Raw genomic sequence first — 57509 nt, 5'->3', positions numbered from 1 at the left:
GCATGCGGAGTTTCCCGAGCATTTGATGGTGAAGCAACCGAAAGACGGAGTGGGAGATGAGGAAGAGCACGAGGAGGAGGTCGAAGAAGAAATCCCACCGCATGGTGGCGATGGTGCAGGGACGAGCACCCAAAGAACACGAAGCCGCCAAGAGCGCGAGAAGGGGGACTATGCTTCCCTCAATGAGAGGTTTGCGCGGATGAAGGTTAGTCAAGAGGAGTATTGGGCTCGGAATGAAACCCGTTGGGAGCAGCACGAGATAAGTTGGAATCAATTCACTGATTTCAACAACGCGCAATGGGCAGCCTCAATGCCCGGCTTGATGAGTTCCGCGGCTACTGGCAACATCCCCCCCTCCGCCGCAGTGAAGATCCATGGGAGATCCACTCTCTTTCAAACTTATCCTTGCTTTGCTTGGAATAAGTTTGGGGATGTCTAGTGGATTCCCTTTTACCTCTCTCTCTCTCTCGTGATTAATTTATCCATTTGATTGATGATCCACCGGCCTGTACCCCTATTCTTTTGCATATACTTGATGATGACATTTTGGCATGTAACCTTAACTTATTATTATCTTTGATTTTGGATTTTGGGGAATGATTTCCTTGTTCCACTTGTGTTTTGTGTTTATGTTTCTTTTTAGGAATGTTTTTTTTTGTGTTGAATAATCTCCCTTGGGTATGATGATAATAGGGTGAGATAGTTGAAGTTTGAACGAGTGTGAGACACGTTGGAGGAGTTGCCAATAATGATTTTGTGTAAAAAAATTCGAAAACCTTGTTGATATGGCTAAGTAACATGTGACTTTTCATTTCAAATTGCCTAAAGTGAATTGCATGGTGCCTTATCTTTTGCTAAAATGACCTTGTGAGAATTAAGCCTATATTGTTCTTAAATGTGTGTTTTATCTCAAGCATGTCATATGTTTCTAGAACTTGCTCGCGATCTCCTTGAGTCTACATAGTGGTTATAGAGATAAGGGAGGACGTTAGGCCATCCTTGTTAGCCAAATCCTACTTCTACCCGTTATCATGTTAATAATCCTTGTTAGCCCACTTTGAGCCAATAAACTTTTTCTTTGACAAACCATGGGGTTGGATTTCTTGTGTGCTATTTATGAAAAATCAAAAGGAAGTTTGAAGGGGAATTAGCAAATGAAATAGAAGCTTATTGAGGTAGAAAAACAAATGAAAAAGAGAAAGAATAGTGATGAAATCATGGAGAAAAGAAAAAAAAAGAGAGAGAAAAGAAAAGAAAAAAAATGAAAGAGAAAAATAGTAAATAATTGACATTTGGTGAAAAGAGTGCCTTGAAGGTTGGGAAAGACAAAAGTGGAATGGTGATAGATGAGAAGAGTCTAGGCAAAGCCTAGAACTAGCTAAGATTGGGGAAGAAAGTTGGTGAAGTTGAATAAGTTAGATCTTGGGGATTAAAGTCACTTTAGCCATAAATTATCTCACCTATCCAAAGAGCCTACATTACAACCTATAGAGAAGACCTTTCGGACCTTAGATCTTTAATCACACCGTAGTAGATGAGAGTGTAGATTTCGAGCAAACCTATGGTAAACTATGCATGCTTTGATGATTTGAGAGTTATGTCATGAGCTTATACACTTTGAGAGTGAGTGAAATTTCTAAAATGCACATTGCATTTTCTCCTTGTGAGGGAAAATTGGCAAGGTTGAGTACATGATAGTAACTTGAAGCTATATTTCATAATACTTTACACGCATACGAGGCCATTGATACTTGTTATATTTTAGTTCTACTGAGGCAATGATGACACTCCACATCCTTACATGAGTTGATAAGTCTTGTTTCTTTCTTCTTGTTTGAGGACAAACAAGTGTTTAAGTTTGGGGGAGTTGACAAACTCATAGTTTAGGATGTTTAGATGGGAGATTAACACATGTTGTTGAATCTTTAGAGGTATAAAGTCTAGGTTTCATCCACTTATTTGCTATTTTTGGAGTTAACGAGTTTGTCAGAGTTTTGATGCAAAAACAGGTCTAAAACGGGCAAAACGGAGCGAACGGACTGATTCCAGAGAGTTCGCTCGGTCGGGCGTTTTCCATATACAAAACGCCCGGTCGGACGTTTAAAGAAGAGAAACAGAAAGTTCGCCCGACCGAGCGTTTTCCATCCGACGAAACGCCCGGTCGGGCGTTTGAAGGCTACATCGCGATTGTCCCAGAACGCCCGGCCGGGCGATACCTACTGATGCCCACTTTTGCCCCTTTCTCACTCCGGATATAAAAGGGTTCTCACTCATTTTCGAACCCTAACCTCCCACACTGCAAAATCAAGAGAGAAATCGAGAGATTCAAGAGGATTGAAGGCAAGGAGGCTTCCATCTTCAAGAGATTGAAGGCAACGGCGCCAAAAACTTGACTCAACTTATTTTAACACAAGAAAATCCCGCAAGTGTACGGGGCTAGTGTAGCACAAAGCAAGCAAGAGTATCGTATCCCACAGAGACAAAATGTATAAACTCAAGTACCACGGACCGATTTTAACTACTATCTAGACGATTCAAAGGTTTGGTTGATTCTTGGAAAAACAATTAAACATAAACAAGTTAAAAGCACGCAACAAAGGATAGGTTTCAAATAAGAGAACGAGGTAGAGCTTTGGATCCGACTACAATACCCACAATGTAAACAACTCAACAACTTTGATTACCCGTTAAAGTCTCTAGGATTAGAAGGACAATCGCTATTCTAGGCTAAGCCCCCCTCTCGAATGCACTCAACCCGTTGATTAACTATTAATATTGAAGTCTCCTTCTATACTTCACAATTAACTCCTATACTCAAAAGATTCAAGTCCTCACTCTAGAATTCCTTCTCTCGAATGCAAATTATCTAGGTGTTGTTCATTCTTTTATCAATCCTAATTAGGTATCTCTCGATTACTCAAAACTAGGTCAATATATCCAATTGGTAGCTAGGCAATTGAATTGAAAGGCACAAGAATGAAACAAAATAATCACAAGAGCATAGGTAATCAAAAGCTATTGAATCAATCACAAGTATTCATTGTAGTCTTCACCAAAACTCTACAAATGATTTAGCTACTCATATTCAACTCAAAAACATAAGAATAAACCATAGTCATTGAATAAAACATGAAAACCAATGAAAATACTCCCAAGGGTGGATTGAACGGAAATTCGTCTTCGTCTTCAATCTTGTTGAGGATTGGGACTCCTTTCCTCTCAATTCCACTCTCCAAACCTTCAAAAGCTGCTATGGGGCGTGTATGGTCTCCCGGGGTCGAAAACCTAGGTCTCCTTTTATACCCGGGGCGGAAATATTCTCGCAGAACACATCGCCCGGCCGGGCGATTTTAAGTCGACAAAACGCCCGATCGGGCGAACTTTTTGGAGTTCGCGACCAAAACTCCCGGTCGGGCGTTTTTCCCTTAAAAATCACCCGGTCGGGCGTTTTCTCTGGAATCCTCCGAAAGCATTGTCTTCGTCTTCGAAATGGCTTCGCGTGAGTATCTTGCACGCCCCCATCGGAGTCCGGATGAGAGAGTTATGGCTATTATATGAAGGTCGCGCATTGAAGCGCGCCCGGTCAGGCGATTCTTCCTTCAAGCTCGTTTTCAAGTCATTTTCACCTGTTTTAGCTCCAAACACTCGACAAACTCGTCAAAACACTTATGTAGTGGATAATGGATGTAAACTCAAGTAGTATGCTACAAAAACACTGAAATGTTCACGTTAAACATCCAAAATACTTGCTAAACCACGAGTTTATCAGAAGGCTACATCGCGATTGTCCCAGAACGCCCGGCCGGACATTTTCCCACTTACAAATCACCCGGCCGGGCGATACCTACTGATGCCCACTTTTGCCCCTTTCTCACTCCGGATATAAAAGGGTTCTCACTCATTTTCGAACCCTAACCTCCCACACTGCAAAATCAAGAGAGAAATCGAGAGATTCAAGAGGATTGAAGGCAAGGAGGCTTCCATCTTCAAGAGATTGAAGAAGAAGACTCTCCCCAACATCAATTCTACCATAGGGAGTTCTAGTTTTCATTTTCCATCCATGTCTTTTTCCATTTGCTTTGTTTTCCTTTTTGTTTCATCTTTGAACATGAGTAGCTAGATTTTCCTTAGGGATGTGGTGAAGTTTGTATGGAATCCATGGGTTGAACCTTGATTTATGTTTATCTATCTCTTTGTGTGGTTTTGTTGGTTACTGGGCTCTTATTATCCAATTGCTTAGCTACCAATTTGATATATCTTGTTCTAATTATTGTCATTGAGAAATGCTTGATAAGATTGTTAAATAACCAACAACTCCGTGCGTTTTATGTGATCGAGAGATGCATAGCTAGAGAGAGGGCTTGGGTCCATAGAATTAGGGAGTCAGACTTGAAGTGTTGGGAGGAGACTCCAACATTAGGGTCCGATCAACGTGTTAGATGCACCCAAGAGGGGTGTATCCAATCGTCCGGACCTTCCTAACCATGCATGAGACCCAATAGATGAGCAACATCCCTAGGTGACACCCGTGATCCATACCAACGGATCCATATCCCTACCTTTCCGAATTTGTGTGAAAAGCCATCATTTGTTTGTCTTGCCTAGTTATTTGTCTTTATTGCTTATTTGTTCTTTGATCTTAGTTAAGAAAACCAAAAACCCCTTTTATTAGTCTAGATAGTGTTCAAAGTTGCATCATAGTACTCAAACCGGCTTTTAGTTTTCGTGGATCGATAATTTTAGCTTGCCACGTGCTACTTACCCCGTACACTTGTGGGTGACGCTTTTGATTGCTAAATTAGCATGAGTCAAGGTCCTATAAAATTAGTTCATTTTCATTTTAAGCAAATTTTTCTATTTTTTATAAAGTGAATCTTGTTCTCTACTGACAATATTTCAATCAATTTTTTTAGGGAACATCTTTTTTAGTACATCAACTATCCCAAATGAGCAAATTTGGTCCGTAATATTTCATAATATCTTTTGAGGTACATTAACTATAAGTTAATATCAATTCAGCTACTTTTTGGCTATTTCCAATATTTTCATGACTAAAGTACCCTTAAGGCCATGAATGACAATTCAATCTATTTATTCATCCACTTTTTTCTTTCTTCTAATTTACTTGGGATTAAGTTTAATAGATCTTATAATATTATTATTAATATATACCATACCTTATTTGAATATTATGATATTATTTTATAGTGCTAGTTAATACTTTTATATGGTTACATTCTCAATTATTTAGATAAAACTAAGATAAATATTTTATTTTAATGAATCTTGTAATTTTATTAAACTGAAAATTTAAGTTAATCGTAATATATAATGTATACTACATTGAAATAAAAATTTAATAAAGTAGAAAAAATATGATTCATGAATAGTCAAGAGAATAGATATGAGAACTATGAACAATTTTCATGATGTTGTAAATGACCTAATGATAATATTAAGACGCGACATTGTGATATTAAACAATTGATAGCAACTATTAATTTTATTTAATTAAACAATCATAGATTTAAATTAATCATATATTCAACTAAGAATGTCATTGTCTTTTTTATTAAATTGATTATTGATAATTTCAACTATTTTTTAGGCTACAATTACTACATAAGAGTAAGAGTAGATAAAATAACACTTAGCTCTTTGAATTATTTAAGATTCTATGTATGTTAATAAATTTTAATTTATTTTTAATCATCAATTTTGTATTGCACTTAAAAATAACATATTCTATGTATAGCTTTAAGATTGAAAAATTAATATTCCATCTAATAAATTGAACAACTTTTATATAAAAATATTGTATAAGTATAATGTTTACATACATTTATGTCTAAGTTATTTCACTATTAATATTAAATATAGTACAATGATTTAAAATATTATAAATAAGTAAAACTAAACGTAAATAATTAATAGTAATAAAATATTAATATCATTAAGATATTTTTATTTTGAAATTAAAATTAGATGGAACATCTTTTTTGGTACATCAAGTATCTCAAATTACATACTTTAATGAAAATGAGAGGGTAAATAGATTGAATTGTCCTTCATGGCCTTAAGGGTATTTTGGTCATGAAAATTTTGGAAATAGCCAAAAAGTAGTTGAATTAATATTAACTTATAGTTGATGGATCTTAAAAGGTATTATGAACTGTTATGAGCCAAATTTGCTCATTTGGAATAGTTTATGTACTAAAAAAAATGTTCCCTTTTTTTAATTATCTATATCACTCTCTTATTTTACTAATTTTGTATTAAAATATGGATGATCCTTAAAGTCTCTGTATGTATAGGAGGGATAGAGTATATTTTATGTTGTAGTAATTATTAATTAATATAATAATATTAGATTAACTATGTGCTACTATTATTAATTAAATTGTATTTTAATTGGTATAATAAAGTTAATTATGCATTTATAAGTATGCTGAATGAATAGTGTAAACTAGTGTGAGAGGTGGGAAAAGAGGCTTCTATCATGGGAGTTGTAGTCCAAAGGGCAAAAAAAAAGAATAATGACATGACAGAGAACATCCGTTGTGAATTCTCTAATGGCATGTGGCATTTCATATCACTTAAGAAGTTAAAAGGAAATTAACCTAAAAGGTTAAACAAAATGCCATAGGATAAAATAGTGTTTTAAAAATGGGGACCGGACGGTCGGTTCGATCGATCAACCGCAAATCGGCAAGCAGTCCGGTCTGATTCACCTCCAAAAACCACTAGCATGTTAAAGCACCGGGGACCGGCGGAACCAACTCGTCGAATTGGTCCAACCGTGAACCATAAACCGATTTTAACTTTCCAAAATATTTTTTTCAAACAATGACCTAATCTCTAAATACCAACACCTTTACCACTCCACCACCTGATCAATATGAATAATGAGTTAGGCAGAATTTTCCATAAATGAAAATGAGCTATTTTTATTGGACGAAGAGAGCATATTAATTTCCTCTATAAATACCCACAACTTCATTTCATTTTTCATTCCAAGTCTTAAAATTTTCTCGAAATGGATCTAAATGCTCAAGCATAGCCAGGGGATTCAGGGGCCATCGCAGGTCAAGCCCTCGCTGGAGGGGTGGCTTGGCCCATGCTGAATCCGCCGTAAGTGTAGGGGCTGCAAGGGTACTACCGTACTAACCGACCCACCCAGAGGTTGTGAATAAATCAGGATTGCTCCAAATCGGGCCTAACACAGTGTGTCATTGATGAATAACAGAGTCCAAACATTTTATGATGGGAACGCTCAAATTAGACAGGATGATGCAATTTATCAAAATCCAAGATTAGACACAAGGAAATAGTACATAATATCCATCCCTTTCATGCATGAAAATATTTATATCCACAAACATGATGTCCATTGAAAACGTTCCCCGGGCTTGAAAATTATTAGACAGGGGACGACAGGCTGACAAGGAGTTGGCCATTCATCATACTGCAAACCCAAAATCAGATGCATAAACGAGATGAGAAATCGGGTTATAACGATGTAGAAGAGGCCAAGAGCTCGGAGTATTACCTCTTGATGTAGTAGTAACAGAAATCGACTAAGATGAATGTCTGTACAATTTCTGTTAGCAGAACCACGGGAAGCCACGCGTAGCTAGCTCCAACCAGGAACAAGTACGCCCCAGCCGAATCATATACCTGCAAAATTCATGAGATCAATATGGCCTGGACTGGCAGAGCCCGAAAACTCAAAATTCACATGCTCACCTTGATGATCCAATGAGCACATCCTAGAAATCTTGCAACACCGAGTGCAAATACGTAATTGGCTGTAAATGGCTCAATCATCTGAAATGGAATTGAACCAGAGTTAGACAGATATTGTATAGATAGCAACCTGCGTAGTAGGTCGACCTACCTTGGTGTTCTGAATCATCCGAAGCTGTGGCAATACGCAGATGGACTCCGCATATACAGAGAAGGCCCACAGCATCCGGCCAGCATGAGCGTGGTGCGTGTAAGGATGGATGAACAGGGCTAGAATTGCAGAAGGCACCGCCTACAAAAGAGACGAAACATCTTATCGCGTTGCAAGGATCTCCACGTTCCCAAAAAATAACAAATGTTGCTCAAATCCAAAAATGTAAAGAGAAATGGTGAATAGCAAACAAGTTAGTTTTACCACATAATACAAGGGCATATTGTCCAAGTCTGCAATGTAGGTCGACCTCAGCTTGAACCTCATCATGTATACGACCCACAGCGTTGCCACGAGCGTTACAAAATCGAGAAAAGTGTGAATGTCGCCCTCCATGAACCAACTGCAACATAATCTTGCAGCCAAGAACATGGCAGTTAGTTCTTGTGTCTTCAGAGACAGCCCTACAAGCCACAAGATTTCATCAAAGACTTGCAACAAAATAAAAGATTTCTATATTTGAAGTTCTCAGATGACAAATTTGCACATTCTCTACATTGCTACAACAACAGTTTTCTTAAGAAACTGCAGTACTATGAGAAAAGAACTAACATTCATAAATGTGGACAGATCTTAATTTCTGTTGATTTTTTTAAACATTATTTCAATTTATATGACATTCAATGAACTAATGATACTCGGTTGATTAAAGAACTTAAAAACCACCTTTTTATGTAATAAAATTCCTATATATTTAAAAATCAGTTTTTACTATTTATGATTTTGGTTTTATTTCATAATTATATTTATAAATTATCTATATAAATTTCTAATTCTTCTCTTCCAGTTCTGTGGACATTGGAAGAGTAATTTTTTGTATCCCATGAGTTTGCTGTGACGTAACTTAATTTCTTTTATTTAATTAGAATAAGGACTTACCTAATTTCATAGTCTTTAAACCCTTCTTTAGGATTATATAAAATTGAAGAATTTATACAAAGAGTGAGTTAGAAGATAATATAATTACTTTATTGAGATATGCCGCGTACTATTAGGGTAGGGGCTCCAACCTTTTTTTGTATGAATTATATAAGCATTTATGCATTTTTATTAGCAGTTTTAATTTAAATAATTGATGACGTATTTGATAACTATTGGTTAAATGTAAATGCCTTTAAATTGGCTCAAAGGGAAGAAAAATTTATGTAAATCCAGCTCGTTCAGAATTCAGATGTGGTAAACCACTAAACCGGTAACCAAGATCAAATCAAGTAATATTAACCAAATTTCCTTCTATTTCTACTGTTAAAATTCAAATATTTTATTTCGATTCTGAAATACTTCTAATTTGATTGTATAAATGAATCAATCTAAAAAACATTGAAATGGAGCTTGATGCTTGAATTATAAATGATTAAATCTCGAATTAATTCAAATATAGTTTGAATAAGAGTAGCTCCGCAATAAAATAAGCGTCAAACCAGTTGAAATAAATAACATTCAAATCTTTCATAATTATAGTAGAAAATGATCAATTGAATTCATTATATATATATATATATATAAAACCTCAAATAGCAAAAGAGTAAAATGATTTCAATATTAAATAACGAAGAAGGAAAATAATGAAAAAGTACTGACTAGATATTATTATAGATGTCTTAAAAAATCATGAAATTAATAAAAAATGGGGAAAAAATGTAAAATTAGTAATCAAATCAATGTCTGAAAATGAAGACGGTGTGGCTCAAAATTGTCATTTTGGCTTAAAGGGAAAAAATGAAGAGGAGAGATGGATGTACCTGAGCAAGATTTTTTAGTAGTGAGCTTGTAGATGAGGACCAAAATCCCGGCAAAATGGATGGATTCGGAGGCGACGAAGAAATGGTTGTGGTCATGGACGAGGAACCTGAGCGCCACCAGCGCCGCCAGTATCGACACCGTGGCCACGAAAGTCTTGACCTTGGTGGACTGCCGCCGCACCAACGCAAACAGCTTGTTCAGCGGCGCGCTCCTCTTCCTCCCCATCGCAAATATTTTACTATTTACTTTATTTTAAAAAAAAGGTGGAGATTATCGGAAATGAACGTGTATGTAAAGAAAGAAGGCGTTGAGTTTCAGGTGACACGAAGAGGACATGCAATGGATTAACCACGCTGTCCGTAACCGACTTCTTACGGTATGGACTATTATTATTATTATTTAATGCTTTCTTTCTTTGGCCATCTGCCTAGTTCTCAAAATTACTACTAAAATATTATTTTGGAAATGGAATGATCAAAGCTTTCGTCTGCTGGCAAACTTAATTAATTATCCACTTGCCAACCCTAATGTGTCACTAGCAGCATAATTGTTTGATTTGAAAAAAAAAATACATTTATTCAGAGTTTGGTTGTTAATAAACGGTTGAGGGGCAATTAGTTCTGCAACTAAGTCACCAACAAGGAAACTTTGGTAACCTATCCAACAAATCTATGACGCTCTCTTCAAAATTATTTTACTAATTGACGGAAATTATATGTTGAAGCATACCAAAAATAATTGAGTTACGTCATTTTTGATAAATAAATAAATAAATAAATAAAGAATCATAAAAAATAATTGAAAATAGAAATTTGGGCTTTTGTCATTATAAAGTTTAAATGATTAATTCGATTCAGATAGCAGTTGGTGGAGTGTATTAGTAATTGCTTCCGTTGAAAATATTAATACTGCACATTAGTAAACTATAAAAATTTATAAGCATTTATTCCAGAGATAGGGCTGCCAAACTACAATCTATCAAGTGTCAAATCTCAAATTTAAAGGATACAACCTAGGTCATGTAGATTCTAATAAGGTCAAATATGAAACTTGATCGAGTACAAAATATAATTAGGTAATTCCTATGCTATTTTTAGCTACATGCTTCACTACCCCCCTACTCAGATCACAAAAATACTCTTCTCGTTCACCAAAATTTCCCCTAAATTAAGAAAAGATTCACCCCATAAAGTAAAGGAGAAGATAACTAAAAAATTTAACAATTCTAGTCACTCACATCCCTTTCTTTTTACACATTGAACTTGAGAGGGATGACTACCTGAGTTTGTCTTCCAAACTTGAACTTTTGTCCTTTAAATTTATGATGCAACTGATAAATAAGAACAGAGCTCATGGCATGGAGGGGGACATGAGTGCTGCTACTACTCTCAGTCAATCACAACACTCATAAATCTGTTGTATTCGCTTCGCTGCAGTTCCGATCTTGCATTCCAAATTTACAGTTCCTAGCAGCGAAGGCTAACGTGATCTGGAATATAAATACACAGCAAAAGAATGTTGATTCAGAGGAGGGAACTCAGATATTTCTGTGAAGTCCTGATATACTATATCGCTAAGATTTCAGCGCTAGATGGTCTGAGCTGAAAGACATAAGAAATTCAGAATAGACACACAAGTGTTAATAATGTGGTATGGCTCCAATCATGGAAGCATCTTTACTTTCAAAGGACTAACGAGAGCAGTAAGTGAACTCTACCTCATTTCTGAGGGGTATATTAACCTACATCTGGAATTTAGATCGACTCAAACTGCAACTTCATAAGACAAGAACACATAACTATCAAAACTTAGGTTCTCATGGCATCACACTTAAACATGCAAAAAACAATTTCTACTCGAGCTACAATTATTCCCCCAAAAGTAATCTGAACATATGTAGTAATTATCTACTCACTATTGGGAGGCTGCACAAGACAGTTTTAATCAGAAATTCAGAATATATTGTGATACAAGAGAGTTACATTACCTCATAACCGGGATTTATGCTGTTACTTTCTCCAGTTTCTGTATAGTTTGAGATTTCCCATCCCTATATGTGCAGGAAAAAAAAGATGAGCTGAGAATCTGCTTGCGAAATGGTTTAGCACATCAATCAGAATCCATCTTAACAGATAAAGAAATGCCTAGTGCCAATCCATGCCATCAGTATGTATTTCCATATCCTAGGTGAACTCAAATACCGAATATTCAACCCAGGATTAGAACCTTTGAGATGAACCTATGGGAATAAAAAACTAAGCACATTTGAGTTAGCTTTTCAATAAGAGCTCCATCTTGATCGCCTAGGCATTTACACACATAGAATTGACTATCATACCATAACAAATCAAGTAAATTACTTTTCACATAACTTAATGCTTGACTAGATTGGCTATACATTACAGCAAACAATTTGAATGACTTACTGTTCACGTAATTTGATGATTGACATTGGCCTTTGATAACCATCTTCCTTCTCTAATGCCTTCAATGTTTGTGCATTCCCATCTTGCTTCTCTTGTGGCTTTGGTTTTGGTGCACCTCTTGATTCTGGTTTCCAGCATGCCCTGAGAAGCGACTCACCCAACAACTCAGCGATATCTGTAGCCATTGATTCAGCCTTCTTAACATATGGAAATTGTTCCTCTTCAAAGTGATTAGACAACCACAAATACATTGACACCACTTGGTGCCTAGTCTCAAGATCCAAAAGCTCTGCATCATTACGAGCAGCACATTTGGGCATACCCATAGCTATATTGACCGGAAGCTCCTGAGCGTATGAATGAGCAAACTTCATCAGATGGAACATTGCTTTAGGATCCCTGATATTCACTGGGGCAAAGCAAAAGTTGAATCGGTCTTCCAGTGATAACCCCTGAATCCTCTCCAACATATTAGCTATTTTCCTTATGTGCAGATTCTGAGCCAGAAAATAAGACCCATCAAGGCGGCAGTTCTCACTAAATTTCTCAAGGAGCTTGGGAAATTTAAGATCAGGAAGTTGTGCTGCAAATAGCTCAACTTGCTCGAAGAATGGATAAAGGCCGACTCGTTTAACCACATCAAAAGGCTTCTTCAAGCACTCAATCAAGTACTCCAAATCATCTAGATGAAGGGTAGTGGTCAGTCCATCAGGATACACACTGCCTCTCCGACCAGCTCTTCCAGCGATCTGTTTCACCTGTGATGCTGGAACTGGGACCATTTTATCACCATTGTACTTAGTGAGGTTATAAAAGACAACCCTTCGGATATTTAAATTTAACCCCATGCCCACAGCATCACTTGCTACCAAGATGTCATATTCATTATCTTGCTCGTTAAACAGAGACGCTTGTTGGCGACGAGTTTCTGGTGGCAAGGCACCATAGATCACACAACAACGGTGTTTTGTATATTTCTCAATTGCTAATTTAACCTCAAATATTTCCCTTCTCGAGAATGCAACAATACAGTCTCCTGACTTCACATTTTTCAAATCTCCTAAGAGGGTCTTTGCCTCAACCACAAGAGGCTTAAATCTCTCATAGCGCTGTTCCACAAGTTCATCCCCGGTATCTGAACAAATTTTCCGAATCACATCCAAAACACTTGGATCGCCACATAAATGGATCTCGTCAGCCTTCAGGCCTAGCAATGCTCTAGTCCATGCATAACCCCGGCAAGGATCAGCTATCATCTGAATCTCATCAATAACAGCCACTTCATACAGCTCATCTGTTGATACCATCTCAACAGTGCAAGCAACATGGTTCGAGAAAGGAAATTCCTTCTTCTCCTGTCCTGTGACTAGACTGCAATAAACCCCAGATGCATTCACCCTATCAAAAACCTCCATGGCTAACAGCCTAAGAGGACTACAGTAGACGCCTTTCTTTGCCTCCATAAACCTTTGCAGTGCATTATATGTTTTGCCACTGTTAGTAGGACCACAATGATAAACAATCTTCCGCTTCATTGCCCTAGCAAATGGGAACCAAGTGTGCGGTTGAGTCATATCCGCAGACTCCACCATTTCCCTAAACCTCTTAATTTCATCAGGAAACTCTTCCATGCAATATTCTACAAAGATTGGGAACAAAAACTTATCAGCTTGATCACCAGGGCCGACGGATACCAAGTACCTAACCAAATCATTGCTACATTTCTTCTTGAAAAAAGCGGCAAACTTTCTCCCAGCAAGGGGGAAAAATGAGGCACCAATATAAACGGCTAGAGCCTGGTTCGAGGCCCAACCAGACTGACAAAAACACCTAAAAATCTCGTTCACGGTATCCCAATCACTGCGGGACTGCATCTTAGAACCCGGGGCATCTTTCAGCTCTTTATATATGTCTAATGGATCCCTAAGAGATATCTCGACAAAATTTGATCTTTTTTCCTCCAGCCCCGTACATTCATTTTCAGACTCAATTATCATTTCTTCTCCATCAAGACCATTCGCTTCCGCTTTATTTTCAACAATTTGAGTTGAATCGAGGGTAAGATTTTCATTTTCCGACAAGGAGCAAAAGCAATGTCCACGAAAATAGGGGAAAACGTCAAATTTCGTAAACAGAATGAGCTCGCGCTGCGGCAATTGTCCATGGCTAGGAATTTGTAACGCGGCAGTTCTACAAGCTAGGGCAGGACGGCAATGATGGAATAAATTCCTCGCCGCAAACAAATATCTAGTCTTGCAGGAATAGAGAGAAAAGAGGCGTTTGGCCGCAGCTCTTGCCATTGATAAATTGATTCGGGAAATATGAAAACGCTCAAAATTTAATTTCTATAGCGATAACAGGTGAGAATAAAGTAACCTACAGCACATACTTCGTCGACAAGGCAGATGAATTCATCAACTTGGAAGGCGATTCGAGTAGCTCCGGCGTCGGCGGTTGACGGTGGCGGAAAGATTAGAGCCCAGCTATTCTGACGGAAGATTTGAGAAAAACGAAAATTATGACTTCTAACAATGATGCGAAACAAGATGCGTTGTTAAAATTTGAAGGTAATTTCTAAATCTACTAAAACCCTAAACCCTCGACAATTGGATATAGAAATTAAAATTATATTGATATCTAAAAAAGAAGTGCTATTATATCACTACACAAATGAATTACTACCACCAAATGTTAATAATATTTCATGAGCTGCACCTATAAAATATTGGAAAGCTTGGTACTCAAACTCACAAGTCACATATATGTAGGGGGTAATTTTAATTTTATTAAACCGGGCCGATTTTATCCGAATGGTATGGGCTAAATTAATTGCACTGGCCTAATCAATTAATTCCTTGTCGGGCTTCATATTTGTTTACACTTAGAAATAAAATAATGTTAGAACCCATGTCTAATTAAATAGGCTTTAATAAATTTATTTAATCTTTGGACTTTGAGATTTATTTTTTACTTAAGTCTGGTCCATTACATTTGTCCTAAAAAATTTACATTATATCTAATCTATTTTGATCCTAAATAATACAGCACTTAATTTTCATCTAAATAACTTGATTAATCTTATTAATTATCATTAGGTTAATCAAATTAACCATATTTGTTCTTCCATCTACTTTCATCTTTCTTGTTTTTCTTCAAATATATAGTATATAACTGATTTCTTTTATTAATTAATGAAAATAATATACTAATAATATATACTCCCTCCGTCCCCAGATTTTAATGCAAAATTGAGAAAGTAAGAGAGAGGTAGAGAGAAAAAGTAATGTAAGAGAGAGGTAGAGAGAAAAAATAATTAAAATATTGTTAGTTGAGAATGGGTCCCACCTCATTACAGTGAAAAGAGTTTCCAAAATTGGATAGTGCATATTCTTGTTGGACAGACTAAAAAGGAAAGAGTGCATATTCTTGTGGGACGGAGAGAGTATGAATTTAGTCTTCGTTCGTTTTAAATATATAGTAGTTTAAATCATCTTTCTTGTTTTTCTTACTCATTCTATTCGTAATTATTACTCCACTCGTCCTATAGAAATGAGTCATATTTCCTTTTTTCAACCGTCTCATAGAAATAGTTCATACATCTATGACAACAATTTTCTCCTTTTTTTTGTCATTTATAGACCCCCTCCATCCACTACACAATTTCAACTACTTTTTCTCTTCACCTATTACTTATATTTCGATCACTTTTCTTTCTATCTCTATCTTATTTATCAATTGTGCATTAAAAGTTATGCCCCTTCAAAAGTGTATAAATGGACAAAGGGAGTATATAAAAGGTAGGATCTACTACAGTCTTGTAACTTAAGTTCCTATGTTTCCAACAATTTTCCTCCCAAAATAACCTTTTTGTCTATTGAGTTGCAACTATTGACATTACAATTAAATGTCCAAATACTACTGTATTATCGTCGGTGTCGCCGCACGATACTTTTAGCTCGAAAGCTTGTGACAGTTCAACTATTGACGTTAACATTAAATGTCCAAAAACTACAATCTTATAATCTAGTGTCGCCGCACGATACTTTCAGCTCGAAAGCTTGTGACAGTTCAACTATTGATATGAACATTAAATGTCAAAAAACTATAATCTTATCGTCTAGTGTCACTGCACGATACTTTCAGCTCGAAAGCTTGTGACAGTTCAACTATTGACATTAACATTAAACATGTCCAAAAAATACAATCTTATCGTCTAGTGTCGCCGCACAATACTTTCAGCTCGAAAGCTTGTGACAGTTGGACACTACGGTAAAGCTCGAGCCATGTAGCCGCCAAATGCTTTGAAATTCTTCCTTTTGCATCATTCCCGCTTCTCTTTGCCTTTGAACATCTATTGGCCAGTTGCCCCACTTTTCGTGCACAAAAACACTTCTAAAATGTAAATTATAGTACATTAGTATAAGCTTAAAATGATATCTAATCTGAAGCACATATCATTTACCGATATTAAACTTTTGCATTAAATGTAATTCAGCTTACTTTTTTTACTTTGAACACTTCTCGTGCACTTAAACTAACTTATTTTTACAGCTATTTCAGTTCTGTTCATGATCTTCTCATGAGCATTGACCAAATTAAACCTACTTTTTATCTCTTTTGAATAGGAATCACAGACGATATCATCCTTGGTTACGTGCTGTAATTTTCATTTAGATATGTAATTTCAATATATCTCAATATCAAATCTCGAAAACTGTAGCACTGAATCTAATTAACATTCATAAAGATAATAATCACATTCAGTTACAAAATTGGCAAAAAGAAAAGTTTAGTTTGTCTCATTAGGAAAGAACGTGCTTTTTTGGTTTACATGACTTGGCTTTTTTGGTTTACATGACTTGGCAGACAAAGGAGTCATAAATTCATGTATCTCATTTATAAAACAAGTAAACTATAATAATGATTACACTCGAAAGAAAGATTACACTAACAATATAAAATAAGTCTCTTAAATCCTCACTTGAGCTTCAAATTGATTATTACCCTCCATGGCCGCATATCCCCACCGGCCTGCCATGACGACAAAACCATAACATTAGATCCCGAAACCGAAGCAAACCCTAATGAATCAAGCAACAAGAACTAAGCTCTCCTCCTCACCATCAATATCGCTGTTTTAATTGTGGGGTCCATCGGCGCAACGCTTCTCACGAAATTCTACTTCATCCACAAGGGCTCCAGCCGCTGGGTCTCCACGTGGGTCCAATCCGCGGGCTTCCCCCTCCTCTTCCTCTCGGTGTTCCTCCCCTACCACCTCTTCCATCTCACCCCTCGCCGCCGCTTCACCACAAAATTCACGATTCTGTCCCACTGTACACCACAAAATTGACGATTCTGTCCCTTCTAGTGGGGGTGTTTATTGGGGTCTCCAACCTCCTCTTCTCCTGGGGACCTCCTACCTCCCGGTCTCAACGTCATCTCTGCTGCTCTCGTCGCAGCTGGCGTTCAATCTGATCCTCTCCGCCGCCATCGCGAAGAACAAGATCACGTTTAAGAATCTCAACTGCGTGATTCTGCTGACGCTGAGCTCGGTGCTGCTGACGCTGAGCGCCAGCAGCGACCGGCCCGCGGGGCTGACGCACCGGCAGTATCTGATCGGGTTCTTCGCGACCCTGGCGGTGTCAAATTACAGGAATCAAGGAGAGAAGATTAGGGGATTGATACAATACCCTAAAATATATTGATATGCCATTAATTGTTTTTCCTTAGTTAGGAATTATATTGTCCTATATATTGGGAGATATGTAACACATACAATCAAGCAATAAGAATTACCGATTCATTCTCTCAAATCTTTTCCTCTCTTCAATATGCATTGCCACAATATCGCCTCTCTCGATTACCATCGATAAGATGGTATCATAGCAGGTTTTGGTTTGAGACTCAGAAAATTATCATCATAGTCTCGACCTTTCCCGACCTTTTAGATCCTGCAAAACAACAAGGAGAAGAGGATGTCAGAATCCGATTCAGAAACCAATAGCCGTGTGAACTTCACACCCGAATTTGCGGCGCAATTCGCCGAATTCATGAGACTGAGTATGTCTCAAAAACCACCAAATCAACCACCGTCAACCCAACCTGAATCACTGGGTGACGTTCATGTGTCAACCAAGCTCGACGGAGATAATTACTCCCTGTGGGCGAAGCTAATGACACGGGCAATCACTGGAAAGGGTCTGAAGTCTCACATTACTGGAGTTTCAGACCCTCCAGCATCCACCGATCCAAGCTACCCGAAGTGGGAGCAACGAGACAACTGCTGCTTCAACTGGATCATCAACAACATCCAGACGAGCCTTGTGAACGAGGTTTCACAGTACGAGACTGCCAGAGACCTATGGGAAGGTCTAGCAACCACGTATGGAAGTGGAGCGGACTCATTCCAAATCTCTGATCTGCACAGACGAGCATATGGAATGAAACAAGGTAATATGACATTAGAAGCTTTATGGAATAAGTTTCAAGATCTGTGGATCTCCATAGATAGCCGAGATCCAAATCCGATGGATTCACCAAGGAGCATCGAGAGATACAATCAAAATACCCAGAGGCACCGATTGTATCAATTTATATGGGCTCTCGATGATAAATACGACAAGATCAAGAGGGAAATCTTGAACATGGAGCCAATTCCAACAGCAAGAAAAGCGTACAGCCTGGTCAGACGAGAGACTGTGAATGACAAATTGATGAATCCAGAGCCAACAGCCCTCACCGATATCGGAGTTGGATTAGGGGCTTTCGACCGAAATCGAACACAGATACCTCCACCGCCACCACCACCGTCCCGGAACTCAAATTATCGAAGGGATGAAGATAAAAGCAAGCTAGTGTGTACCCATTGTGGAGGCAAAAAGCATACGAAAGATACATGCTTTCATATTCACGGATTTCCGGAGTGGTACGAGGATATGAAGAAGGCCCGACAGGCCCGGAATGCCAATCGGAACAGCAGCAGCGGCGGACGGGCAGCAGCGGCGATCACGGTCGGCAACCAAGCTACCTACACCGAAAGTCCGGCGGGCAGCAAAGGCTTATCGACCGCAAGCGGCGAGAACAGATCGGAGGAGAAGGCTATAGCCTCGGTTTCGGTGGCTAGAACATGGTCCGAAGGTGAGACAACGGAATCGAACACCACCGGCGATGATTTACCGATGGCGACGGTTCCCATGGCGGCGAGGGTTTGTGAGATGGGGGCGGCGAGGGTTTGTGAGGGGGGAGCGGCGACGGAATCCTCAAATGAGGATTTCCAATCTATTAACACCCATACTCCCCATACTCCCTGGAAATTCCAATCTGACCCCAGAACACACCCCAAATCACCAAAAATACCCCATTCCCAAAAAGCCTTCGAAAATACACCCCCAGATTTCGACAAATTTCAAACCGACCCCTACCCTACCTACATATCTGAAATAGGGCCCAAAAATTCTAAAAATACCCAAAATAACCCCCAAGCTGCTAAGACCTTGCAAATTGAACCCCACAATCCTATATCTTTCCATATTCAAATCCCGACTCAAAATTCATTTGACACCTTAGCCTGTTCATCCACTTCCACATCCGATCCAAAGGATCCACATTGGATTTTTGACTGTGGGGCTACAGACACAATGTCATTCGAAGCCTCTGATTTCGTAACCATATCCAAATCAAATAAAACCTTTGTCCAAACCGCCGGTGGGGACCTCGCTCCAGTTCAGGGGCAGGCACAATCAATGTTTCGCCAACTCTGCGCCTATCTAACTGTCTTTTTGTTCCTACATTATCACATAAGCTTCTATCCATTAGTCATGTGACCAAAGAGCTTAACTGTAAATTACTAATGCAACCTCATTTTTGCATGTTACAGGATATCAAGACGGGGACGATAGTTGGGCGTGGCACTGAGATAACCCAACAGAGTGTTGCGATGCTTTCTCACGGACTGGCAGACAGACTGGCTTGGCTTTGGCATCGTCGGTTAGGACATCCATCCATAGGATATTTTCGCCTTCTTTATCCTAAATTAGGTATATCTATGCAATCTTTTCATTGTGAAACTTGTTTACTGGCCAAGAGCCACATACATTCATTCATGTTGAACAATACTCGTATGAAATCTCCTTTTGCTTTGATCCATTCTGATGTTTGGGGTCCTGCCCCGGTTACTGGGGGTTAGGGTTTTCGCTTTTTTCTCTTGTTCATTGATGATTATTCTCGTATGACTTGGGTTTATTTTTTGAAAAATAAGTCTGATGTTTTTGAAAAATTCACTGAATTTTATAGCCTAATCCAAACTCAGTATAATCACTCCATCCAAATTCTAAGGTCAGATAATAGGGGGGAATTTGTCAATACAAAAATGCGAGATTTCTTTCGGGATAAAGGCTTAGTTCACCAAACCTCTTGTGTCTATACTCCGGAGCAAAATGGGGTAGCAGAGAGGAAAAACAGATATATCCTAGAAATAACCCGAGCCCTTCTAATTGAATCCAAAATACCAAAAACTTTTTGGCCTGAGGCTATAGCTACTGCAGTGTACTTGATAAACCGTTTACCCACTGGAATTCTTGAGTTTAAAACTCCTTTTGATGTTTTCTTCAAACATTTTGAACTTCCATCATCCTTGTCTCTTGAACCTAAGGTGTTTGGCTGTTTAGTGTTTGTCCACATCCCCAAATAGGAACGTACCAAATTTTCACCTTGTGCCCTCAAATGTGTGTTTCTTGGCTATGGAAAAAACCAAAAAGGTTATAGATGTTATGACCCAGCCACTCGACGTATGCATACCACCATGAACTGCGACTTTGTTGAGGGAGAGTACTTCTATAGCCAATCTAGTGCTCAGGGGGAGAACCAACCAGACAATAGTCCCGATAGTGACCTACTAAATTGGCTACCTTTACCCACTCAAGGGAGAAACCGAATAGGAGAAGAACAGCCAGAGCCAAACCCTGTCATAGATGCCGGTCCAACAGAGGAAGTTAGCAGCACCGCCGGGCCGTCAAATCCCACTAGTCAGAACGTGGAGTTAGATGACATCGATCAACAGTCAACCCCGTCTTCGATTCCTGAGGTAAACAGTTCTGATATGGATATTGTACTTCCTGAGAATACTAATGAAACCAGGAACAATGGAGACGCTGGTGAAACTAGCGGGAGAAATAGGGAATCATATGACTTGCCCATGCGGAGCACTAGGGGAATTCCTCCCCGAAGGTATTCACCGGACTGGAAGGGAAGAAAGGCCAAATATGCAATAACTAATGTTGCACAGGGACAACTCTCAGAAATGGCCAGGGCATTCGAAGCAGCACTGTATGAGGAAGAAGAAATCCCACAGAAGTTCGAGGAAGCTGTAAAACATAAACATTGGAGGGAAGCCATGAAAAAGGAGATAGATGCTCTAAAAAAATGGAACATGGGAGAAGTGTACATTGCCTCAAGGTAAAAAGACAGTAGGATGTCGATGGGTATTTACAATCAAAAGAAGAGCTGATGGTTCAATTGAGAGGTACAAGGCGAGACTCGTGGCCAAAGGATACTCACAAGTGTATGGGGTAGAATATGACGAAACCTTTTCCCCAGTGGCAAAATTGGATACCGTTCGGACTCTACTGTCTGTAGCAGCATGCAAGGATTGACCCCTATACCAGTTCGATGTTACAAATGCCTTCCTTCATGGAGAACTCGAGGCAGACAAAGAAGTATATATGGAAGTCCCTCCAGGATGTTCAGCTGAATTTGGAACCGGACAAGTATGCCGTTTGAGGAAAACATTGTATGGGCTAAAACAGTCCCCGGGGATTTGGTTTGGAAGATTCTGCCAAGCAATGCTCAAACTAGGATTTAAGCAAAGCCTGTCCGATCACACACTCTTCACAAAGAAGAGAGATGATAAGGTGACATGTCTGATCATCTACGTCGATGACATGATCATCACTGGAGATGATGTTGAAGAAATCCAGAGTCTAACAGAGAACTTGTTCAGAGAATTCGAGATGAAAGGTCTTGGAGCACTGAAGTACTTCCTTGGAATTGAAGTGTTAAGGTCCCGATGCGGGATTTTCTTGAGGCAGAAAAAATATGTCTTGGATCTGTTGGTAGAAACAGGCTTATTGGAGTGTAAGCCCACAGAAACTCCCATGATCTCAAACCATGGATTGAAAATAGAAGAAGGAGCTGATCTAGCTGACAGAGAAAGGTATCAACGATTAGTGGGGAGGCTCATTTACCTTTCACATACCCGGCCGGACATCACATATGCAGTTGGCGTAATTAGTCAGTTCATGCACAAACCACAGGTTGATCATATGGAGGCCGCCTTAAGAATCGTTCGATATTTGAAAGGAACTGTGGGGTATGGAGTGTTCCTAGCAAAAGGGAAAGACCTGGAGGTCCATGGATACACTGACGCTGACTGGGCAAGCAATCCAATAGATAGAAGGTCGACAGGGGGATACTTCACATTCGTTGGAGGTAACCTCGTCACTTGGAGAAGCAAGAAGCAGAAGGTAGTAGCTCTATCCAGTGCTGAAGCCGAATTTCGAGGAATCAAGAGCGGACTCACTGAAATAATATGGTTGAGGAGACTGTTGACAGAAATTGGCTTCCCACCTACACGGAAAAGTCAACTATTTTGTGACAACAAAGCAGCAATCAGCATTTCAGAGAATCCAGTACAACACGACAGAACTAAACACATGGAGTTCGATCGCCACTTCATCAAAGAAAAACTCGAAATGGGTACTATAGAGTTCCCGTTTGTTAGATCTGAAGAACAATTAGCTGACATACTAACCAAAGCAGTCCATCCAAAGATCTTCAAGGAAATATTGAGCAAGTTGAATATCAGAGATACCGTTACTCAACTTGAGGGGGAGTGTCAAATTACAAGAATCAAGGAGAGAAGATTAGGGGATTGATACAATACCCTAAAATAGATTGATATGCCATTAATTGTTTTTCCTTAGTTTGGAATTATATTGTCCTATATATTGGGAGATATGTAACACATACAATCAAGCAATAAGAATTACCGATTCATTCTCTCAAATCTTTTCCTCTCTTCAATATGCATTGCCACAATATCGCCTCTCTCGATTACCATCAATAAGAGGCAGGGGGATCTCGTTCGCCGTGTACCTGCCGGTGATGGAGGTGATCTACCGCGGGGTGCGGGGCTACGCGATGGTGGCGGAGATGCAGCTGCTGGTGGGCATGGCAGGGACGGCCTTCGCCGGCGTGGGGATGGCGGCGGGCGGCGGCGTACTGGATGACCATCTCCGGGTGCGCGGTGACGTGGCAGATGTCGTTCATGGGGACGGCGGGGATGGTTTTCCTGACGACGTCGCTGACGAGCGGGATATGCATGACGGCGCTGCTGGCGCTCAATGTGGGCAGCGGGGTGGTGGTTTACGGGGACGAGTTCGGGGGAGTGAAGGCGGTGGCGACGGTGCTGTGCGTTTGGGGGTTCTGTTCCTATGTGTACGGGATGTATCAGAAGCCGCAAAATCGGAGGGGAGTTTCCATTGAGATACTGATGTAGAGTGAGTGAGGGATTCACTGATATCATTTGCTTCGCTATTATCTTTTCCCTTTTCGATTATATTTCTAGTGTTTTTGATAAGGGTAATTCCCTTATCAAGATGCCGGAGATGATAAAAGAGATAAAAGAGAAGTCCCGAGAGGCGGAATCCCGTCGACAACTCAAACTTAAACAAAGAGCATAAAATAAAATAGAAAGAGAAGTAAATTCATATATTCATTCATTAATTGAAAGGAATAACAATGACACCTATTTATAATGCTAATTACCCTAACTTAAGGAACAAGAAAATATCCTAAACATATATGGAAAAGATATGACAAATCACTAATTAATAAAGATATGGGAATCTTCGTATAGATATGCACGTATCAACTCCCCCGCGGTTAAAATCCACATTGTCATCAAGGTGGGAACCATGAAGCAACGATGAGCGTCGAGAAATCCTCCTGGGTCAAATATACAAGACTGACCAGTCCAATTATATACTTCATTTGGCTTCATAAAAAGCCACCGTGACAGGGGCAACATGGTCTCAAAATGAGAACCATTCACATGGAACATAAGAGAGTTTTCATCTTCTACCATTTCCATGACTTCAAGCATTATATACATAGGTTCCTCAATGATATCAACATCAAGAACTAACGACTCTCTCTCATCAACTTGGTCTCGGTCCTGGTTTTCACCATTATCGTCAATCCTATCATTCCCCTCGTCAAGATGCTTACCCGCCAATGAATCGACCAATTCAATTGGAACTACAATGTGACCATCGTTATCCAAGAAACACTCCAAATGTTGAGGTGGAACTGCATCTTCTTCAACAATTTTCCTTTCTTCCGCACCATCATCTTCTCTTGCTTCCAAATTCCCATCAATATCAACCTTTTCAAAGCCACAAAAATGAGCAGAAGAATGTACAAACTTCTTAGTAGAATCATCAAATCCTTCCCCAACTCGATCACAATCAACAATCAAACTCTCTTTTTGGGCACACTCCAAAACATCTCAAGATGAATTCTTGAGCAGCACATAAGAAGAGGGGGCGGCGTAGGTATCCAATGCAGCGTACGACGGCAGTCCGAAGGCAGCGTCCGGCTGTGCTAGACTAGGCTACTGCAACGAGCGATCTAGATGCAGCCACGGTTGCAAGGGCTGGGACGGGGGCTGATATTGAAGCTGCCCCGGGTGTTATCCAACTTAGGGATTTTGCGGCGCGCGTTTGAATGATAGGGTAGCTGATCATATGCCGAGGACTCGAGGAAAGTGCGCTATCCCGGTGTCTCCCAGCAAGTAGGCGGGTCCCAGAAGGTTGAATGTTGTGGTTGGACCGGCTGCGATGGCTGGTAAATCGACGGCTGCTGGTATTTGTCTGTCTGGTAGGGCGGAGTTATCTGTACAGTCAGGTACGGTGGCGGTGGGCAATTCTGCTGATAACCCGACCAAGCAATCTAGTACTGTGTCGTGGTGGCCGACGTTGGCGTGTTGTACCCGTGGTCGACGTATAGGGGCTGGTGGCAAGTGGACTGGAATTGCGGCTTTGAGGCAACGTACAACATCGGTCGGTCGGGTGGATCAGGTTCGGGCTGCAACGGAGGGAGCGTGGCTGCTGCCCTACGCTCATGCTCACTCAATCGGGTCTCTAGTCTGGCATGCCAACCGAGGATATATTTCAACATTGCAGCTATTGAATTCAGTTGCAAGTTTTCGGATGCTTGCGATATCTCTGGCCATGAACGAAGATTGACTTCGGCCAAGAGTTCGAGGATGAAAGCACCAATTTGATAAGGGTAATTCCCTTATTACCCTTATCAAGATGCCAAAGACGATAAAAGAGATAAAAGAGAAGTACCGGGAGGCGGGATCTCATCGACAACTCAAACTTAAACAAAGAGCATAAAATAAAATAGAAAGAGAAGTAAATTCATATATTCATTCATTCGTTGATTGAGATGAATACCAATGACACATATTTATAATGTTAATTACCCTAACTTAAGGAGAAGTCCCTTTGGGGACATTTAATAAAATTGGAATGATACAGAGAAGATTAGCATGACCCCTCATCAAGGATGACATGAATAAATCAACTTAAGGACAAGAAAATATCCTAAACATATATAGAAAAATATCACAAATCACTAATTAACCAATTAATAAAGATATGAGGATCTTCGTATAGATACGAACGTATCAGTTTTCTTCTTCAATAATTTCATATATGATGCTACGAAATGCATGGCGGCAGGAGCTGTAACAAATGTAGCATCATGTTTTCTTTTCTACATGTTTTATTGGACTTCAGATTCAATTGTTCAAGATCCAGATTTTAGTTTGTAGCTTGCAGGAAAGTGTTAGAGACCAAACAAGAGAACTTATCATTGAATCCGTAACAGAAAGATGTAGTAGTTTGCAGTACAATAGGACCCTATGTTATAATTACGATAATGGGTTAATTATATCTAATTAGATACTCCATATATCCCACAATAAGAATCACATTTTGTCAGTTCGTTTCGTCCCATAGTAAGAGTGTTATTTCACTTTTACTACTCCAAGTAGGTTTCACATTACACTAACTCACTTGACTCACATTTTATTATAAAACCAATATAAAAAGTGGCATCATATTCCACAAACTTTTTCTAATCTACTATTCTTACATTTTTTGAAACTCATGTCCACACAAAATGTGACTCATATTGTGAGACAGATGGAGTATATGATTAATTTTTTTAATTTAGTTTCACTTTATTATAGTATAATATAAATTTATAATTGAGATTGATAAATTCAAAAGTATGGTATATAATTTTTACTATCATTTTATATTTTCAGGTAAATATTATTTATTTTGACTATAATTAAATAAATGCACTTTCCAATGAATATGATATCATTAGTGGAACACTGAATCTTAATTTAGTATAGTAATTTTTTAAAACTATTCTTCAAAAAGTTTTATTTACTCTTTCCTTTTTGTTCATAAATATATTTTTAATTATTTAATAATGAAATATGTCCCTGAATATAATAAATCTATCGTATAACAAAACCACCAAATTATTCTATTTTGCAGAATTATTATTTTCTGTAGACTTTTCATATCACTTGTATTAATATAAGTAAAAGATGTAAAAGAAGTTCAGGCACAAACTTTAAGAAAATAATGATGGATGGTTTAGATGAGATTAAATAAAGACATGAATAAAAGAATAAAATAGAAGAGAGAATAAAAAAGAAGAGGATAAAATATAATTTTTGCTAAGAAAATGAGTCAATTTAGCAAATAACTCTAACTCTTTATTTAATTAGTTCCAACAAGCAACTCCTTAGCCGTAGTTAACTTAACACTTTAAAATTTATATTTATTTGCCAATGAGAAAAAAGCGCTTTCCTCGTTATAAATATGAGTTTTATGCTTCATCCTCGTTATATTAATGTATTATATTAATGTATAGCAAATTAATACATCAAAATCTTGAATTTTCTAATTGGAGCAGATAATTAAAAAGAGATAAGAATTTAAGGAATAAAGTATCACGCCTTAGCAACGGATATATAATTAATTTATTCTAATTAGGATATATAATTAATTTATTCTAATTTAATTTTACTTTATTATATATAAATTGATAATTATGGTTGCTAATTCAAAAGTATGGTATACAATTTGTAAAATTTTGTTTTTCAAGTATAATTTGTGTACTTAAATAAATTTAACTACTCATTCCATTTTAAATAGAGTGAACTTCAAATTTGGTTCTTAGACTTAAATAATATTGCTACAAATTTCTGAAAAATGCAACATACGGTTAAAGTCTTCTTTTCCCTTTTTTCACTAAATTTTAAAAAGAACAAATGTCAATATTCATTATCTCTCTCTATTTTTTCTGTAACCTTTTAGTTGTTACTTTCAGAAATGACCTACGGCCTACCTAACTAACCAAACTCATAAAAATTAAATTATTTCATGCATTAGCCATGGGTTTTTACCACAAACAGTAGCCTATATAATTTGGACATTGATTATGCCAGCCCTTCTATAAGCTCACATTTGCTTTCATAAAACTTGAACTTCAATCCATTTATATGCTACGTGAGTCGTAAAGCTTGAGTAAAAGCACAAAAAACTTCGTAAAACTAAAGCTATGTTCATTTATATGATTGAATCTTGAAATATACCATTACATTTTGAAGGATTCATAGGTTGAAGTAATGATGCACGTTTTATATGCAAAATATATATGAAATAGGACTACTAAAAACTAAAAAATTATACTACTGGTTAAGAGTATATTCTAGTACATGTTTCAGAGTATTTGTTTTCTCAAAAATAGAAATGCTTTATTATTATTTAAAAATATACAAAACATTTGTGCGTATATTATGTAAAATATATTAAGAATACTCATAAATTCTTGAAGATTATAAAATATTCGCGCTGCTCCAATAAATTCTGGTAATTTACCACAACTCAAAATCAACAAATAGTAACATGAAAATTGATGAGAAAGAACTGAGAAGAGAGGTGAACGAGAGAAAAAGTGAGTTTAGAATTTAGATAAATGAATTTGACATTTGTGCGATTTTAAGGCTTAGGGGAAAAATGATCTCAAATGATATTTTTGCGTTTTACAGAGACCTAAAAGGTGTAAATGCATTTTTCATGGATCAAATTTAAAGTTCACTCTTTTTATTGTAGTAAAAGACTAATTTTAATAGACACACAAAAAGAAGAAAATAAGACTATTTTTTATGGACGAAGAAAGTATATAATATTGGATTGGATGGCCATTAATAAATTACCAAAGAAAGATCTGGTTAAGATGGAAAAATATTGAGAATGTGAAATAAGGAAAAAATAATTAAAAATTAGTAATAAAAATGAGTGAATTGGATGGCCATTAATAAATTACCAAAGAAAGGTCAGGTAAAGATGGAAAAATATTGAGAATGTGAAATAAGGAAAAAATAATAAAAATGACTAGTTAAATGATTTGCTTGATCTGTTATAAACAGTCTATAAAGCTTATAAAAAATGATAAATACATAGCCCAATCAAGATGATAAGCCCACAAATAATAATACATTTTTCTCTAGGCCCACACAAATATGTCTCGATTTGTTTTTCATAGATAAAGTACTATTCATAAATTTTCGTTGAATAAGTTTGATGCAGACGAAGGTGGTTTGATACTACGATGTATTAGAATTAAAGTAAAAAAATAATACTATGATCTTGTACTAATTGAAATGCTACGAATCATTAATTCAGAAAAAAATAAGAGAAGGTAGAGACTGGGAAATTAGTGCATTAACATGAGTGTGCATTCAGTGAGTTAAAGGGCAGTGTGTGTTTTCAGTGATTTTGAGTGTGATGCATGTGTGTGAATTGTGTATGTGTGTGTAGTGCAATGTGTGTTTATGCTTTCAATGTGTTTTTTCGGTGTGTGTATGCAAATTTTCTTAAAATTTAAATTTTATGCTATTAATTACATAACCTTTAATGATTGGAATTATAATTTAATTCCTTTCAATTCAATTATGTAGAATCATAGGCACCCTCCTGCGTGCTCTTGGGTGCTTCTTTGCACTGCATACGCGTACCACTCATCGCAACACTGTTCTTAGGGGGCGTCTGGTAGCCACCACAACTATTAACATGTTTTCATGGTTAATGGGCTTTCTTGATTTGGTGGATAGGATAGTAGGTTGTTTGGTTCAGCCCATGTAGGTTGTCTGGGCTTATTTCCAGCGTTTGGTTCAACAAGAGAGTGAAGGAAACAAAATGTCATCTGACTAAATTACCCTCTCAGGTCTGGGATCTGATTAGCGTCGCACACCCCATCTGACCAACAGATCAAAATCCAATAAACCTCAAATTCGAACTAATACGGCAGTAAGGAAAGGCAACTTAGATGCACAACAATCTATCTAAAAATGAGTAACAATGGTTTTTGCAGGACGAAATCAATAATGCAACTCAGCCTTATTGAAGACAAATTCGCAAAATTGGCACAAATGCAGAACGAATGCAACATCACAACCAGACTAAATCCATATTCAAAACATAAACCAACAGATCGTCCTTCCAAAAACTGCAATTCGACAGTGCAAATTACTAAGCTACATATGCAGAAACTAATTGGTTCAAATCGGACCCAATTCAAACATCAACACCAAATACATCTTCATTGTATAAACAAACAGATCGAACAACAAAACACTACAAATAGACATACCCGGACGATGGTAATACGACGGAACCGGAAATTAAATGAGTTGGAGACCGGTGAAGTCGCGACGACGGAATTTGAGCTGCCAACGGTAACCAAAATGAGAGGAAGAACCGACTTCGGAGGGCAAATTGGTACAATTGTGCAATTTTCAGCCTAATCGACGGACTCCCAAATCTAATACCAGCTCCTCACCTTGATAGAGTTGACACAGATTCACCGATAGTAGTCTATGTAAGGCTGAAACCCGGCGGATGATTCCCAGGTCGGCCGTTTGGTGTTCAGCGTACCAAACGGTGGAATAGGCGTGTTGGAATTGGGATTTCACTCCATTTCAAGGCTACTAGACAAGCCCTTAGCAGTTAAACGCGCAACGTGCTTTTGGAATTAGGCATAGTCTTAGCGCACCGTTGTGCATGCTGTTAATCCCACCGCATCGGAATTGAACAATCCTGGTCATACTGATGACATCTCTAAGGGAAATGATAAATGAGGAGGTAAAAAGAAATAACTATCATATTTACCTTTTATTCATAAAATTCATGCACCAGTGTAAATGGTAGTTGATGAGGTATTATTCCTTTTTTTTTTTCATTTTGGTAAGACATCTGTACTTCTTCTTGGCACAAAATGTAAAAAAATATTTATTTTTATTTGCCTTTTTAATTTACATTCATTTCTTAAAGTCCACTATTTTTTAATAAGGTAGTATAATTACCTTTTTGAGATGGTAAAGGTAAAATAAACCTTCTTAATTTATTTATTTTTCCCTTAACACGTTCTTAGCAAAAGAATAAGTATCAATCTCTATATGGTTGTGATTTGAATAATGCATACCTCAATTAATGTGTAATTAATGCATAAATGTCAATTCATATACAGTTGTGATTTGAATACATGTATTATATCTCAATTAACGTGTAATTAATACTCCATCCGTCCCCCATAATTCGTCGCCATTTCACCCGGCACAAGTTTTAAGAAATGTAATAGAAAGTGAGTTGAAAAAGTTGGTAGGATATGGGTCATACTTTTATATATTGGTTTTATAATAAAATGTTAGTGATAATGAGTTAGTGGAGTATTGGGTCCACTACTAAAAATGGTAAAAGTGAAAGGTAACAAATTTTTAGGGACAGACGAAAATGAAAATAAGTGACAAATTTTCAGGGAATGAGGGAGTACAAAAAGACATTGAACAAACAATTAATGAATATCAGAGTGTAAAAAATCGATACATATACGCAAAATATAATACTCTCGTTGTCCAACTCAAGATATTCACATTCTTGAGTGACACAAGATTTTAGGATGAGTTATTAAGTAGAGTAAGTAGTGAATAAAAGGTAGTTAATATTTTAACAACCACATAAGTTAAGAGGGATTTATTTATAAATATAAAAAAATAGACTTCACGAGTGCGACAAAGTAAAAATAAAAATGGAAATCTTAAGTGGGACGGAGGGAATATAACTTTATGAAATTGTTGAGATAACAACATTTTGGCTTCGAATTTTGCTATAATATTATTCGCGACCCTTATTTATTCAAAATATCGCCACATGTCTTTAAGCGATTTTTTGTCGATTCAAAAATAATTGGGAAAGTGTTAAATTTATTAATTGATAATGAGGGATATCGATAAAATTTTAAATTTTCAATGATTTTTAAGTTAATATTCCAACTGAATTAATTTTCAAAATAAATTCGAGAAAAAAAATAAATTTAATTAACACCAAAAAATTTAATTAAATTTTGAAGTGTATCATATAAAGATCCAACTACATTTAAAATAGAAGTATAAAAACCTCTTAAATCAAATGCATTAATATAAGAATCTTATGGAACAAAAAAAATTATAAAATATGTAATGAACAAAATACATTGGTATAAGGATTTGATGAACCAAAACTGTAAAAGAATCTAATGAAACAAAATGTATTAATACAAAGACATTTTTTTGCCTTTTATTTTATTTGTTCACAGTATTTAATGCATCTATATATTTATTTACTTGAAACTTTTTCTCGGCAAAATGAATTGGAAGATGTGAGGAAAATTACCGAGAAACAGAAAACAAAGAGAACAAAGGAGTGAAAAATAAAAGAGAGAAAAATGAGAGTAAGAGAGAGAAGATATAAGAAGGGATGAAAAAGAAATACTAGTAAAGAAAAGAAGGGAGATTAGAAAAAATGATGTTATCCTTCTTCTTTAAAAATAAAAACTATTTTAATATTGTCTTTAAAATTGCTGAAAACATTAAAATTTACTATATTTTAGGAAAATTTTGAACATACTATCCCTGCATATTAATTTATTTACAATTTTTATCATTAAAACACAACTAATAATATGCATTTCATAATTCACTGACATCATTTCTACTGCATTTTCTTTATTCTCTTTTACTATTTCTACTGCATTTTCTTTATTCTCTTTTACTTTATCTATTTTTCTCTTGCTCTTATCTATTTTTCTCTTGCTCTATCTTATTTTACCAACTATGGAGTATTAAAACCATGGATGGCACCATAATGTTTCTATTTTTAAAGAAGAAATAATACCACTAATAATTTGATAAATATAAAATTAAGGGCTGAAGAGTATTTTTTATCTGAAAAGTGCAAAAGTCATTTTATCTATATTAAATCAAAGTTTAAAAATATGTGATGATATTTTCAAAGAATAGTAGTCACAAATGATATTATGAAAAAGTGAAGGACTAAAAATTGAAGGTGGTACTCATACTTTAAAATTATTTATTGATGTAGACATAATTTTCAATAGAACAATATTTTGAGAATGACCAATAACTAACATTTATATCTGAGAGGGGGATAAAATCTAAACAATGTGCTGGGTGGGTAATTTCTTAGAAACGGCCGAAAGATTAGGTAAAACATACTACTAGTAATTAATTTACCTCTTGCCATATTTAAGTTAAATCGATGTAAGATTACCATTAAAAAAACAACCTTTCAAACAATTTGTCAAAATGTAAGATATGACAAGTTTAATTCAATTTAATTAAAATTTAGGGACATCATGTGCATGTACAACTTTATATACTCCCTTCTCTCCCAAAAAAATATGTGTATTTGAGATGTCATGAGAATTAAAAAAAAATTGGTAAAGTAATAGAGAATAGGAGAATAATGGTCAAAGTATTGTTAGTGGATAGTGAGACTTATATTATTAAATTGATATAACTTTCTAGAAATGGAATGCACATATTTTTGTGGGACGAACGAAAATAGAAAGTGCACATATCTTTATGGGACGGGGGAATACTTTATACTCCATCCGTCCCCAAAGAATATGCACTTTAGGAACGGCACGAGTTTTAATGTAAAATTGATAAGAAGAGAGAGGTAGAAAGAAAAAGTAATTAAAGTATTGTTAGTGGAGAATGAGTCCCACCTCATTAGAGTGAGAAAACTTTCTAAAATTAGAAAGTGCATATTCTTGTGGGACAAAATAGAAAGGAAATAAGGCATATTCTTGTGGAACGAAGAGAGTATAAATTTAGTTACTTGAATTAGTTGTCTAATCATCTACTATTATTTGATTTGTTTTACCCTTAAAACCACTTTCTAAACCCATTTTACCATTAAAAACAGGGGACACATCAAATCAAACTATGTGTTATTTTATTACAGTATTAACTATAAAAGATTAGAAAAAATTGTTTCCCCGATTAAATTAGTCACTAATAATAAAATATTAATCAGACAATCAAAATGTCAACAGAAAAATCATAAAACAAAATGTCAACAGAAAAATCATAAAATAAAACCCTTAATTGATGTGAGCCTACAAGAAAGCAACCAAAAAAAGTAAAAAAAAAAAACTACTCGCATGATTTAATAACAAATAAAATGGGATGGATAACTATAAAGGATTGTGATCAAGATAGAACCATTCTTAAGTGTAGAACCTAGAACTCTACATATTTTATTCATTGGATGAGGAAAAAATGACGGTCAAGATTAAAAATCATACATATTAGACTATGTTTTCACGACATTCCGGACTCAACATGTGAAAAAACTCACATGTTGATGGAAGAATGAATGAAATGAAGAAGAGTCCATGCATGCTTTATTTTTTCACTTATCTGCATTCACCAATTAATAATAGTTTTGGTTGTAATGAGAAGTTGTTGTGCAAATCAACACCATTGGATTAAAAGATCTAACGACCTCCGTTTGGCATTTGTTCTACGTTTAAGAATGATTCTACGTTTAAGAATGGTTCTATCTTGATCACAATAACCTTATCGATAAAATGTCAATGTCAACCAAATTATACTTCAACTATAGCCTTTAAGATTATTTAATTTGCAGAGTAATTACGGATTACGATGTCTCATACGAAAAAGGTACCACTGTTAATTACTCCATATCAGTAAGATCGAATTATCATCGCACAACGAAATTACGGATAAGTAGGGCTCTGAATTACAAACTAGGCTTTCATATTAGCAATGCAAATTTGAATAGTTCATATCGTCTATAAAAAATAATTATATTTGTAAATAATAGAGTTTTAATGAGAAATTACTACATCAATAAGAGAGAATGAGAAAAATAAGTAAAGTAAGAAAGAAAAAGAAAAAAAGTATGTAAAATATGCGATAAATTTTTTTTATTTTTAAAAATAAATTTTATGAGTATTCTAAAATGATAAAATAAGATTATTTTTCGAGGATGGAGTGTAGTAATATATTCTTTGTATAGTACTCCCTCCGTTAGCGAATAGAAATCCCGGTTCATAATTACCATAAAGGGTAAAGAGGCCACACATTCCACTAACTCATTCCACTAACATATCATTTAAAATTAATATTTATAAATGGAATCTATATTTCACTAACTTTCTCTCAACCACTTTTCTTAATATTTTTTAAAATTCATGCGCATACTAGAGGTGACTCCTATTATGAGACGGAGTTAGTAATCAATTGGCTGAATAAGACTTGATCAGAAATTCAATGGGCTGTTACGTGTGACCCAGCCCAGGCTGTATCTAAAATCTAAAGTAACGTACGTGTATTGACAAATGAGATAAATTAATGTGGTCCATACATGAATAATTAGACATAGATATAGAAATGTATAAACAATAGGCATAAATGCGGGCCAGGCCCAGCCCGGACCGCGATTGCTCGCTCTCTTTCTCCTATAAATACTTCCCTAAATAAATGAAGTATTACCATAAATAAATATAAAAAAACACTTCACAGCAAAAAAAGAAAAATGAGTTCGACAATTATTATCTCAAGCACCAATCCAACGGTCTGCATTCACTCAAAACCCAAGCACTCTCCCAAAATACATTTCCCCCAACAGATCTCCTTCAGTTCGGAGCGAAACCGAATCGGGGCGCCGAGGCCCTGCTCCACGGCCCAAATATCTGCCGCCAAAACCAAGGAAACACTGTACGAACTGCTGGGAATTGCAGAGAACGTGAACAAGTTTTCCGACATTAAAAAAGCTTACAAACGGATGGCAAGAATGTACCATCCCGACGTTTCCCCTCCGGACAGAGTGGACGAGTACACCAGGAGATTTATTAAGGTACATGAGGCCTACGAAACGCTGTCTAATCCGCAAACTAGGGCTCGTTACGACAGAGAATTAGCCTTCGGCGGTGGTTTTTCTTCTCCTCCAAGGAAACATCAGGTACCCCTCAATTGCTGTCTGAACTTGCATTTTTTATATACTGGCAAATTATTTCTCAAATCATATCGATTTGATTTCAGACATTTCGTCCATGTAATCGTCAAATATGCTAATGTTTTTAAGTTTTTTTAGGAAAAGGAGTGGAGAAGTGGATGGCGGTCACAATTGGACGAATTGCAGCGACGTGACTGTAGGGAGAGGTCGACGTGGGGTTCTCGAATGCGAAAATGCTAGTACTAATTTCTCAAAGAGATACGCGCGTATTGTAAAATATAGACGTTAGAATAGATTTTCAATTTTTTGAGTTAGATGTTAAAATTCTAATATCTTGTCCCACATCGGCTTGGTGGTGATCATATCTCTTCTATATAAGTGTGGATAACACTCCCCCTTATGAGGCATTTTAAAGGGTGAGTGACTCATTTCAAATATGGTATCAGAGCGGGCCCAAGTCGATGATGGAGTTTATTTTCTTTATCTCTTCTCTTGCCTATCCACGTGATGGAAGTCCGATGTGTCATTCCGGCCCAAAGTCGATGATGGAGTTTATTTTCTTTATCTCTTCTCTTGCCTATCCACGTGATGGAAGTCCGATGTGTCATTCCGGCCCACACATAAGGGGGCGTGTTAAAATTCTAATATCTTGTCCCACATCGGCTTGGTGATGATCTTATCTCTTCTATATAAGTGTGGATAACCCGATGATCATATCTCTTCTATATAAGTGTGGATAACCCTCCCCCTTATGAGCCCTTTTAAGGGATGAGTGACTCATTTATAATATTAGATGAAAATAATAAAGAGTAAAGTTTATGATTATTTTACTATTTCGATACAAAGTACTCGATGTCCCATTTCTGTCCTTCCAATAAATATCATATTTCACTTTTACTATATTTAGTAGGTGAACCCTACATTCAAGTAATTATTCTACTAACATTTTATTATAAAATCAATACTCTATTCGTTCAGGAAATATTATCCAAATTTGACTCGGTACGAGCTTTGAAAAATGTAAAGAAACTTGAGTTGAAAGAAGTTAGAGAAATGACTCAATAAGGATCCCGCATTTATATATTAGTTTTATGATAGAATGTGAGTATAAAGAGCTAGTGGAAAGTGAGGTCCATTTACCAAAAATAGTAAAAAAAACAAAGTGGACAACTTTTCACGGACGGTCTACAACGATAAAACTGAACAACATTTCACGGACGAAGGAAATATATAAAAGTAGGACACACATTTCACTAACTTTTCTACTCACTTCATTTTATAAAGTCAAATAATTTCTTAAAATCCATGTTGGTTAGATATGAGACATTAATCATGAACGGAGGGAGTACTAGCATATTTATTTGATAGTTTTTGCAAAAAAGTATGAGAAGATAGAAAATAAATAATACTCAGTCAAAAATGAATTTCATTTTATTTGATAAAAAATCTTATTGAAAATAAACGAGGATAGATTTTTGTGGATATATTAATCAGAAATGAGCTACACGCTTTCCTTAAAAGGCCTTAAAGGTGGGGAATTAAGGTTATCTATATTTATATAGGTGATACATAATCATTGTCAAATTGATGTGAGATAAGATTTATAGATATTAACTTATTTTCCCTTTTGATCCTGAAAAGTATAAGCTTTATAATTTTGTAAATCAAACAACACTACTAATAATGTTAACCATACTCTCCACTACTTTTCTCTTCCTCGCTTACTTTACATACTGCATTAAAATCCGTGGTCAACCAGAAGTTTATAGTAACACCTTTTTAGAGCATCCGCAATGGGGCGGACGATAGGCCGCCCGATGCCTTGGGCGCGCCATCGTCCGCTCACTGTGGGTGCGCGGACGATGCCCGATGCATCGTCCGCAGACGATACGCTGACGATGGAGCGGATGATGCAACATGTTTTTTTTATTCCGAAAAATTTATTTATATAAATACCTCATATCCCACCTTCATTTGTAACCTTTCCATTCACTTTTCCACACTCAAATTACACTATAAAATAGATTACGGTGAATACCCAAGTCTGAATAGTCCGATGTTTGGGGGTGGTGCATGTTGGCCGGGTACAGACCCTGATGAATATCGGCCGTCCGACTCCAACACGCAGTACGATCCCGAATTCAGTACGGATTCTTACAGTCTGTCTGACATTGAGCCGTCTCCAACTAGCCCCGTCGCCCCTTCCCACCGCGCCCTCTACCGCCCCCTCCACCGCCTCCAGAAAGAAGCGGAACCGGCACCGGGCGTACAAGGTGCCACCTCCGGAAACGAATGAAGAGTATGCCCCCGGGAGGACGAACTACCAACCGGATGAAACCCTCGTCTTAGCGAGGTGTTGGGTGGATATTTTGGAGTACCCGGTATTCGCGAACAACCAAAAGCAGGTTGCGTACTGGGAGCGCATCGCCGAGCGCTACAATGAGGTGAAGCCACCGAGCGCGTACAAGTGCCATAGGGAGCAGCTCCGCAAGCACTGGGATCAGGTGAAGAAGCAAGTCAACCTATTCTCGGCGGAGTACGAGAAGTGCTCGAGGGAGCAGGGAAGTGGCGAGAGCTTGAGCGATGTGCGCGATAGAGCATTGTTGTCGTACCAGTCAATGTACGGCGACTTCAAGCATTTCAACATCTGGGCGCTCTTGAAGGACAAACAGAAGTTCCAGGGCGGGATTCTGCCATCGGCTGCGCCAAAAAGGACGAGGACCACCGAAGCCGGTGCTTACACAAGCAGCGAAAGCAGCGCATATCCGGTAGACCTCAACCGGACGATGTACGAGGAGGAGGAGGAGAGTTTCGACACACCGGTGTCTTCTCGACGTCCCATTGGCGTCAAGGCTGCGAAGAACAAGGGGAAGGTGAAGGTGACATCCTCCTCGCAAGCCGCGGCCGCCCCCCATCGCCGATCCTGACCCCGACCCCGGCGGCACTTGCCTACGCAGAGTTGGCATCGGCCACCAACCGGAGGACGTTGTTGGACACGCACAACGCCCTCATGCAATGTCAAGACCCGGCCAAAGCCGAATACCTCCAGGGGATGATCGATCAGCTGCGCCGCAAGTTGGGACTTTTGTAGAGTAGTCAACTTTTTTTCATTTCTAACTCGTGTAAAACTTTTTTTTAATCAATGTAGGACTTGCCGTTTTTAAATAATCGTGGTATTTTTTAATTATTTTGCATTGACATATTTGAAAACATTTAAATTAATTAACAAAACAATAGTGAAACCTATAGGGCGGCCTTTAGGGCGGCTTCTATGGCGCCCCACTGCAGGTGGAAGGGTAGGAGGATAAAATGCTGACGTGGCGGTGCATAGGGCGGGCTTTAGGGCGTCCCTTAGGGCTCCCCACTGCTAATGCTCTTAGGGCCAAAGGGTTTACTAATATTTCTAATATAGTCCTCCATTCGTCCCATAGTAGTGGAGTCATTTTGACATTTTGGTACGTTCTATAATAGTGGAGTCATTTCTCTTTTTAGTAAAAGTCAACACATTTATTCTTACTTACTTTACTCTCTCTAAGTTTATTTTCTCTTCATCTCTCTACCTTTTTCATTTCATATTTTATTATTCTTTTACTTAACTCGCTTAACACATTTTTTCTTAAAACACGTGCCGAAAAGAAACGCCTCCATTACAATGGAACAGATGGAGTATTAGAGTAATACCAAGTCGGTGATGTTCAGTCTATCTCTTGTATTGTCTATTTCACGAATGAAAATTTAATGTTCATTCCGACTCACATCAATTATTAATGTCTTATCTCTTGTCTTGTTACCTTGCGTGTGGAGATGCAACGTTTATTTCGGTCTATATGTTTAAATGTGTGTTAAAATATACAAATCTTATCTTATATATGAGATTATCATCTTAGAGTTGTGATCAATGTCGAACCAATTTTAAAGACCGAACTAGATACCAAATCTCATCCACTCATTAATCACATCTAATGGTTATTAATAATTATACCTTATCTGATTTTTTTATTTAATTAAATTGGTAAAAGGTATTTCCGGAATATGCAGTTCTTCATCCCTTCCCAAATCTAACCCACTTCTATCTCTACAATTCTCTCTCACCGTCCCCTACCCCAATTCCTCGTTTGCCTTCAGCATGTCTCTCTGCAAGGACAACCCCTCCGTCGCCATCGCCGGAGTCACTGGTGCTGTCAATCAGGAGTTCCTCTCGTTTTTCAGATAGAGACTTCCCTACGGATCCCTCAAGTTGCTTGCCTCCAAGCACTCCGCTGGAAAATCGATCAATTACGAAATCGAGATTACATCATCGAGGAATTGACAGAGAACAACTCCGACAACGTCGACATTATCGGTTCAGCACATGGAAGATTGTGAATAAGGAGATGCAAAAGGAGATAATTGATAAGGTCATGGGGCCATAAGGAATGGGCTGGAGAGGATGTCAGACGAGCTGTCATTGATGGCTAAGAAGAAGAAGCTGCAAGAGCAGCGTGGAGAAGGCTGATTGAAGGCAAGAAAGAATGGGGAAGAAGTGTGGAAATCGTCATTATTTAGATTTCTATATTACTTCATTTGGTTATGTCATTACTTCATTTTATTAGGTTATTACTTCATTTGACTAGGTCATTCACCTAAGTCACATATTTAGGGCAAACAACAACTATGATGTAGTTATACATCTATGGTTCTCGATTGTTTGCAGATTATGAAATTTGTTTGAATATTACTTCCATAAGAATTTTGCTCTCTCTATCTCTATCTATCTATCTCTTTCTCTGAAACGTTGGGGCTTTTGTTTGAATCCTAATTTGTTTTATAGTTTCTGAATTTTAGCCAAATTGGCTGTTGTTTTGAGCTGTGCATATTCCACTTTAGCAGCTTTCAACCTTAATTAGTTTATCCAATTTAGCACTGGAAAATCTCCATCACGAGGAGGCTCGATATTTTTGACTGAATTGAATAATAGTGAGAAAATAATTCTGCCAAATCCACGACATTTGAGTTATATGATTGGTTGTGTTAATCTTTGTGTGTGTTTCTTCTTGTTTCATATTGTTTAGTTGTGATGCAGATTACTGGCAAGCATACAGTGCAAAATAAAGATACTCCTTGGGAGAATTTTCCAAAAAGAAATGCATATATTGCTTGATTCGGGCTAGAGAAGCTTCAAGAACAATTTATCGTCATCCGGTTTGATTTTGAAGGATTTCTGGTGGAAATCGTCGCTGTAGATTGAAGGAATTTTGGGGAGTGGAGAAGAACAGTTGGAGAACTGCGTTGTGTGTATATTTTGCGAAGAATTAATATTGTAATGAACTAAATAACGTACTTGATAAAGTTATAACCTCAAATAATGAAGTGATATGAACATAATTGTATTATATGCATAGTTTGTTCAGAATTATAATTTTAATGAACTAAATAATGCACTTGATGGAGTAATAACATCAAGTAAAGAAGTAATATGAATTGAACCGTGTTGTATGCATAGTTTGCGAAAAATTATATTTGTAATGAACTAAATAACGTACTTGATGAAGTTATAACCACATGTAATGAAGTAATTAACCACTGAAATGAAGTATCAAAACTACTGGAATGAAGTAACAAATTACAAACAAATAAATGTATCATTATATTGTCAGAAAACAAATAAATGAAGTAATAAATTACAAACTAATAGATGAAGTGATGGAACTATCTGAATTAAGTAATAGCTTGGTTAAATGAAGTAATATATAATGAATGAATAATACTATTAGAAATGAAAAGAATCAAATGACTATTAATATTGACGTATAACATATTGTGCTAATAAATTGAAAAATACCAGTGAAGAACTTATTTCCAGTAGGTATTACTTCATTTTAGTAGGTGTTTACTTCATTCCAATAGGTTTATTACTTCAATCCAGTACGTAATAAATTTAAAATGAATATATTTTTACTTCATTCTAGTACGTTTATACTTCATTCAAGTAAGTGTATTACTTCATTCCATCTTACGTAATAAATTGGAAATGAACATATTTTTACTTTATTCCAATAGGTTTATTACTTCATTCAAATGTGTCATTACTTAATTCAAATAGGATTTTAGTTCATTCCAATAGGTTTCACATGATTCAACACATGTTTCTTTCAATAACTCAACAGAATGTACTAGTAATAGTCAATAATGAATTAATAGTCCACTGGAATGATGTGAGTGCAGAAGTATTTAGAATTCTTACTGGGATGTAATAAAACTCTTAATGTCTGAAGTATATACCTTACAGAATGAACTATTTATAACCTCCTTTTTGATGAATTGTAATACAGGTACTGCATGATATTTGCACCGTTCACGGGAAAAGACAACCATTGGAGACCTGTAGCATTTGGTGCATGCTTATTATCTAAAGAAAACGCTGATTCCTTCTCATGGTTGTTTGAACGTTTTGTCAAATGTATGGGTTCTGCACCAAAATTGATCATTACTGATCAGGATTTGGGAATGAAGGTTGATGTGGAAAGAGTCCTTGTTGATACAAGACATCGATGGTGCATGTGGCACATCGTGTTTAAGGTTATGGAAAAGTTACCAAAGAATCTACTTGGCAATGAAGACTTGAAAAAGGAGTTAAACAATTGTGTGTGGTCTGAGTTGATAGAGCCTGAAGAATTTGATGAAGAATGGAATAAAGTAATGGAAAAATATGGGCTTAAGGACAATGAGTGGTTATCCTCGATGTTTGCCTCACGAAAATTTTGGGTATGTATCCTTCTTTGGAAACATATTTTCTATACGCTGAAGCATTTCTGTCATTATTTTGAAGCATATTTGTTAACTAATGAACTGCAGGTGTCTGCATTCTTTAGGGATTTTCCAATGAGTTCACTAATAAAGACCACATCAATATCTGAATCTCAGAACATATTCTTCAAGAGGTACTCCAAGTTTCGTTCTAATCTTGTTGAATTTCTTATGAATTACAACAATGCATTGGATGGCCAAAGGAGCAACAACAATAGGCTAGAATACTTGGATTTTAACACAATTCCAACTTTGAAAACAAATTCAGCCATCGAGAAGCATGCTTCGACAATATATAGTGATAGTGGTTTCAAACTAATTCAAAGTGAGATTGAGGAAGCAGTTGACAATGTCACTTGGTGACAGTGTCAATCATTGGTAAGAATGAGATTTATGTAGTCAATGACAAGTTCTCGAAGAACTGGACTGTGTCATACTCCACATCTTTTGATTCATATGCATGTAGTTGTAAGATGTTTGGGAGGATTGGGCTTGTATGCAGTCACATTTTTGGGTCTTAAGAAACAAAAAAATGAAATTAATCCCTAATGAATTACATGGAGGACGTTGGTTGAAGTCTAAATTTGTCAAGGCTGTGCATTGTGGGTTTGATGATGATATTGAAACATTTATTGTTGTCGATGAGACGAAGCAGGAGTATAGGGATATGCATGGAGATTTTTATAATATTGCACGACTTATTGAAGGAGACGGTGATAAAAGTCGAACATTTACACAAATTATGGCTGAAGGGAGAAAAGAAGTACTTGGTGAGGGAAATGTGTTGTCAATTAGTGAAAAGAGACTAATGATTGAGAAGTTTTATGGATCACACGTCCCTAGTCAAATAGATGTTCATCCGCCAGATGTCGTCAGAACCAAAGGTTCCGGTCGACGTCTTTCCCTGCTTGAGAATGAAATGAGAGAGATGTCCAAGCCTGGTCGGAAATGTGGAAAATGTGGCGAGGTTGGTCGGCATGATTCAAGAAATTGTGACAAGATACAGGAGGAGAAGAACAAGTAAAAGAGGAGAAACCAATGTTGAAGCTGGTTGTTTTGTTACTTCATTCGGATATTTCTGTTCTTCATTCTCTTACTTCTGTACTTCAGTCCTTTAGTTTCTTACTTCATTTACATTTTGAATTTGAATTTGTTAAAACTTTTTGCAAGCTTAAAGAGAATAGACTGAAGTGTTTTTATAATGACTTATTTTTTCTTTATTATAGTGTTTTTATAATGACTTATTTTCCATTTTTCATTCACTTATCAATAATCAATAGATCTCAAAAATGAACTAAGATCTCTAAAATTAACTAAATATGGTACCCAATGCAGTATTACAGGCTAATATTGAACAACATTTAAAGAGGAAAATTCGATGTTGAGGCTAGTTGTTCTATTTAGTTCAAGTAGTTCTGTTCCAAATTTACTTCATTCGGATAATTATGTTCTTCATTCCCTTACTTCTGTACTTCAATCATGTAGTTTCTTACTTCATTTACATTTTGAAGAGGATGGTAGATAACATGGTGTTGCACTTGCTGTTCAGCATAGGGAAGGTGGTACATAAGAAGATAATTGATGAGGTTATGAGAATAGGCTGGAGGGGATGCTGGACGAGTTGCCGTCAGAGGCTGAGAAGAGGAAGAAGCTACAGAGCAGCGTCACCTTCTTCAGTCGTTGCGATTGATTTGAGGCATTTTTGAGTGGAGAAGAAAGTCTGGAAATCGTCATTATTTAGATTTATATATTACTTCAAACACCTAGGCTATAACTTCATTCAGTTAGATTATTACTTCATTCACCTGGGTTATTACTTCATTTGACTAGGTTATTACTTCATTTTCTGTTCTATTACTTCATTCAAATAGCGCCAAGGGTTGAAGTAGTCAGAAAGTTTCACGACTTGAGAAAGAAATAAAGAATATGTCCAAGCCCGACTGTAAATGTGTCAAATGTGGCGAGGTTGGTCGGCTTGATTCAAGGAATTGCGACAAGATATGGAAGTAGAAGAAGAAGAAGAAGAAGAAGAACTGATGAGCTTATTTCCTTATAGTAAATTATTCATTCCAGTAGGTTTCGTACTTCATTCATGTAGTTATTGATGCAAATCAAATATTCAATTTTTACGCCTTCAATTTTGAAATCCAAGGCATCAAGAAGGTCATTTAACTTCCGGTTCTTCTCCATATCTGTCAGCTTGATGTCACTGTACCTGTACAAGCCCATGAAGAGTCAATTTTGCTTCATCATCCACATAAGTTTCCATTGGCTGCAAAAGGAGAAGGATAGCACACAAAGTTGAATCATAAGTTGTGGACAATCAATTAGAGGAGTGCAGCAACGTGGAGGGCAGAGTCTTGCCGGAATCCCGCTGGAAATGAACACCCAATGCTCCGAACAGCTGCAGTTTCGCAGCAGCAGCAACCACCCGCCCGGGTAAGTTTTACAGCAGCCATCGCACCACCCGCCCGGGTCATTTCTTCAAGGCGTGAGAACTCCAGAACGTATCACCCGCCCGGGTGAGTTTTGTACCGAAAAATCCACCCGGTCGGGTGAGATTCGCAAGGCGTAAGGAGTCCAGGAAGGGTCGAATTTCTGTCACCCGGCCGGGTGATTTTGTAGTTGTAAAATTCCACCCGGCCGGGTAGTTCAACTCTAACGCAACTAGGCAGTTTCTCGTCAGTTTTTGGAGGGTTCGGAGAAGAATAAAAGGACGACTTGAGAAAAAAGGAATGGGGGGAGACATGTTTTTACAGAGGGAGAATTGAGAGATCGAGACGGATCTGGAGAGAAATTCAAGTTTATCAAAATTGAGATGAGTGATCAGTAGGAGGAATTTTGGAGAATTGGAGAAGATAAGCAAAAGGGAAAGTGACGTGTACTTTTGGTCAAGAGCTTGGGAAAAGAAATTGAGAAAATTATCCAAGTCAAAGCTTCATTCTCTTCTAAGCTCCATGGTTCAAAGGATTTTCTTTCCATTTGTAATTGCTCCTAGTTTGATTATGATTGGCTAAAAATCTTAGTGTTGCTCCAAACATATAGACGAATAAATTATTCATGTGATTTATGCTATGTTCTTCTTTATCTTATGAACGTCTTCATCACAATTTCCTTGTTTGAATCTATTACTTTTGGTGCATCATTAGTAGTAGTTCCATAATCCTAATCAAATGTCTCTTTAACTTTGAATAGGATAGATCCTTGTGGTGATGAATTATCAATTAGATTTGTTCAAATGATAATTTGATAATGGATTTCTTGTGCTTATAGTAATTGATCTTTGAGTCTCGCGCTTCCGTAGGATCCATAGATTAATGAAAATTAGTTTATAGAATATGTGTTCAACTATTCTTAAACTATTATTTGTCGAGCATGTTCAGTGCTAGCATCGAGAATTGATTTCATAGTCCCATAATTCATAAGATAGAGTTGGATATTAGAATAAATCAATGTTTTATCCGTGAATGTTTGGAGTAACAATTTCTTCTCTTCATTCGTCTAGCTTATTTAATTTCTTGTAATTGTTGTTACATGATCTTTAATCAAAATCTTCAAATTAAAATCCTCTTTAGTATGTGTTTTCTATGTTTTAGAGTTAAATAATCTTTCCTTCCCTGTGGATCGACACCTTAAATTACTACACACGAAGTTGTAATCTTGCAGCGAAGTGGTAATATTTGGGTTAATTAATTGAACTTGAGTGCTATATTATCTTTTTGTAATAAACCTAAAATTACACATCAAGTTTTGGCACCGTTGCCGGGGAAGGCAATAGATTGTTTAACTTCAAGCTTGTGTTTTGTGTTTTATTTGATCTTTCTTTTTATTCTTGTAGGTACTTACTTCGTGTTCTTGAGAGGTGATAGCCATCTACCACGTCTGTACTTGAAGACGAAGGAGTATATTTTTTTTAGGTGACATTTTTCTAACTCTTAGTTTAGGTTAGATAGTTTAGTTTTTTTTTTAGTTTCACTTAAGCACACACTGTTTATAGAACTTACCTCGAAGTTGTCGAGAGGTCTCGCTTTCGGTAATAGGGAAATATAGTGTGTTTATGCTTGGTGTATTTTCTGTTGCGCAGGTTTTAAAAATAATAAAAAAAAACAGTGAATGCACACACGGTCACAGGGTACACCACCGTTTGGACTACTCTGTTATCAAAGAAGAAGAAGGGTCAGAGGTTCAGAGTTTGAGATTTTTCTGGACTATCCGAGTCCAATCAGAAGTAACTCACTCTTTGGGTTAAGTGCAGAAAGAGATCAAGAGTCGGATACTGAATCAATGGCAGAGAATAACAATGAGATACCACCACATGTGGGAAGGTTTGGCGACACTCTTAGATCGGGAATTGAGTACCCGGGGGAGTTCGCTTATGCAAATGATAACATCAACATTCCACCTCACTACATTAGTTTGGTGAACGGAGGAAATCTTTTCCACAGACGGGATGATGAAGATCCGGTGAGTCACCTCAATGCCTTTTATGAGCTTACCAACTCTCATAGACCTCCAAATGTGGAGCACCATCGGATTAAGAGGGCATTGTTTCCGTTCTCATTGAGGGAGAAAGCAAGAGGGTGGTATGATTCATTACCGGGCTACAACATAGCAACATTCCAAGAGCTGAAGACATTGTTCCTTTTGGAATATAACTCCCCAATGAAGATCGAGAAGTTGAGTGAGGAGATCACCTCATTCCGACAGAAGTATGATGAGTCTTTTGCAGAAGCATGGAAGAGATTCACAGAGATGCTAAGGAAATGCGCAAGTCATAGTTTAGCTCCGGGGCATGACCTTTTGAAATTCTACAAGGGGCTCAACAATGAAGGTACGAGACTAGTCACGGCAGGCTCGAATGGGAACTTGGATGATTTAACACATGATGAAGTGAGAGCCTTGTTTCAAAGGTTGGCCAATAATCAAAGGAATTGGCATAATCCAAGAAGAGCAGCTGAGAAGGTAGGAGATACATTTGGTGCTACCAAAGATGCGGAAAGAGTGACAGCAATAGAAGCCCAATTGGCGGATATAAGCACTCAAATGTCGTCAATGACAAAAGCAGTGAAATCTCTTCAACTGACTCCTCAACCTCAAGCAGTGACAGTGATGAAGTGTGGGTTGTGCCAGGGTGGGCATCAATGTCCAAGTCTTCAAGGACCACCAGTGGAGGATGTGAACTACATTGGTAACAATCGACAAGGGTTCAACCAAGGCATCCAATACAACAATCAACAGAATTGGAGACCTCAACAAGCAAACTGGAATCAAGCTGGTCCTAGCAACAGTTCGGGGACTCAATGGAGGAACAACACTCAACCTCCGGGTTATGAGAAGAAGCCATCGGTAGAGGATCAATTGGGACAGATTCTCTCTTTCATGACTAAGAGTCAAAAGGAGAATGAAAACTTTAAAGATAAGACGGTGGAAAAGTTTGGGCAGATCGATGCTACAATGAGGAATCTTGAGACTCAGATTGGACAGCTAGCTACGGCATCACATACGAGGATTCCTAACACCATCCCAAGTAATACTGTACCCAACCCGAGAGGCAATGAACAGTGTAAGGCAGTGGTCTTTAGAAATGGTCGTGAATTGGATTCGACACCATTAATGGACGGCCAAGGTACTTCCGGCATCTCACACGCAGGGGCGGATGAGATGTTAGGCTTGCATTCCTCGCACACAGGGGCGGACGAGGCATGTAAGGGAAGTCCCGCGTTGGTGCAGGGGGCCCAACATGGTCAAGAACAGGCTGCATCCGGCAGCAAGGAACATGGTGAAGAATCCGATGCAAGTGGAAAGTGTTCAGTAGAAGAGAAAGGTAAGAAGATAGTGGAAACGGAATCAAAGAGACAGATGTTGACAAGTCCAGCATTAGATCCGAAAAGCAAGTTCAACTTCCCCGATCATATTCCTCCTCCACCATATCCACCCAGAAGGAAGAAGAGGGCTCCAAAAGAGAAAAGCTTTGAGTGGATGATGAACGTGATCCGGAAAGTGAATGTGGATGTCTCGTTAGTGGACCTCTTTACGAACTTTCCCAAGTTCTCCAAGTTCTTCAAAGACATGATGGCAAATAAGGAGAAACTTCAAGACGACAGGATAGTGGCTTTGAGCATGAATTGCTCACAACTGATATCGGGAATGATGCCAATAAAGAAGAGGGATCCCGGTAGTTGTGTGATTCCTTGTGAGATCGGGAATACAGTCTTCACAAAATGCCTATTAGATCAAGGATCGGGGATCTCACTTATGGCTTTGAAAACTGCTAGAGCAATTAGATTAGAGGAGAGGATGGAACCCATCGACATTGCTCTACAATTGGTTGATCATTCCATCGTGAAGCCCACTGGAATAGTAGAGGATGTCTTGGTCAAGGTTGATAAATTTGTTATCCCCGTTGATTTCATAGTCTTGGACATGGCCGAGGACAAAGAGGTACCAATTCTATTTGGTAGACCGTTCCTCGCCACGGGGTATGTGTTGCTTGGAGCTAAAGACAACTCTGTCACGTTCAGAATTAATGGTGAGCAGGTGACCATTAATGTAGAAAAGGCAATGAAACACCATAATGATGCAAAAGCGTGCTTTAGAGTTGACGTCCTCGATAAGTGCATTTTTGATAAGATGTGTTGCTCGGCAAGAATAGAAGGAAGTGTATATGACAAAGAGAGTTTGGAGAGAGACTATGGTTCGACACTTAAAGTCGATTTTGATAAAATAGAAGATTCTCAAGTTGATGAACCAAGTCTTGAGAATGAGTGTGTTGTGGATACTTTTGTGGCAGATGTGAAACCTTCAATCGAAGTACCACCAAAGCTAGAATTAAAGCCACTCCCGACAAATCTGAAATACGTCTTCCTTGGCGAAGATGAAACTTTACCGGTTGTGGTATCGGGGATGTTGAATGATGAAGAGGAATTCAAATTAATAGAGCTACTGAAGTCACACAAGAAAGCTCTAGGATGGTCCATTGCCGATATTAAAGGAATTAGCCCCGCAATTTGTATGCATAAGATTTTGATGGACGATGAAGCTAAGCCGGTAAAAGAGAGACAAAGGAGGTTAAACCCACTTATGCAAGAAGTGGTGGAAAAGGAACTGAAGAAACTGTTGAAGTTTGGGATGATCTATCCTATTTCCGATAGTGAGTGGGTTAGCCCGGTGCAGTGTGTACCGAAGAAAGGAGGAATAACCGTGACTGTCAATGAAAATAATGAAGTGTTAGCAACTCGATTGGTAAACTCATGGAGAGTTTGCATGGATTACAGAAGACTGAACAAGGCGACAAGAAAAGATCACTTTCCGTTGCCATTTCTCGATCAGTTGCTAGATCGAATTGCGGGTTATTCTCACTACTACTTCTTGGATGGATACTCGGGGTATAATCAGATTGCAATTGCCTCGGAAGATCAAGAAAAGACGACATTCACATGTCCTATTGGTACTTATGCCTTCCGCCGGATGCCTTTTGGGTTGTGCAATGCACCGGCTACATTCCAACGTTGCATGATGGCGATTTTTTCCGACATGAATAAAGACATCATGGAGATCTTCATGGACGATTTCTCCGTCTTTGGATCCTCATTTGACCTCTGCTTAGAAAACTTGAGACGGGACCTACAAAGATGTGAAGAGTCGAATCTCGTGCTTAATTGGGAAAAGTGTCAATTCATGGTCAAGGAAGGCATAGTTTTGGGACACAAGGTTTCGGAGTTGGGATTGGAGATGGATAAGGCGAAGATTGATGTGATCTCGAAGTTACCTCCCCCAACGAATGTGAAGGGCATCCGTAGTTTCCTTGGTCATGCGGGATTCTACCAACGTTTTATAAAAGATTTTTCAAAGATTGCAAAGCCACTTTGCAACTTACTTGAGAAGGATGTCAAGTTTGTCTTTGATGATAAATGCCTTGAGGCATTTGAATTGCTTAAGAAAAAGCTAGTTGAAGCTCCTATTATTATCACACCTGATTGGTCGAAACCATTTGAGTTGATGTGTGATGCTTTGGACTACGCTGTGGGGGCCGTTTTAGGCCAAAGGAGAGATAAGGTCCTACATGCCGTGTACTATGCTAGTAAAGTACTCAATGAAGCTCAATTGAATTACACCACGACGGAAAAGGAAATGCTAGCAGTAGTGTATGCCTTTGAGAAGTTTCGTGCTTACTTACATGGCACGAGGGTGGTAGTGTTCACGGATCACTCAGCTATCAAGTATTTAATGAATAAGAAAGATGCAAAGCCTCGGTTGGTGAGATGGATTCTTTTACTACAAGAGTTTGACGTGGAGATTAAAGATAAAAATGGGACCGAGAACTTGGTAGCTGATCATCTCTCTAGACTAGAGGGATTGGAAGAGACGGAAGATGAGAGAAAGAAAAGGATCAACGAAAAATTTCCCGACGAGCAAGTGTTGCAAGTGGAAGCTCGGGAAACATGTGTGCCGTGGTTTACTAATCTGGCAAACTACCTTGTCACGGGCATTATACCAGAAGGATTGTCATCTAACCAAAAGAAGAAGTTTTTGAGTGACACCCGCACGTATGTTTGGGAAGATCCGTTTCTCTTCCATATTTGTAGTGATGGGGTGATTCGAAAGTGTGTGGGAGAGCATGAGCACCTTCAGATTTTGTCTGCATGCCATGATTCCAAGTATGGCGGCCACTTCGGAGCACGTCGAACAACATTTAAAGTGCTTCAGTCCGGATTCTTTTGGCCATCTATCTTCAAGGATGCAAAAGCCTATGTAGAGAGATGTGACAGTTGCCAAAGAACCGACAATATCTCGTGGAGAAATGAAATGCCGATGAATAACATCCACGAGGTAGAACTCTTTGATGTTTGGGGAATAGACTTCATGGGACCGTTTCCCAAGTCTAATGGGCAACAGTACATTCTCGTAGCTGTTGATTATGTGTCCAAATGGGTAGAGGCAGTGGCCTCGGCAACCAATGATGCTAAAGTGGTATTGAAATTTATCAAAAATCACATCTTTAACCGCTTTGGGACACCGCGAGCTATAATCAGTGATGGAGGAACTCATTTTTGCAATAAGTTGTTTGAAAACCTCCTAGGGAAGTATGGTGTCCAACATAAGGTTGCTACCCCTTATCATCCACAAACGAGTGGTCAAGTTGAAGTCTCCAATCGTGAGATTAAGCGGGTGCTTGAGAAAGTTGTGAATCCGTCCCGAAAAGATTGGGCTCAAAAGCTAGATGACGCTTTGTGGGCATATCGAACGGCATATAAGACCCCGATTGGAACTTCGCCGTACAAATTGGTCTTTGGAAAAGCTTGCCATTTGCCGGTAGAGCTTGAGCACAAAGCTTTTTGGGCTTTGCAAAAGCTTAATTTGGATTATGATGCGGCAGCCGAGAAGAGAATGTTTGACATGAATGAAATGGATGAGTTTAGGCTACATGCTTATGAGAGCGTTGATCTCTACAAGGAGCGTGCGAAGAAGATTCATGATGCAGCCATCAAGCCTCGTCATTTCCATGAAGGACAACTGGTCCTTTTATATAATTCTCGGCTAAAACTGTTTCCGGGCAAGCTCAAGTCAAGATGGTGGGGTCCTTATGTGGTGCACAAGGTGTACCTCTATGGTGCTGTGGACATTCGAGATCAGAAGAGTGACTCTATTTGGAAGGTGAATGGCCAACGCTTGAAGGCTTATGTTGGAGTTGAAAGTGGCATGGAGGCAAGAGAAGTGGCTTCTCTAGTGGAGCCGAAAGTGTAGAGCAAGGAGGAGGAAAGTTGAGCCAACGACTATAAACAAAGGCGCTGATTGGGAGGCAACCCATGTTTTTTTTTCTCTTTTATTTTTGTTTTCTTATGTTGGAGGTTTTGTTTGCTCAATTCTATCCTCTAACATTTATTTTGAATTGAGTGTTTCTTTTTGTAGGTTTTGTTTCTTTTTGTAGGAGCAACATGGAGATGTGACATATGTTGGAGCTTAGGAAGAACCACACCCACAAAGGAACTTACACCCGCCCTCCCACCCCATTGCACTATGGACTTCATGCCAAGTTTGGGGGAGTTCTCTTTCCCTTTACTTTATATTTGTTCTTCTTTGCATGCATTGAGGACAATGACGCATTCAAGTTTGGGGGGTTGCTTGAAGTTAAATTGTTTTTTTGGGTGTAGTTTGTGAAAGATGTGTTGAATCTACGTAGTTGACGGGTACATGTTAGATCTTCGGCTTTCTGGTTGGGAAATCTTGCTTGATTTTACTTGAACTTTGAAGCTTAGGATGAATGGAATGGGTGCATGAATTTATTTGAAAGAGCATGTTGTGAGCACAATCGATTTCTTGAGTTGAGGAGAGTATGAAAATCGCTTGTCTTGTGGAAATTATTTTGGATTGGTTTGTTTTATCGAGTTGTGTGCTTGTATTCATGTGTGTCAACGATTTGGGAGGATAAGGCACTAGGATGAACTCCATGGCCAAATGATCACATGCCTAGTCCTATACATGATCCCCTAGAAGCCACTTTGAGCTTAATTCCCTATTATTTGTGTAAACACTTAGCCAATCACTTAGCCACTTAAATAAGCCTCATTTTAGCCTCATCAATGGATATTGCTACTATTTGGGTGCTAAAAACAAGTTTGAGCTTTGGTGATTTGAGTTTTGAATGTTGGGTGGTGAATTGTAAAGTGTAGACATTTTTAGACTTGATGTAATGTATAGGTGAAAAGAATGATGTTCTTAGAGAAACAAAAAGAAAGAAAAAGACGACCTCCAAATTTGTAAAAGTCGAGGTCTTTTCAAAAAAAAGAAAAAAGAAAAAAAAAGAAAAAGTTTGATGAAATAAAGATAGAGCTTCTATATTTGTATAATGTAATCTTGTCTAGAATAGATCTCAAGTTTGGGGGAGTGTGAGTTTGGTTGTAAAATTTTGTTGTTCGATCTTTGGAAGGAAGTTGTAGGAGGGAAGAATTTGGACTCAAATGTGTAGCCTTTGAGCTCACTATCCATATTTATCCTATCTCATCCCTAGCCCCATTATAACCTTGAATTAAGACCTTGGACCTTATTGTTGATGCTTGTGGATGTTTTGTAAATAACTTGGTAGAGTTAATGAAGTTTGATTTGAAATCCGCGAGTCTATGTGGTAAGTAATGCTTGACGAGTCAATGATGACGGTTTGAGTTGTATGATCACATGTTTGGACTGACTTTGAAATGCACCTTGACTTGAAGTTCTAGGTTGATAAGTGATTGTTCTTGAGAGTGGGAAATCTAGATTGGAAATGTTGGGGGTTTAGATTTTGTCATTCACGTCCCTACATGATTCTTTGTGATGAAAATCTTTGCGGGATAGATTTGGTTGAGTTTGTGTGCTTAAAATGTGCCTTGCTCGAGGGCGAGCAATAACTTAAGTTTAGGGGTATTTGATGCAAATCAAATATTCAATTTTTACGCCTTCAATTTTGAAATCCAAGGCATCAAGAAGGTCATTTAACTTCCGGTTCTTCTCCATATCTGTCAGCTTGATGTCACTGTACCTGTACAAGCCCATGAAGAGTCAATTTTGCTTCATCATCCACATAAGTTTCCATTGGCTGCAAAAGAAGAAGGATAGCACACAAAGTTGAATCATAAGTTGTGGACAATCAATTAGAGGAGTGCAGCAACGTGGAGGGCAGAGTCTTGCCGGAATCCCGCTGGAAATGAACACCCAATGCTCCGAACAGCTGCAGTTTCGCAGCAGCAGCAACCACCCGCCCGGGTGAGTTTTACAGCAGCCATCGCACCACCCGCCCGGGTCATTTCTTCAAGGCGTGAGAACTCCAGAACGTATCACCTGCCCGGGTGAGTTTTGCACCGAAAAATCCACCCGGGCGGGTGAGATTGTAGTTGTAAAATTCCACCCGTCCGGGTAGTTCAACTCTAACGCAACTAGGCAGTTTCTCGTCAGTTTTTGGAGGGTTTGGAGAAGAATAAAAGGACGACTTGAGAAAAAAGGAATGGGGGGAGACATGTTTTTACAGAGGGAGAATTGAGAGATCGAGACGGATCTGGAGAGAAATTCAAGTTTATCAAAATTGAGATGAGTGATCAGTAGGAGGAATTTTGGAGAATTGGAGAAGATAAGCAAAAGGGAAAGTGACGTGTACTTTTGGTCAAGAGCTTGGGAAAAGAAATTGAGAAAATTATCCAAGTCAAAGCTTCATTCTCTTCTAAGCTCCATGGTTCAAAGGATTTTCTTTCCATTTGTAATTGCTCCTAGTTTGATTATGATTGGCTAAAAATCTTAGTGTTGCTCCAAACATGTAGACGAATAAATTATTCATGTGATTTATGCTATGTTCTTCTTTATCTTATGATCGTCTTCATCACAATTTCCTTGTTTGAATCTATTACTTTTGGTGCATCATTAGTAGTAGTTCCATAATCCTAATCAAATGTCTCTTTAACTTTGAATAGGATAGATCCTTGTGGTGATGAATTATCAATTAGATTTGTTCAAATGATAATTTGATAATGGATTTCTTGTGCTTATAGTAATTGATCTTTGAGTCTCGCGCTTCCGTAGGATCCATAGATTAATGAAAATTAGTTTATAGAATATGTGTTCAACTATTCTTAAACTATTGTTTGTCGAGCATATTCGGTGCTAGCATCGAGAATTGATTTCATAGTCCCATAATTCATAAGATAGAGTTGGATATTAGAATAAATCAATGTTTTATCCGTGAATGTTTGGAGTAACAATTTCTTCTCTTCATTCGTCTAGCTTATTTAATTTCTTGTAATTGTTGTTACATGATCTTTAATCAAAATCTTCAAATTAAAATCCTCTTTAGTATGTGTTTTCTATGTTTTAGAGTTAAATAATCTTTCCTTCCCTGTGGATCGACACCTTAAATTACTACACACGAAGTTGTAATCTTGCAGCGAAGTGGTAATATTTGGGTTAATTAATTGAACTTGAGTGCTATATTATCTTTTTGTAATAAACCTAAAATTACACATCAGTTATTTACTTCATTCCAGTTGTTTATTACTTCACTACACTTTGAATTTGAATTTATTTAAATTTTTGGCACACATTAAATCAAATAGACTATATGAAGTGTTTTATTAATGAAGTATTCATTCTTTATTATGATGTATTCGTATGCTAAGACTGAACCTGCCTATTAATCATTCTTGTATGTTCAATACTTCATTGTCGTAGTTTATTACTTCATTCCACTAGTTTATTACTTCATTCCAGTAATTTATTAATGTGTGTGAACTAAAATCGTTTGAATTTTCTCCAAAATAGCCAACTATTTCCATAGTAGGAGAAAGTTGGTAAACCACACCATGCTCACTATATAAATCCCATAACCAAATACAAACTCTCAATTACAAAAAAGAAAAACACAAACTTTTCCAATACAATAAATCATCCAAAAATGACACACCAACGCATCTCAATGGGATGAGCCATGATTCTGGCCATCGCCCATTTATTAGGCATGGAGATAGCCCATTCAGCGACTGCACAAATGTCCTCATCAATAGTGCCTCAACTACATTTCTAGAAACTCTTCATCCCCTCTTTCGATTTGATTTCTCATTCAGCTGTGAGTTAGAGGATTTTTCCCTAACATTTTGTTCACCTATATACAAGAAACACATAACAACAATTCAGCATTTGAAACATAGTTTATATTACCTCATTAAAATAGTTTGTAACTTCATCATTTAGGTTCTTTAGTTCATTACAAACATACTTCACATTAAAATATGCATACAAAATAGGTCAATTTATATGACTTCATTCCATGAGGTTATTACTTCACCAATTAAGTTATTTAGTTCATTCGATGTAATTTCTTAGCAAAATATGCATACAAAACAGTGAATTTATACTTTTTCGTTTCATGAGATTGTTACTTCATCAAGTAGGTTAGTTTGTTCATTCAATGTAATTTCTAGTAAAATATGCATACAAAGCATGTCAGTTTATATTGTTCATTTCATGAGGTTATTACTTTATCACGTAGGTTATTTAGTTCATTCAATTGTTATTTTTTTCACAAATATGCATACAACACAGTTAACTTCATCGTATGAATTTACTATTTCATTATGACTAGGTCATAACTTCATTTTTACCTTCTGCGTAGGGATTTGGCTTGCAGTACTTGCTTCCGGCTGAACATTAGACAAACTTTCCTTGTGATTTGACTTATCTATCGGTTGTGATTTAGCCACTGGCCTACGAGTATATTTGACGCCTACGTTGACCTTCCTCCGCTCTGCTTCATGAACTAATTGAATAGAATCATAAAACAAATTAATCGGCGTCCTTAACCTTCGTTCGACGAGTTGCGTGTTTCAACCATTTTTCAATGTGTCGGATTTGAATTCGCTGTTGTAGTTGTCGAACTCAGGAAACTCGATTTTGGAGATTTGAAGATGGAGATGAATTCGCTGTTGTAGTTGTTGAACTCGGCGACTGTAGTTGTCGAACTCACCAACTTGATTTGGAGATTTGAAGATGGAAATGAATTCGCTGATGTAGTTGTTGAATTCAGTGACTGTTGTCATCAAATTCGGCAACTCGATTTGGAGATTTGAAGATGAGATGAATCAGCTCTCGATTTGGAGATTCTGGGAAGAAGAAGAGGCGTGAATGTGAATTAGAGTAAATTGTTTGGATGTGTTTAACCCTAATTTTTTTACCCCCAATGCAAAATGACGTAAATACCCTCGTGTTGAAGTAATTTGTGTACGTTGAACTGTGAAAATTAACACTACAACATTTCATCTAATCCATCAAATTTAAGATCTAAGGGCCCAAATTTGATCTCTAGTTCGGTCTTTAAGGCTGGATTTGTGAATAATGAGATTCATCTTATATTAAGTATGAATAATTTTCTTCTTATAAGGATTTTTAAGGGTACGAGTGGGATTTTTAATAATATTAATATGCAATGGCGTTAGTTATGTTAAGCACTTTTTTGTTCATTCCAAAAATAAAATAAAATAAAAAACAAAAAAGTTTATAGTTATAGGCGTGGTTTCAGCCTATTGCCCAATTCAGACTACTTTTTAATCTTATTGTGCATATCTTTAATAATTTAATGGGTGATTGGCGCCTTTGTCAATGGAAACA

General features: G+C 37.6%; 5 protein-coding genes, 1 non-coding gene and 1 pseudogene across 6 annotated transcripts; 5 read left to right on the top strand and 2 right to left on the bottom strand.

Annotated features, from left to right (window-relative positions):
* Positions 1 to 7200: 7200 nt before the first annotated feature.
* On the bottom strand, positions 7201 to 10155 carry LOC121789077 (ER lumen protein-retaining receptor erd-2.2-like). Its single transcript, XM_042187609.1, has 6 exons — positions 9700 to 10155; positions 8162 to 8361; positions 7898 to 8038; positions 7747 to 7827; positions 7550 to 7677; positions 7201 to 7465 (listed from the first exon to the last, which is right to left on the bottom strand). The coding sequence occupies exons 1-6, from the start codon at positions 9923 to 9925 to the stop codon at positions 7420 to 7422; spliced, it is 822 nt and encodes a 273-aa protein (XP_042043543.1). The 5' UTR covers positions 9926 to 10155; the 3' UTR covers positions 7201 to 7419.
* A 470-nt stretch (positions 10156 to 10625) lies between these two features.
* LOC121789067 (DExH-box ATP-dependent RNA helicase DExH18, mitochondrial-like) lies at positions 10626 to 14832 on the bottom strand. The gene is made up of 3 exons (XM_042187603.1): positions 12127 to 14832; positions 11688 to 11750; positions 10626 to 11189 (listed from the first exon to the last, which is right to left on the bottom strand). Exons 1-2 carry the CDS (start codon positions 14424 to 14426, stop codon positions 11702 to 11704), a joined length of 2349 nt encoding a protein of 782 aa, XP_042043537.1. The 5' UTR covers positions 14427 to 14832; the 3' UTR covers positions 10626 to 11189; positions 11688 to 11701.
* Positions 14645 to 23680, top strand: LOC121774220 (annotated as a pseudogene).
* A 2008-nt stretch (positions 23681 to 25688) lies between these two features.
* LOC121793176 lies at positions 25689 to 25791 on the top strand. The gene has a single exon (XR_006049017.1). It is a non-coding gene; the product is annotated as a U6 spliceosomal RNA (small nuclear RNA).
* Positions 25792 to 35144: 9353 nt separating this feature from the next.
* On the top strand, positions 35145 to 36092 carry LOC121768817 (chaperone protein dnaJ 20, chloroplastic-like). The gene is made up of 2 exons (XM_042165380.1): positions 35145 to 35606; positions 35739 to 36092. The coding sequence occupies exons 1-2, from the start codon at positions 35181 to 35183 to the stop codon at positions 35838 to 35840; spliced, it is 528 nt and encodes a 175-aa protein (XP_042021314.1). The 5' UTR covers positions 35145 to 35180; the 3' UTR covers positions 35841 to 36092.
* Positions 36093 to 38386: 2294 nt separating this feature from the next.
* Positions 38387 to 42749, top strand: LOC121774210 (protein FAR1-RELATED SEQUENCE 5-like). Its single transcript, XM_042171125.1, has 4 exons — positions 38387 to 38479; positions 39810 to 39961; positions 41912 to 42344; positions 42435 to 42749. The coding sequence occupies exons 1-4, from the start codon at positions 38387 to 38389 to the stop codon at positions 42747 to 42749; spliced, it is 993 nt and encodes a 330-aa protein (XP_042027059.1).
* Positions 42750 to 42918: 169 nt separating this feature from the next.
* LOC121774202 lies at positions 42919 to 43410 on the top strand. Its single transcript, XM_042171117.1, has one exon. The coding sequence runs from the start codon at positions 42919 to 42921 to the stop codon at positions 43408 to 43410; it is 492 nt and encodes a 163-aa protein (XP_042027051.1).
* Positions 43411 to 57509: the final 14099 nt, after the last annotated feature.

Source organism: Salvia splendens, chromosome 2, assembly GCF_004379255.2.
Source record: "Salvia splendens isolate huo1 chromosome 2, SspV2, whole genome shotgun sequence".
Taxonomy (NCBI): domain Eukaryota; kingdom Viridiplantae; phylum Streptophyta; class Magnoliopsida; order Lamiales; family Lamiaceae; genus Salvia; species Salvia splendens.
This window is presented reverse-complemented; position numbering and strand designations above follow the sequence as displayed.

Excerpts from the sequence above, each read along its gene's own strand:
- LOC121789077 (XM_042187609.1), bottom strand. The coding sequence starts at position 9,925 with ATGGGGAGGAAGAGGAGCGCGCCGCTGAACAAGCTGTTTGCGTTGGTG. Across the intron at positions 8,362-9,699 it reads TACTAAAAAATCTTGCTCAG|GGCTGTCTCTGAAGACACAA; the intron begins GTACATCCATCT and ends TGTGGCTTGTAG. Across the intron at positions 8,039-8,161 it reads ATATGCCCTTGTATTATGTG|GCGGTGCCTTCTGCAATTCT; the intron begins GTAAAACTAACT and ends TCTCTTTTGTAG.
- LOC121789067 (XM_042187603.1), bottom strand. The coding sequence starts at position 14,426 with ATGGCAAGAGCTGCGGCCAAACGCCTCTTTTCTCTCTATTCCTGCAAG. Across the intron at positions 11,751-12,126 it reads ATCATCAAATTACGTGAACA|GGATGGGAAATCTCAAACTA; the intron begins GTAAGTCATTCA and ends CTGCACATATAG.
- LOC121768817 (XM_042165380.1), top strand. The coding sequence starts at position 35,181 with ATGAGTTCGACAATTATTATCTCAAGCACCAATCCAACGGTCTGCATT. Across the intron at positions 35,607-35,738 it reads CTCCTCCAAGGAAACATCAG|GAAAAGGAGTGGAGAAGTGG; the intron begins GTACCCCTCAAT and ends AAGTTTTTTTAG.
- LOC121774210 (XM_042171125.1), top strand. The coding sequence starts at position 38,387 with ATGTACGAGGAGGAGGAGGAGAGTTTCGACACACCGGTGTCTTCTCGA. Across the intron at positions 39,962-41,911 it reads GGTTCAGCACATGGAAGATT|GTACTGCATGATATTTGCAC; the intron begins GTGAATAAGGAG and ends ATTGTAATACAG. Across the intron at positions 42,345-42,434 it reads TTGCCTCACGAAAATTTTGG|GTGTCTGCATTCTTTAGGGA; the intron begins GTATGTATCCTT and ends AATGAACTGCAG.
- LOC121774202 (XM_042171117.1), top strand. The coding sequence starts at position 42,919 with ATGAAATTAATCCCTAATGAATTACATGGAGGACGTTGGTTGAAGTCT.